The sequence below is a fragment of the Gymnoscopelus braueri genome (assembly GCF_963280865.1).
Source record: "Gymnoscopelus braueri genome assembly, chromosome: 9".
Taxonomy (NCBI): Eukaryota; Metazoa; Chordata; class Actinopteri; order Myctophiformes; family Myctophidae; genus Gymnoscopelus; species Gymnoscopelus braueri.
The window spans coordinates 39796938-39869026 of record NC_137610.1 but is presented as its reverse complement, the minus strand read 5'-3'; the positions used below and the strand labels follow the sequence as shown (position 1 = coordinate 39869026).

Below are 72089 nucleotides of genomic sequence, written 5' to 3'. Positions count from 1 at the left end.
TAGACTTGGTTTTATACTATAGTTTTTTTTCTTCACATGCTTACATTGTGGCTGTGACAACATTTCAGGCATTGAAATTCTTGTGCTTAGAGATTCAGTGAAATTATTGTGCTTACAGCTTCTAAAATATAATAATAAGATTCAAAAACAGTCAGACTCAGCATGAAGTAAAAATAGCAAAAAATTAAATGGCAATACTCTGGAGATGTGGTGATACAAGCATGCAATTGAGACTTTTTTTCCCCTCTCATGTTTCATGTCCATCTCCAGGCCGTGCTAAGCTACGACTTGGATCCAGAGACAATAATTGACATTTGGACTAAACAAAGGCCCACTTTGCCGTAAAATTGCAAGACCGCACTGAAAATCTTGCCTGGCCTATTTCAGGGTTTGCAAACTCATACAACATGGCATATCACCCAGTGAGGAGAGCAACTGAATTAACGGGTGGTCGGTTCGTTTTGGCCTTTGAACAAAAGAAAATAGCTGTTCCTCATCAGGGCTGTCCCCATTTCATCAATGGCTTCTTTGTCTGCATGTGCTGTTTTTATTCCTCCAATTTCTCACACAATGGGCTCATCTTGTGTCTCCTGCCACTGACCAGCAGGCTGGCCTAATAAGATGTCAGTATGAAACGACCAGCCTTTTTCAATCGTTACAACCATATGGGACTGTGTTGTGTCTGTCAGTCAGCTGGTCATACAGGGTGGAAGCTGGCAGCATCATGTCCTGTTCTAGAATACTGTATGCATGTCACATGCAAAAAAAAGTTTCAGCAAAATATACAAATTTGATGACCCGCAGAGCGTCCAGTAGGAGACCCTACCGGAGACTCCGCCGGTCATCAAAGTATTGGCTCAGGAATGCGCCTTGAGTGAACTACTCCTTTAATGCAATATCATGTCATGCACTACGGGAGCATTGTTAGCACATACAGTATACCCGTGACTGTTACCTTCATACCTTGTTTAAAATATATGATTGCCCATGATAATATTATGACCTCAGCCTCACATTGCAAATAACAACGTCATACATACAATACTTCCTCAATATCCAGTGGTGAGCATGCTGCATAAAAAGGTCTATGCATGTTTCTACAACGTCCTGTTGAAGTAATGAGAGCCCTGTACATTCATGTTCTCTGTAAAGAGGCTTGCATCGATTAAGTGTAAATGTTGCATTGTCACATAACATATCTCAAAGCTATTTCCTTGTACTCATTTCAAACATGACGATAAAATGTTTCGGTTTATGAATTAATATAATTCGATTAATCCGAGGATTAAATCAAATTAAAAAAGACCGCCTTGTTCTTGGATGAGTAAAATGTAATACACAAAGGGGATTATTTTGAATCATGTGACACTATGAGTTCATAATCAGAATAGGAAATGCAACCTGCTTGGTTTTTGACATTAACCTAGCTGTTCTCACATTCACTTCCTTTCTACCTGATGACATCACAGTAGAAGTTTCACATATCTCTCTATCTCTCCCCTAATCACAGGTGGTAACAGTATAGCCAAGTGGCAGAGGAACAGTTATTGGGGCAGAGGCCATATTTCCTTGTCTTGATACTAGGTCTGAGACTACCCGGCCTACAGATTCGCCTTTGGGATAACAATGCCTTTCTTCTCTCCCTCCATCACTGCCATCTTTCAATCACATTCTTCCATATTATGGCCTTTTCCATCTTTCTGTTCCATTACATTTGCTGTCACCCATATTGAAGCTCTGCCAATCAGTCAAGCCAACGGGTCGGGTTGTGGAACAATGATCTGAATTTGAACGTGTGTTACAAACATAATAGTAAAATCCAGGTTGTAACCATCAGTGTTGACCTTTGCCTATAAGTCTGGATACAACCAGAGGTCAGGAATGTGGGGTGCCTCAGCTAATTGTCAAAATATCTGGGGGTTTATGTATTGTGTACATGGCACCGCAGTCTAGAAACTCAAACCCCATTCCAAACATCCTCAGGCCTGGGAGCCTGATGGACATTCAGAGAGGGACTGTGGAGAGTGAGAGAGGCAAAGTCAATTCACAAACAACACAACTATGCATCTGTCAAACTGGCAAACAATGACAGGCAGCTGACACATTCCTTCATACAAGAGACCCATGATTGGACTTTGTAGAACAGGAAACATGGATCTCATGTAATGTTTCCCATTTACCGCCTGGACATTGTTAAAATAAAATTGTACTTTTGGAGGACCTTTGTCCATGTCTGAAAACATGGCAATGGAAAATATTGTCAATGCGACTTTTGCACACTACCACTTTCTTTCTTTAAAAACACTAGTAGCACAAGCAGCACGAAAGATCCCAAGAATCAAACATTAGGTATTTTTCAATCATATTTAATGCTTTAAAAATCGATTTGATTATCAAAACTATCAACAGAGTGTGTGGCCGACTTGACAGCTTGACAGACCCGCTTCTCCTTTGAAGATTTCCAAAGGGATTAAACAAGCAAAACAGAGGCCTTATTTGGCTGGTTGAAACGAGCGGAAATGTGCTACACATTGATTAGTTCCTAAAACTAGCTGCTCAGTATTCATCCAGTGTTCATTCCAAACCATTAGGCACTGCATTTAAGCCATTCCTGGAGTTGAAGTTTCCAAACCCCAAGGGCTATGTGGTCTCTCTCCTTTTCTCTCTCCCTCCCCCTTCATTCTCTCTCTGACAACATCAGTGTGGAGTCAGAGAAAGACATTTGATTTACTCATGTCATACAATGACCTCTTATCTAAAAAAAAAACACAATCATTCATATGCGGTGTAACTAACTTTGACTGTGACCACAATTGTGGTTACTTTCCTGTTTACACTAATCAAAGGCCATCTTCTGTTGATACAGCCCATGAGCATGGCCCCGCCCCCTTCAGACAGAAACAACACAGTTGTAGGCTGCAGTTTGTTTATGTGGATTTGACTAGTGTGTGGTCAGCCTACAGTTTATGTGTCACGGGAATTGCACTCGTGTCAGTGAAATTACACCGTATATGAATGACTATAACGGTTATCAATAAACTTAGGCAGTAAAATTCATAATAAGTGAAATAGTATTCTGGGGCACACAGGACGTCTAGAACAGTGGTTCTCAACTTTTCAGGCCGCGACCCCCCAAAATAATAATCATATTTGAACTGGGGACCCCCTCACTTGTTTGACTCGGTTCCACAGATAAATATTGTGAAAATAGCAGATCTACATAAGCTCACAACACCTCGCATTGCGAGGCGTTATGAGCTTGTAGATCGGATATTTTCAAACGTTTAGCATATTTCTTATACTATTTGACAATTTGGCCATTGTTTGACCAGTTTTTATAGCATAGTTTTTTATTACCTTTGATGCAGTAATGGTATTTTTTTCTTTTATTTCTTATGCATTAAACATGTCTTAAAAGTCCTTAAATTGTCACTTCACTGTCATCTGGGGACCCCCCAAACATCATGTGGGGACCCCCATGGGGGTCCCGACCCACAGGTTGAGAACCACTATATTGATGGACACTAACGCACTATGATTAATATATCGTCTTGTTGTCATTCATCTATCTAGAAGCAGACAAGTGAGTTGAAGAGTGAGCATAATCTCGGCCTCAATAAATCCCCGCTCTTGCGTTGGACAAACTTACCCTCGAGCGTCACCTCTTTCCCTGCCTTTTTGAGCGCCTGCACCGCCAGGTCGTGCGTCGCCTCTCGGAGGTCATTCCCGTTCACCGAGAGGATCGCGTCTCCCACCCGGAGAGCCCGACTCTGGTCGGCCGCCAGCCCGGGAAAGATCTTGGAAATGAGGATGGGCATTCTGTTCTCCCGACCGCCCTTGATGCTGATCCCTAGCCCGCCGGACTCCTGCTTGACAACTCGAACTTTACGCACTGCTTCCGACGACCCGTCCAAACTGATGGGAGTTTCGCCCTGCCTGGAGCTAAAACTTGACCCGGGACTGCCGTAACTGGACCCCGGGCTCCCAAAATCGGAGTTCGTGCCGTTATTGGGATACTTGCCGGGGCTGTTTACACCGTAGTTGCCGTCGTGCTGCTGGCCCCTGTTGATCCCCCCCCCGCGCCCCGGCGGCGGGCTGCCGCTGCGCCCCCCTCGCCCGCCGTGGTTCTGGCTGGGATGCTGGTCTTGACTCTGGGTCGGACCGCGGGTCGGATTCCCCGAAGCCGCCGCTGCCAGGCCAGGGTCGTTTCCGTTAGACACTCCGTTTCGTAGGCCCGCCGAAGAGTTGATGTAATCCATGTTATTATTGGCCCCATGTCCGGTTGCCTCGGTCGCTTCGGCTGTTAAAGTCAGTGTTTCTCGAGTTAGTTCGGCGGCCACTCGGATCCAGCGGTCCCGGAGCAGAAGGTCCAGTTGGCCGTTCTTGTCTGCTCTCGTCCAAACAGCCATCGTGGACGGGTCGGGTAGCCTGCTCCGAGGCGGGCTGGTTTCACACTAAACTCATCATGAACTTTTTCCTCTTTTTCAGAGTGCGCACAAGCACCGACTCGGCTCCACTGGCCTACATCGACACACCCACTTATACGCACTGATTGCAGGAAACAGAGGGGAGAGAAAAAAAGAGCCTTAAACTAAAGAGAGAGAAACAACTGTCTGTAGTACTGTACTTATATAGGCGGGATAGGAAGGAGGGTTTGTTGTTAAGATGATGAAGCTTTGAGCCGTCTGTCAGCCTGTGGAGTGTAAACTCGGAGCCGGATGACAGAGACAGCCAATCGACATTTAGACATGTTGATTACTTATTCATGACGATAGAGGCGGGGTTTTATGCAGTTATTATTGTAGATCCGCTATGGACAAAAATCTTGTTTGTTTTTTTTAGTTTTTTTTATGTGGCACGCATGACAGGTGTCCATCAAAGGACAGCTTGATTAAGGTTTTTTCTTCGTTTCATATTCTGGAGGCACTGTTAACGCCAGTACAGCATTCCAGTGTTTACAGTGTATGTAGGCAAGTCACACTGGGCAGAATAGGAATTCATTTACCGACTTGAGACCCCACTGCCTTTAGTCCAACTGCCTTTAGTCCAATAGCCATAATCTTGCATTTGCCCTCGTTTTATTGCAGGCCTAGTTTAAACCTATAATATGATGCAATTATCCACAACATCTGCTGTATCAGCTTTGACCTGGACCAATAGTGAGGCAGATCACATCCATTTCCGATATGGCCAGATGCATCAACCAAGGCATGAAAGTAAAAGGAAGGGTGTCATGTTGCATTCACATGTATAAAAAAATAATATGGGAAATAAACAACTCACAGGAATGGGACTGGCCGTGTTTATCGTTTATACTTTATTGCAGTAGAGGTTTACTTCGTGTTACAAAACCAGAGCAGATTGTGAATGTCCTTGGGGAGTGAGAGAGAGAGAAAGCGGGAGGGGGGGTCATCTGCTCAACTCACTTCATCACTCTGGAAACAGTAAAAAGTGCTGTCAGCAGCTACATCCATTACATTCACAGTGTCACTTCTATCCTCCCTCATCGAGGTGCACTAATGACTTATCAAGCGCTTCTAAAATGATAGATATAGTAGGTAGACCTTGATATGCAGCAGCCACTCAACATTTTTCAGAACAATTAAAGGAAAAGAAAAAACAACCCATTTAGACCTGGAACACGTATACTTTGTTATACCTTTCAAGCCGGGAACACCTCTGTGTGTAGTTGTAGTCTTTCAGAAATCCTAGGTCAGGATTTAGAAGGCATTTTTAGAATTGGCTTCAGGTCTAAATGGGTTAAAGTGGTGTTTTCAATAAGCATACAATTTGTTCTTTTGGTGTCCTTAAGATCGAATGGAATACATTCATAACAAAACAACCACAGAGAGCAAGAAGCTCAGCCATTATGGTACGGCAACTCCTCTCATACAGTTCCCTCCCCTTCCCTCAGATGTCCTCTCCTTCCATCTTCATGCCATCCCTTCGTGTCGCCTCTTTTTACAGCCGTGAGCATTGGGAGCAACATCGTGACGAAGGCCAACCGTTTCCCACCCATTAACCTTTATAATGACAGAGGGTCAGGGTCAGTAGCCTAGCAGGTGGCAGGTGGGGTGGAGAAGCTTTACGGAGAATTTCAGCTGGGGCACTTGCAGGTTGGGGAGTGAAGGTGGTGGTGGGGGAGGGCGTTTACAACTGCTTAGCCCAAGTGCAGCATGGGAGCGACACTGCTGAGCAAGTGAGGGAATATGAGCTTAGGGCTAAAACAACAGTCATCAGTCATCTAATTTGTTCAAATCGTCCTTCGTCTTCAAAATGGGTAGCCGTGGCGAAGATGAAGCCGACGAAACAAGCTGTTGTGAGTGAAGTGCATGGTACGGGGAATGAGACTGGGCCTGATGGTGTGGCTGCGGGTGAGACACAGGGGGGCACTGAGGCGGAGGTGGTAAAGGGTCAGTCTTGTGGTGTGGCTGTGGTCCTTCAATAACAGCAGCAGCTTTGCTTTCTCTCTTGGGAGTGTTGTTGAGGATGTCCAGGCTCCGGCGGCTGGAGCGAATGACATCGGCAACAAATTTGGTGCAGTCGGCGCAGACGTCCCGGAGACTACAGCCATGCGCGTACAGGTGGGGAAACTCCTCCTCCACAGAGCGCCGCGTCAGGCAGCGCAGAGACCTGCAGGTGGGAGATGGAGGTGTTGTTAGTGTTCAGGGTCAAATGTACTTTTCAATAGAGATTGTAAACAAACGGCATGACAGGTTAAGAGAAGAGCTGTGTAACACATTAAAAGGACAACTTCAGCCATTTTCAACCTTATGTTCATATAATTGGTCCTCACTAATACTCATTATAATATGGTACCATTTTTGTCTGCTCTCAGAGGAGGACTGCTGAGGAATGCTCTGATGTAATCAACCCGAGAAGGGACGTATGAATGGCGAGAACAGAGCAGACGCAGAGCAGTGCCTTTTGAGAAAAGGGGCGGAGCCCACCTGCTCATGTGGTCTGTACGACATCAGGTCGACGTCAGGTCCAGCCAATAAATTACCTGGAAGTGTATAAATGGTTCTGTGATCACACCAGGGAGCGCTCTCCCATAGCGAGACATCGAAGCCAGGTCAGGTAGGTTATTTTGGCCTCCTGGTGGCGCTATAATAGGCCAATGTGAAAAGGGTGCCATTTATTCCTAGGCCGTACACGGCAATCGGACACTGCATGCATGATTTGAGGCATTTTCTTCTAAAAATGTGTTTTGCTAAATTTGACCTGCTGGTGGAGCTATAACAGGCCAATGTTAAAAGGGTGGCATTTGTTCCTCAACGTAGTGCAAATGTCCATTCAAAGTTTTACCGCAATCGGACGCTGCGTTCAAAACGGGCCACTCCTGCAAACATTACATGTCAATGTTAGCCAATCAGGATGGAATATGAAAAATCAAACAGATCCGTCTTGATCACATGACTGATCATGTGTACCGATTTGCGTGAAATTTGGATCAAATCTGAAGGCTAATATCAAAAAATGTGTTTTACATAAGTCTGCATCCTGGTGGCGCTATAAAAGGCAAATGTGAAAAATGCAGGGCAAAGGTTTTTCCTTGGCCTCTAGAGAGTGTGCATACAAAGTTTTACACTGATCGGTGCAGTTATAGGTAAAAACACAAATCGGCCTGTTACAGCGCCACCATGAGGCTGATTTGAACATTTTCAAATGGCATTTCTTCCTCGGCCTAATGGGAATGTGTTTGCAAAATTTCACAGAAATTGCATGCTGTGTTCATGATTTGAGGCATTTTGTTCAAAACGGAGTACTCCTGCAAACTTTGAAAGTCAATGTTTGCCAATCAGGATGGAATATGAAAAATCTGAAACGAGCTGTTTCTTTTAATGACTATAGAGATACTATCTAGCGATTTGCGGGATTTTTGGCCAAAATCTGTAGGAGTACTGTCCAAAAATGTGTTTTGCACAAATCGGCCTCCTGGTGGCGCTATAAAAGGCCCATGTGAAAAATTTGGAGCAGAGGTTCTGCTCTGGCATCCAGGGAGTGTATGTGCACAGTTTCGCTGCGATCAAGCCAACGGTGCCAGAGATTAGCTGTACACAAAATGACAGAATGACACACAGACACACACACGGACGGACGGACAGACAGGGTAAAACATACTCTCTCGCCATGCCTTTCGGCCTGGCGGAGACAATAAATAACTGCAGGATTTCTATTCCTTGAACATTTGCATGTTATAACAGAGGCCATTGTTCTTGCGTTAATAAAAATCTAAATCAAAAATCGGAAATCTTGTTAAAAAAAAACCTGCCTAATGATGATGTCACTGGTAGGCAGGTTTATATATGGAGATTGGGTTGAAAATGGGTGAAGTCGTCCTTTAAGTGGACTTATTTTTCTTTCTCTGCAATCAAATGAATTCCCCTCTGAACTCTGAGGCAGGCATCAGGGCCGTTTTGCTCAAAACAACTACAGAATATTGGCCATCGTTTGGCATAATTCACATACATTTTATTTTGTTGAAGAACGTTTAAATTAAATATAAATAGCTAAATAATAAAATGAAATATAAAAGGCAAAGGCAGTAGTATAATGAGCTTAACATCACAGAGACTGGCTTCAAAGATTGGCTTCACTAATTAAAATGACATGAACATTCACTGTTATAAAGCCTGCTCCTTGTGTCATTAACAGCATGGCTGGATAGTGTTGACAAGTATCAACAAACAAGTCTGCTTTCTGTATCTTTCCCTCTCGCTTCGAACTGCTCCTTGTTCCCCCATCCCCCGCTCCCCAACTAGAGCCCGACCGATGCCAGATTCTTGGGTCTGATGCCGATCACGATTTCGGTCCTAGACCACCGATTGCTGATGTTTTGACCAATATTTTGTCAATGAGTGCAAACATTTCCATTTGAGAACATTTCACTTCAAAGCAAAAAAAAAACACAGAAATTAGGGACAAAGCGGTTAAAAGCAGGACATATCGGCTGCATTATAGCTGATACCGATGTTGTAAAGAAAAAGTCTAATAATGGCAGATATATCTGCTAAACCGATATATCGGTCTAGCCCTATCCCCAACACACTCAAACATAGCATAAGGAGAAAGGATATTAAAAATGCCTGGGGTAATGATTACATAAGGGCTGCTTAAAGGCCTTGGACAAGGCCCTGCACTCATTACAAAACAAAAGACAGATGTACAGTAGCAAAGAGGTGGCAAAGAGAGAAAAGAAGAGAATCGATGAGGGAGCCTAGTGATTGGCTTGAGTAAGAGATCTCCTATTGGTTAAAGGAAGCAAAGCACTTCCGCTTAGGTGAGCAATCAGTGGCTAGGTGGGGGGAGGGACGAGAAGACTTAAATAGATTTAACCTGCATTCTTAAACAAGAGTGGCATTTGCCCTTGGATTTAACTAGCAAAGGATTGGTCTCACAACATTGGTCTGAGGAGCTGGCATGGAGTCTGTCCTTTGCTCAATCCATCCTCTTTCCTAAAATTCCTTGTATTCTCCCTCTATTCATGGACAGAAAACACAGACTTACTTGTAGACTTCACTTTTGCGTCCATGGCTCTTTGGACTGTTGTGGAAGCCCACTGTGTAGACTGGGATATGGGCCATCCTCTTTGATGGTATCTTCAACTGGGACACAGGGGAGAGCAGAAACATCATGACAGAAATGTGACCCGGGCCCAAGGAGAAATTGCATTGAAGAGCAAAAGGTAAAGGTAGAATGGGAAACCTGACAGCAAGCACAGAGGAAAGGGCAGTGTATTTCTACATTTAAAATTATACCATTTCACAAATGATAAATTTACATCACAGAACCAATGGGTCACACAGGCAGAAACTACAAGCACCACACTAGACCACAAACAAACAAAGCCCACAGTGAGTCCATAATCACAGTGCACACAACATATACAAATTGCACAAAAGCAGCCAAGGACACAGAATGAAAAATAAAACAAATGGACATACAGTACTATTTAATACACACAAACCACAATTATGTAACACAGCACAGCAGGACACATACAGTACAGGACTCACAGCAAACATACCACCCCCCACCCCTTCACACACAACTCAGAACAAACAGAAACCCAAACATTCTAACAGGCCAGTTCCCAAACCTACACCGCACAGAACCACACATCCACATGGTCTGGGGACTGAGGCAGCAAATCAAAATCAACAAAATGATTAACTTTCACAGAAATGTCTGCCAATGGAAACAAATAATATATTGACATAACTCATTAAAGGAATACTTCACCCTCAAAATGAACTTTTTTCCCCCTCCTATCAATTACTCACCCCGTGAAGCCTTGAATGCATGGAGAATGTTTTTTTTTTTTTTCATATTCCTTTACGGTGAATGAAGAATCTAAAAACGAAGAGAATACTTAATGAATAGAGAAAAATTGAGGTCCAATATTAACAAGAGCAAAACTTTTACAAACATTTATAAGCTCCAAAATAACTCACAGTATATTCCAACTGTCTTGTATGCACAGTACTGCCAAAACACTGCTATTTTGTTGAAAGCTGTACTTTTAAAATTACTTCCAGCGTTAACTGGGTGAGCATGTGGGGTTCAACACAAGGCGAGTTCACATGCACGCACTGGCCTAGGCATATGCATTGTTCGTGCATGCGCCTGTTTAGCCCAGAAGTATTGTAAACAATATAATTTAGATTCAGGGGAAAAGCAGTGTTTTGGAAGTAATGCGGACACGACTGCATACATGACACATACATGAGCTGTGTTGGAGGATATAAAGGGATTTTTGATAAAGTTTTGCTGTTAATATTCGAACCAATGGACCCCTATTTTTTGTTTGTGGGATTTTTGATTAAGTTGCTATTAATATTGGACCCCTATTTCTTGTTTGTTTCCCAATTCATCAAGTATTATGTAAAGTATTCAAGGCTTCACCCGGTGAGTAATTGATAGAAACAAAGCAATTTGGGGGGTGAAGTATTCCATTCAGCTCTTGAACAGTAAAGTATTTTGGAAATGCTAGTTCTTGTCCAGGCTTTGTAATTCAATAATGAGCCAAATAAGCACAGAGCACCACAAGCATAATAAAAAAATAAACGTGACTATGCAACAGCATGACTACAGAGAGATAATGCAAGTTACCTTTGCACAGCAGGGCCCACAGACAGCTCTGTGGGGGGAAATAAAAGGAATGAAACCCAACATCAGTATTGGACATACATACATAAGGATGAATGGTTTATTGAAAGTGAAATATTCACCTTTTGGAAACAAAAGAACAAGGGAAAAAAATTGGGTAATTGTAAATTGGTATATATATTTGGGATGTTAGCTGTAGTCTGGACATTTGCTGATCACAGAAGGCGCATTCGAAAGCATGTCATTTTCTGTACTGTATGATGCAACATCACATGAGAGGGAGTGCTAGACAGTATATCAGCACAGCTGTGATGCGGGAGTAGGCATGAAGCCACAGGCTGAGTGCCGAAGATAATGACCGTGTGAAAGGAACATCTTTTATACCTTTTACATAGTAAGCAGGTTGATGGCCAAGAGAACAGGGGGAACTTGACTCTACAACAGCAACACACCTGTGGGCACACACACACACACACACACACACAGTAGAGCAGAGGTTCTCAAACTTTTTAAGGACCCCATAACTCCAAGTGTAAAAATGGAACCAAATGTCCATTTGCACACTCTCGAGTTACAGACCTGTAAGTGTCCATTTGGAATCCCCTCAAGGAACCCTGAGCTGAGGGACTTGATGCATTGTTGAGGGTTCAGGAGCCAACACCAGTTCCACTGTCACTGATGTAGTGACAGTGGAGATGATACACATAGTGTATCATAACACATGGCATTGGCCATGAATCGGGATGCTTACGGTCCATTACCTTGCCTCTCTTCAGGTTACTGTAGAGCTCTTTGTTCTGAAGGTACTTCTCCATCTCTGCTTTCACCAGTACTCGGCGCACATTGATGACTTCCTCCACTGTTAAGGCAAGACTTTCCACAGGATGGCTAAACTCCTCCTGAACGTAGACAGAGAATGTCTGAGAGTCAGAACTTATAATCAGACGTTTCACTTGATTAATAAGATCATAGAGACTCTGCTAATGCTATCAGTCAAATGGTTAGCATCTTTCCTGACCACTAAGGGGAAACCATCCAAATGGCAGGCCACACACACACACACACACCACCACACACACCCACACAGTGTTGACTCTGGACTTCAAAAGCAGCAGATGCCATGGCACCCCAAATCATCACTGACTGCGGAAACTTCACACTGGACTTCAAGCAACTCTGACTCAGTGCCTCTCAGTCTTCCTCCAGATACTCTGGGACCTTGATTTCTAAATGAAATGCAGAATCCAAGTTGCTTGATGGTGTCATGGGTGCCATGTCATCTGCTGGTGTTGATGAATTATGTTTATTCAAGTCCTGTGTCAACACAGCCATCTACTAGGAGATTTTCTAGAGCACGTTGTGCTTCCGTACGTTGACAAGCTTTGGAGATGCTGATTTCCTTTTCCAGCAGAATGTGGCACCTGCCCACAGTGCCAAAACTATTACACTATCACATTTGCGCCACTAAACCAGTATAAATCCCTGATTGGCCAAAAGTGAGCTGTCCTATTATATAGTATAATGAATACACACCCTTTTCCTTTCAAGGGTAATACAAGTGCATGCGTAAAGGTCGATGTGGGCTCTCTGAAAGTCTTTAACCCCCCCACTCCTGTGTCAATCTCACCCCATGGGTGAAGTTGCCTTTTAAATCTCTATAGAAGCCAGGACAGAAGTCTAGAGGCTGGTAATTAGTAAAGGTCAGAATAAAGTGGAAGTCAGCTGCAGTAGTGGCAACCAAAGGGAATATGTGGAGCAGTAAAATGTGTGGACATGCTGTGCACTAATTAGGAGTCTTTGATGTATAGAACAGATTATATGTTGTTTATAATGTAATGATCAACATTATGCCTCTCTTTCCACCTTTCAGTGAAGAACTGGAACTCGATCTATCCATCCTTTTAGATGGGCAAAAGCCAGATTTGTACAGATGTAATCTTAAGCTCTTGCATTATTTGAGTTCAGCCTCCTTAGAGTAACATTTCATCAAGGATACAGCACTCAGTCTGCCCTCTAATAGTGCAGTTTTTTGAGGAATGGAAGTAAAGTGCAGTACTGAGTTTAGAGTTGGAGAATTAGAGTGTTCTAGTGATGACGTCTTTTTGTATGCTAATCCAGAAGTTAAAGTACTTCCGCCATGGGTTACTATGGCAGAATTCCAGTGAAATTTCTGCACCGTTTTGGATGGGAAAGGAGCTTTGTAGCAAACTAAGGCTTATGATATATTTTGTTCAACAAGATAATCTCAGCAAAATGTGCAAATCACTTTATTTATTTTTTTAATCTCCGCCAGGCCGGAACGGCTGGGGGTGGACTGGAGATGATGTTTTCACCCCTGTCCGTCTGTGTGTGTGTCTATCTGAACAGCTAATCTCGGGCACCGCTGGACTGATCGGAAACTTTGCATACACACTCCCAGTGGGCCAAGAAGAACCTCCACCCCACATTTTTTTTGCTGGAGAGGCCTGTTTAGCTAAATAAATCATAAATGCAGTGTCCAATCTGACCCAAATTGTAATCACACATTGAGGGGCCTCTAAACAACGCAGATCCAAAAGCGCTTTAGCAGAATTTATGGTTGAGGGTGTATTTTGTGTTGTATAACAAGACGTGAAACTCTCAAAGGCTTTAACCAAATCCCTGAGAAAAAAAGCATTGGAAATCTGGCAAGTGAAGTGAACCCATTGGGAACGCACTTCCATCTATAATCCAAATCTCGACTGGCTCAACTGTAGTACAACTGTAGAATATGACAAAGCAACAACAATCTTCATCGCATACGTTTTTTCTTTTTAACTCACCATCCATTGGTGCTTGTTGCTAGTCGTGGAAACGGAGGTGGTTTCTGAACCCTCTGAGGTCTCATTGACTGAGCTTAGAGACAGGCGAGCTGGGGACGGGGGCACCCACCCATAAACAGGGAGGGAGGCTGGATGGGGGCAGAGAGTCAGAGAGAAAAAGTAGGGAAAGTGGAGAAATAGTAGGAAGGGAAGAGAGCATTAGACCATCAATTTACAAAAAAATAGAGCGAGGGGGAGGGGCACAGAGAAAGAGATAGCCAGCTACATAAAGAAAGTAATGGTTAAGATACAGTGGAATCAAATGAGTGGAGGCCAGAAAACAAACAGATGGAAGCTTTGAATCCAAGTGCATGCATAACATTCTTTTTATCCGGCTGCATCTCAGATCTCACCCCAGAGCCTTCAGTCATCTACACTAATGCTGCTCTCCATTATTAATCTGGTTTTAAAGGAGAGCGTCAGCCCATCTTCTGATATACGCCTGCAACTCAGATCACAGCAAGAGAGCTGCTCACTGCCTCGTTCAAAAGAAGAACTCAATCAAGACCATAAGAAATTAACCAGACGTGCACTGTAGGAGATGAGGTGGTGGTGGTGAGGGGGGCAGGCAGGGGGCCCTAAATTAGAAGACCACACACAGTTGAGATTGGGTGCCTCTTCAATCCTGCAAATGGAAGATGCCAATTCAACTCTTTTAATGGAAAGTAACCCATCTGAGAGATCGACTGCAACTAGCTGGTAAACCTCATCAGTACATATAATGTGGATCAGCTGTTGATGACAGCGTGCAGGTTTACAGGCTTACATTCTGGGATTAGATGGTGTTGGTGTGACAGTCCTCTATTAGCCTGAGGCTACGAGCTCAATCCATGGTCTTGAAGGGCGGACCCAAACACAGCCGCCCGGATTTGTGCGTGGCTTCCAATAGACCATATTCACACAGCGGCCATGTTTCTATGAAGTCAATGAAAGTAGCCACCCCGGGTGGCGGCACTTTCAATGTTAAATTCCAATATGGCCGCTGTGTGAATATGGTCTATTGCTTCACCAATCTATGTCCCCGCCTCCCCTCCCCTCCCCCCCTCGGCCTGTGCACGGAGCACGCTGACGTCACCAAATTTAGAGCGACGCCCCTCTGCACTCTGATTGGTTAGGAGATAACAAGGTCCAAGACCATCGTTCCTGCATGGCTCCCCCAGGCTTTTTTTCTTTTGTAACAAAAAAAAAAGCCTGGGTTTCCGAGGCTAGTCCTCTATTGGCAGAGTAATGAACTACAATAATAAACCACCATGTCTATCAAGCCATTGCTTGGCCCCCTCGACAGGCAACTATTACTAAATAGATTTTTGGGTCATGTTGTGTAGGCAATATTGCTTGCAATGACACAGAGATTAATTAAGCAATATTACACGAGAGGGTGTGCTTTACCGTGATTATTGGCATGACAGTGATGCGGTCAGGAATGAGGCGAAGCCAAGTTCCGCAAGCAGGAAGAGTGTGCCGAGTTCCGCACCAGGAAGAGAAGAGAAATATGGGCACCAATACAGAGTGGGCAATAGACCTCGGAAGACTGGGCACCTTTTAGTAAAATATTCCTAACCCTAACCTTAATCCCAACCTCACAGAACTATGCTCAACCTTACCCTGAAAATGTTTTGGATGGGGGGATAGAAAAGATCATCTGAATGTAGTTGCATTTCAGTAATACGCATACCAGACTTCAAAGTATTCCCGTTTTGGATTTCCCCTGGTGCCCACTCTGTTTTGGTGCCCAGATTCCCCTAATGCCCACTCTTCCAAGGTGCCCAGTTTTCCCAAGTGCCCAGAATGTTTTGGTGCCCACCCTTCCGGTCACCCTGCAAACTTCCCATGCAAACAGCTAGCCTGCCCTGCCGAGACTCGTCTGATCAATACACAGCTGATTCTTGTATTTTCTTGTATTTTCATTCTAGCTGTCATGAGCCTACATCAATCAATCAGATTGCTTGGTCGGAACTACCTATATAAATATGTATATATGTATAATCAGATTCAAATCAAGGGGAGAAGCCCAGCTTTGCATTTCCTTCCACTTAAGGCCCAATTCATACAACAGTGTCATGCGGAGAAAGTAGCCGATCTCTGAACTTGTAGATCCGCTAGATTAGCTATTTTTTTTACATGAAAAAAGCTATTTTGAAATCATGCCCAAAATGTTTCAAGTCCATGTTGAAAAAACCAAACGTGTAAATGCATGTCTCCCTTATAGCTCACATGAATGTACAGAATAGAGTTGAAACCCATTAGCTCTGGACCCCCTTTACAGAGTCATGCTTTATTAGAACATCCTTCTAAATTGATCAGAATCCATCCTACACTCACAATCCTATAACACAGCAGCAGATGTAGAGCTTCTCAACATCTGCAACCAAGTGTTGTAAGCAGTTTACAGACTGTGGATTGACACACATTATGGCTCTCTATTTTACATGGTTTCAGCTCTCATCATTCAATAATGCGCTGTGTAATCTACCAAGCACAAATGCTGTATGGCTCAGGATTAAGAGGCAGCCAGTGGTTGTCTGTCTGATACACATCTTCAATAGAATTATATCAATGAAAAATCTATGAAAAATACACATATTTTTAATGTAATTATTTTAAACATAATTTGAAGATTGAAAAGTTCAAATTATGGTCGAAGGTCTAAAAATGAAAAGTATTTAGACCTTCAAATGCAAGTTGGCAGACCTGCTGTAGTGCAATTTCTCCCTCTGCTGGACAAGAGCTAACATTACCACCAGTGCAAACAAAGGACAACGTAGAGTATGTTCTGTTCAGAACTTCTGACACATGGCAAAGTAGTTGTTGTTGATGACAGCATGCAGGTTTACAGGCTTACATTCTGGGATTCTATAAATTCAATATAGATTCATATTGAATAAAATAAACATTGTAACATTGAAACATTGTGTCAACAAGACGGAAGTCTATGTGTACACACACTGACCTCTGTGTGTAGGAGGTGGCCCTGCTCCGGTCAGTGTGCGGGACCGGAGCCTCTCTGTCCTCAGTCTCACTGCGTTGGTCTCTGTGAGCGACGAGTGCATCTCGCTGCGGAGCACAGCGACATCATGCTCAGAGAAGGAACGGTCCCTTTTCATCGGCGTGGGGGAACTCTCAGTCTGACGTAGATCTGCACCATCTGGGGAATCCTCTTCCTGTGTGTGTGTGTGTGTGTGTGTGTGTGTGTGTGTGTGTGTGTGTGTGTGGTGGGTTACACAACATTGGTGGAGAGAGGAAGCAGAGAGGAAGGGTTGAGATGAAGGAGAAGAGCACAATGTGTTTCTGTCTTTCTCCAATTCCCTCCCTCAGTCCCTCTCTCACCTCAAATATGTTCATCTCCTCCATCTCAGCAAGAGTAGGGGCCTTCAGGAGGATGCGAGGACGGGAAGGGGGGCGGGACCCAGACTCAGCAACAGAGAGGTCAATGCAGGATGTAGACTTGACATTACAAGGAGAAGTCTGAGCAAGGCAGGGCATAGAGCCAAATGCTGAGGAGAGAGAGGACAAAACACAACAGTGACTAAATGATTCATTCATGTCATTTATGTTGCCATTTTATTATCTTCTTTTTTACCTATGATGTTAAGTGGCTTAAGACAAATCAATGTAAAAACAAATAATGGTAACAGTAGTAATAGTTCTTGAGGAAGAGCAGTAAAGAGCCTCAACAGGAGTAGTAGTAATTTTATTCTTCACTAGAAGCCATTTTTCACTTTCATTCTTCCTTATTTTCTGTTTTGTTTTAAGCATCATTTCTGTTTTGTTTTTATGCATCCTTTTAGTATGCAGAGACAGTACATTGATCCTGGTCTGAAAATAGCCAGTCAATACTTATGAAATACGATACCACCTCCACATGTACTACTATGGCTCTATTGGAAAACCTCAGCAAACTATACATAATATACAGTAAGCGGTTTAGCTGTAGTATGGCCATTATAGCTATGGTATAGATTGCACAGTGCATTGTCTGAGCCATAATGACTGTGTTAATCACTTTCGGTATCCAATTTGTTTTCTAGGTAGTTGAAAGCATGTAGTGGGTCGAGCAGAAACGCATACACAGATTGACACATACTGTAGTTTTACACAGACACACGCGGTAATCTATGGTCTAGGATCGGCATCGGACCCAAAAACCTGGCATCGGTCAGACTCTCTTCTGTATTGTAAACGTAAACCATAAACGCAGCACAGGCACTCTGTAAAGTGAGTGTGGGCAGTGTCATTCACTTACTCCAAAGCACTTACGTATGCAGAAATATGTCTCCCAAACACTGGTATAGGTTGTGTGGTTATGAGGGTGAGTAAATGAGGTTCTCTCATTTTGCTCTTCATCACACACACACACACACACACACACACACACACACACACACACACACACACACACACACACACACACACACACACACACACACACACACACACACACACACACACCCCTGATGACTCTCTCTCTCTCTCTCTCTCTCGTAGATAGTACTGTATAGTAGGTGTTATTGTGGATAATGAACAAAACTTACTATTACTATAAATGATTGCCCAGACATTGTCAATTTAGCATTTTGTGCCCCACACATGGATAATTTAGTTAGGGACACGTGGGAACAATGCATTGTCACAACAATGCTGCACTTACGTCTGGAGCTAGGGAGGAGCACAGGCCTTAGCTTTCTCTCCTGCTTGATCCCAGCCAGAACTTGTTCATGGAGAGTTTGCTCCTGCTGAGGAGGAGGGGGTAGGCATCGTTCTGAAACCTAGGAGGAGAAAATAATCATACAGCTTTAGTAATCCTGAAAGGTCTGAAAGGTAAAGACGTGAGAGGGGCAAAAAAGCTGTTTTATACCGTTTTAAATTATGTTTTGGAAAATAAATATAATAATAACAATGATAATAATAAATGATACTCCAAATATTCTATATATTATGGAGCTATTTTCATTTATATTGCACAAACGGGGGTTGATATGCAATGAACAGCATTTTGGTAGGTATACTCTAAAAAGGGGCAGCAATGCTCAGTACAATTCCACTGAGTTTAACTTGAAGCAAAGACCACTCACTGGTTTGAGTGGAGGTCGAGATCGAATGAAGTCCAGGATTAATTCATGGGCACTTCTCTTCACTCTGGTAGGCATATCACCATCTACCTGAGAAGGACAGAGGGCAGATGACACTCAGAATTGCTATCTGCAACTGTCTGTCTGCAAACTATTGCTATTAGTACAGGCTGGATAGCTATAAAACCAGCACCTGCCTTCTTAGACTTATAGCTGTGTGGTAAGGCATTCAAGGTGACACTAAATCACATGTATGCTGTAGTTACTCTTGTACGGCACATTCAATTAAAATGATTGGCAGCACTTTAGTTCTTCACAATCCAAACTCGAACAGAATGCAATATTCTAGACACAATAAGCCAGTGTTTTCCAAACATAGGCATTTTGGGTCACACAGCAACCCAAAATGGGGCCATCGAAATCAATAAATTATTTTTTTTGTGTCAAAGTACTGATTTCTTTATTAAGTAGACGTGCAATAAGCGGGATAATGAACAGCGAGGTGGGCTCCGTTTTATTTCTCAGTAATGACCGCATCGCTGCTCATTAACACTTAAGTCACTTACTCGTTGGCACACCTAAAACTAACACTATAATTATTACGTTTATTAGCTGCAGCTGTGTTGCTTACTTCAGCCGAGCCCTATAGATAGTTTTTGTCTGGCCGGCAGGCCAGCCCAAGAGACACAGATGTATGTTTTTGACTGACTGAGTGATGAAACTACAGCATTGGTCTCTGCCTATCGCAGAGCAATCATCCCTCCAGGTTATGGGATGCATCTATCCTCAGTTGGCATAACGATTAACTAGCCAATCGCAGAGCAATCATCCTTCCAGTAATGTAGTGAGTGGAGTAGGGCTCTGGCTTGTGAACATGCAGGTTGGTTGTCTACCTGGAGTACAGCTTTGTTTATATTAGCTATGGTTAGCTGCTCTTGCTTAGTGCTGACTGAGCACAACAGACCTTAGAGATAAATAGTGTTGACAGGTGAATTGCTGTTAAATATGTTAGCATGCTACAGCAGGCTGTAACCACCCAAGCTAAGGTGCTGAAAGCCATTGAATTACTACACAAAGAGCAAAATACAACTAACTTTATCCAGTAGTAGTTCAAATATAAATTCTCCTCTGACATAACATGTACTGTACAATAAAGTTTTCTAATAAAATAAAATTACTCTGAGACCAAGTTATAGGACTATGGATGTATTCATTATGTTTCACTATAATTTCATTGAATCATAAAGACCTATCCAGACAAGATTATAATTCATGGGAGATGTTTGGTAATGTTATGTTCACTGGTGTAATTCTGTGATTTTGATATTGTGCAGTTTAACATCATTTGTTATTATGAATTAGAAATATTTGCCCATACATTTCCTCCCAAATTGTAAATGCCCAAAATAAATGAGGGGTAGTTCTCCTCAAATAGCTTAACCATGTCATGTGATAGACTACAGGAAAATTGCACATGAACATTTCATATCAGGAATTCACATTATAGACACTACCGCTGATTATAATGTAATAATCAGCGGTAATGATATTCGAACTGTGGTGCCACTATATATGTATATGAATTGAATACCAAGGCCCTCATTGGAAACAAGTCCGCAAGGACCTTTATGAACGGACCTGTTAGACAAAGTATTTTAAATGTAACTGTGCTGTTTTACATTTTTTGCCTAATAAAATATTCAATCAATCAATTATCCCTCCCTAACAAATTACCCACAATTTCACACATTGCAGTCCAGTCCAGCGATAATTATAAGTTTTGCATAGCGTTGTTAAACTTAAGATGTCAGCAAACAAGAGTTTAGTTCCCTTACTGTCCAATCATTCCAGAGCTTTGAATGTGGGTTTACATTCTCACCATGACTTTGCGCAGTTGGTACTTCCGTGATCGTATGTCTTCCATGAGCATCTCGAAAGGTGTGAGGCTGAATTCAGTCGGCAGTGGGTTGAAAGGCTGCTCCTGCACCTTCTTTAGCTTCACTCCCTGTCTCAGGTCCTTCATAAGCTGCACCCAAAGCCGTGCCTACACGGGCCAATGCACACACACTTTGTCATACAACTCTGCGTTTACTTATTGGCCTACTGTAGGTACAATTTCATGACGGTGTTCTGTCTCACCCAGTCTGTGTGTTTCAACGCGTCAAGCTCATCTGTGGCTCGGTCTTCCTGAGATTCTTCCTTTCTGATCTTCTTCAGCATCTGAAAATGAGACAAGTCTCTATAACATGTGACAGTGAAAACAACATCAGAAAAAGTCAAAAGGAGTCGCGCAGACACCGAATCTCATCTCTTTATTTTTTTTTGCTTTTTCAGATACAGGCTTTATGAAAAAACATTCAAAGAACCTATCACAGATCTGCAGCTACTCAATATGTAGTGTATATATATACACAATATGTAGTTGTGATATATGTATATATCGCAATGTATCGCAATATGTATCGTATCGCAATATATGGTGATATCGCAATATATCGCAATATATCGCAATAATATCGCGATATGTATCGTATCGCAATATATCGTATCGTGACCCAAGTATCGTGATGCGTATCGCAATATAATCGTATTGTGACCCAAGTATCGTGATACGTATCGTATCGTGAGATTGTTGCCAATACCCATCCCTAGTGCTTACCTGTATATACAGCCTGCAATATGCCAACAGCTGTGCCAGAGCTGGCGATTCCGTCAAGTGAGTATTAATTCATACATATGAGACAGATGTATTTCCTGGTCTAACAGTATGCATTGCAGCACAAATATTGTGATTGTGGACACACCTCTAGTACAATTGTGGAGTATTACAATTAACAGGCTGTATTTAAGCACTTGTGACTTTATGGTTGTGTGACCCATACCTTGATCTTTTGGATGTACTTTTGGGGGCTTTGGATTCCCTGCACCACAGTAAAGCAGTTTGGTGTGCGTGTTGTTCTCAACTTATCAGCGACAACAATATTGCAAAAACATTAGTGGCAATAATGGACTTTAACAGGGAAGTACGGTGAGCCAAAAATGAAAACAAAGCTTCACTGATCTAAAACAACGAAAATACAAAAGGTGTGAAATTAGGGGTGTTGAAAAAAACATTGCGGTCGTGATTTTGACAAAAAATAGCGATCATTATCAACAATTCAAAATCGATTCAAAATGTTTTACTTATTTTTTGCTTGTAAAAGTTACACTGATGTTTGTGATATGAAATAATAATCACAGTAAACATTATCATGTCTTCAGTCATATTCAAGGGCTTTGGGGGGAAATTTTAACTAACTTTCAGTCACTTTCAGTTCAGCACAGATGAGGTGTGTGTGTCACTGTCCAGCTGATGCTCGATGACACCCCTTAATGTTAACAAAGGGAGTCTACCAGTGAGCCATGACTCTGAGGAAGGTCGAAAGACCGAAACGTCAGTCACTTTTTATACTTGCACCTAAATAATAAAAGGCTTAAAACTGTCCGTGCTGCTCCAGCGTTGATCTCTTCTACCCCTTAATGTTACTTGCATCAAGGCAATTATGTTGTGTTTCTGCATCAAATAGAACTACACCTACGGTAATATAAGATTCCATGCTATCATTTTTCCATGAAGAATTTTTACTGGAAATAACTAGGCTACACTTGGTTGTTAAAGTCCAGATGAAAACAATATGACTGTTGTGAATTAAAATAATTTAGATAAAACTCATTTTTACGGGAATCATTTTTGAGAATCGATTTAAAAAAATAGTTTTGAATCAAAAAAAATTATTTCTAATCTAATTGTGACCCCAAGAATCTGAATCGGATCATGAGATAGCAGAAGATTCACAGCCCTGTGTGGAATACACCAACAAACCTCCTTGGCATCGCTGATCTTATTGAGGAAGGTCTGCAGCTCCAGAGTCTCTACAAACAGAGCCCTGCAAACCGCCTGGTAGTGCTCCGGAGCCAGGGCCGGGTTCGCCAGCCGAGATGCACACAGCACCATCACCTGCCGAAACGTGCACACTGGCCTGACAACTCCCTCCTCCTCATCATCACCTTCCTCCTCCTCCTCTTGCCCACTGTAGCCCTCATCTGTTGTTCCGTTGCCGGCTGTCGCTCCTAGGCTCTGGTCACCTCCTGACATGCGTTCGATGAGGTGCTCCAGTTGCGGGCCCAACTCTCGCTCTTCACTTTCATCCAGACCCCAGTCGAGCGCCCGGTAGATGGCCACACCCAGCGACTGCACCAGCTTGATGGATGATGAAACGCTAACCATTAATGACTTTTACATTACTTTTGTTTTTTTCATTCTGTTTTTTACCTATTTTACATTTTCTCCTAATTTAGTTATGCCAATTCTAAGTTCCCCCATATAGTCACAGTCACTGCTGGATCCCTACTTGTTGGTCTTGAGGAGGTTATAGACAACCATGTCTCTCCTCCAATACATGTGATGTCACCAGCTGCTTCTTTTCACCTGATAGTGAGGAGTTTCACCAGGAGGACATAACGCATGTGGAGAAACACGCTATTCTTCTCAGTTCCACTCACTGCTGAACAACTGACCAACCAGAAGGAATCACTTATGCAGCGACAGAGAACGTCCTCCCCACCTGGCTTCCCACCCGTGAACACCGAGACTTGTGTTCGTTGGAACGCCCGGTCAAGCCGGATGCACCGTGGGCGTAGAGGATTCGAACCCCGGTCTCCATGGTGGTGGGCAGGAACTTTACAGTACCTATGAGCCACTCCGGCAACCCACTTTTGAATCACTTTAGAAAACACAAAAGCATGGATCAAACTTTTAACTCCAAGATGCATATTACCACAACAGATGAGTTGAAAAAGAGGGCACAAAGGGTGTCTCCTTTTAGGCTAATACTCTTCCAAGAAAACTCATATGACTGGTATAAATACATATAAAATATACAAAAACTCACTTGACACTCTGCAGTGGGTGGAAGGGGAGGTCCATCGGAGTCATCTACAGAAATGAGGAAGAGGGGAAGCTTATCAGTATTTGTAGTTACTAGTACTGACTTGCAGTAGTACTTTCTTACTATAAAGACAGAAACAACATAATATATACTTCAACTGCGATTGGACATGATTCACTGCCAAATCTGCTGACAGAAACCTAACGTTTCCGCCACCATTAACCAGCCCTACTCACTTTATGACTATGAGAGGAGGGTGAGGCCCCCCACCCCCACCTCCGATTTCCATTCTGGAATCAATAAATCTCTTTTCATACCCCTATGTCTTGCAGTCACAACTCAGCCAAACAGTAATATGCCTCCTTAGCTCAGTGTGAGGGGAGCATGTTAAAAAAGAGCTGGCTCCAAGCTCAGATGTCAGTGATGACACCCAGGAGGCCTGAAACTCCATGTTCAGCAGCTCTCACTGCAGAGGAAGAGGGACCAGCAAATGGAAGGAGAAGAGAGAGAGACAGTCAGAGAGAGAGACAGAGAGGGAGAGAGAGAGAGAGATGTGGGGATGGGTGGGCCATGGGGGTCAGGGGATAAGGCTAGAACCAGTGGTCCGGGGACCACCAGTGGTCCTTGAGGGGGTTCCAGGTGGTCCCCAGCTAAATGATGGAGACCAAATGGACCCTTGTAAATCTTTAACTCTTGTGAGTGTAAAATGTAACCCGTCATTTATGCTCTCAAGGGTTAAATTATTGTTAAACATCTGCAGGACTTAATTAAAGAATTGTTATTTTGATCAACGTTTGCCTGTAATCTCTCCTATGGTACCACATCAATACAGCATGGAATTGTGAAGAAAGAAAGATTAGAGAGAGAACTAGAGGGATAGGCCTTGGTATGAGTGGGCAGAAGGTTCAATCTGTCACTGCATCTTTTCCTGTCAACAACAAAGTACTGAGACCAGGGCTCACCAGAGTCACCACAGAGCCGTGCACTGTTCCTTGGCTGAATAGAAATGCAGGTTTGATGTACAACAAAAGGCACAAAGTCACACTGAAGGAGAGGGGTAACATAACTCTCTGTCTGTGTCCTGACTCCTGAGGGAGTGAAGACGTCCTCTATTCATGCGTCCTCAGAACAGGGGCACAATGATAACATGAGCCCCCTCTGAACCTGTTGGATGGGTTGGAATAATGGGCACAGGGTCACAGAACCAACACTTTGCAGTTTCCCACGGTTACTGGCTGGTAAACACAAGGGAAAGTAATTATCTGTGTTAAGCCTAATTTATGTTTCAACATATGCCAGTGTCGCATGACAAAGTATGAATTATGCTTTACAGTTTACACTGAGAAGCAGCTTTTAGACACATGACTTGGGTAAAAGAAAATGTGTGTATTTTATTTAATTGAGCCGAGCTGCTTATTTCACCAGAAGGGTGCCTTGTTTTTTTGTGCCTTGTACGTTTTCAGTCCCCTACCAAAGAGCACCTTCGCTACACTTTTTTGAACTTCCTAGCACCCAGAACCTCTCTTTTTTTCAAGCCGAGCTGTTGCTGGTTCGTGGAGATGGGTTTCAACAACAGCACATATTCATCTGCCCTAAGGATGGATGACCTTGCAGATTATCTCTCTTAAGAAGTTTGAAGAGAATTAATTCAGTAATTCTCCACTGTCCAGTTGAATAATCCTCTATCTTGAATGTACTAGAATATAAATGTGAGTTATCTCTTAGTAATGAGTCATCTCTTCTTCGTCATAGCCTGAAAGGACAACCCATTCCAAAGCTCATTGTTGAAGAAAACAGACTTCCAGTATTTCCGCCATTGACCTTGTCCTTTCAGCCATTGTCCTTGTCCTTTATTATTGAGCAAGGGAAAGTTGTTATTTTGTTGGAAAGTGTTGTATACAATACAGTGTCTGTATTTCAATGAGACAGATTGTTTAATCATTGTCTCCGAGCAGGCTTACCCAATAACAGAAGGTAGCGCTTGGTCACCTTTTAAAGCTTGGCTTTTAAAAGGTGGCTATATGAAGGAGCACATTTAGTCAGCCACATAACTTTGACAAATAATAAGTAATCCTGTATGTTGTAGATATTCTTCTGAATGTTTTGCAGGTTTACAGACTGGTTGGCCACTTTTTCCCTGAAGTACAAATTAGGCCTCTATTAGGGGTTGGAGGTTTTGTATCATGACAACAATCCTTGTTCAGATTTAATCAATGTTTCAAATAGACATTGAAAATGTGGCAAAAGTCTAGCGCACCAGTGAGTCCCTGATTTTAAATGACATGCAATCTGAGTCATCTCAGAATCTTAATAGCCTTCCATATCTAACAGCACTTGACAGTTAGACAGTTAATGTGTTGTAAAAATGTGCTGCAGTCTTCTGAAGCTGAAAAGATTTATCAGAAGTCAACTTGAAAAAGAATCACTTGAGCACACTGGAATTATTGTTACAGTACTTGACATTTACAATCTGTTGATTCTAGTTCAGGTTGAAACGTGTGTCTTTACACTGTGAACAAATACAAATGTTTACTACTAAAGATTGTTTTGTTTCTCTGTACTGTAGCGCACACACACACACACACACACACACACACACACACACACACACACACACACACACACACACACACACACACACACACACACACACACACACACACACACACACACACACACACACACACACACACACACACACACACACACACACACACACACACACCTCTTAACCTGACTGCTAAAGCGCAATTGAAATGGAATTATTGTTGCCATCTGGCTAATTACATCTCACCATAACTTGAAATTAGTCAAATATTTTTCAGTTATTGATCACTAAAAGACAGTAAATTGTCATCTTGCTGACTATACCGACATTACTAATGCTGGAAGAATAACTATAAGTACAACATACAGTACCTATAACAAACATATTTGTTTGTACTATACAGTACAAACAAATCATGATAGTGTGTGATATGAGCCTGGTCTGCTTTTGTTATGAGTCTTCAGATAGTAACCAAAGAGAACCAATAAAACTTGATGGGTTATAAACATCATAATATAGTCCTTGTATCTTGGGGACACTATGCAATAAAACTAGCATAAATGGCTTTGAGTTATTGCTCTCATTTTAACAACTTTACCCAAACAATACACCAATGCTTCATAATTGGAATGTGTCCACTGTCCATGGAACTTGCCCTACTTCAATAACTTATGGTCATTTGACTGTTGTAGCCCATCTTCCTCCCCATATTTTTTGCTGTTATGCTGCTTCTGCACATTATTCTAATAACCAGCAGCTAAATCAAGTCTGACCATCCGTTAGGCAGCTATGTTGAAACGGGTTATTCTGGCCCTAGCCCGCATGAGTAGGCTAGGCTACAGGGGGCATATTATGCAGGTGTTTTCAGCAAGATTGCGTATAATCCGATGAGCTTCCTCTCACTGTAGGTCTAAACGCTGACCACAACCGAGAGGAAAGCCGTTTTCTATAAATAATTAATCAGTCACTGACATAGCCTAAACCAAGTCGTCCCAGGCCTAGGCCTGTACCTGTCCGGAGTGCGACAAATCATCAATCAAAACATAACTAGGGCTAATAGGCCTAACAGCCTATAATGATTTTAATTCACAACTAAAATAGCTGGCTGTATGGTTCAACTATGAATTAATTACAGGCACGTCGGTGGACAGAACAACAGTATAAAGAAGTTGGGGTGAAATAGAGCAGTGGTTCTCAACCTGTGGGTCGGGACCCCCCACATGATTTGGGGGGGGGGGTCCCCAAATGACAGTAAAGTGACAATTTAAGGACTTTTAAGACCTATTTAATACAAAAAAAATAGACCATTATTACATTAAAAGTAATGAACAAACTAAAAACTGGTCAGACATTGGCCAAAATGTCAAATATTATAAGAAAGAAGAGGCACACATTGTGAAAATAGCCGAACTACAAGCTCACAATGCAGGCGTTGTGGGCTTATAGATCTGCTATTTCCCACAATATTTATCTGTGGAACCCAAAATGTAATGCCTCAACTCCTTCATTCCAAGTGCTTATCAGGGTGGGGGGTCCCCAGTTCAAATATGATTCTTTTTGGGGGGGTCACAGCCTGAAAAGGTTGAGAACCACTGCTCTTAACAGTCTTACCGTCTTACCATTGTTGTGTAACGACACAGTACCGTCTCTGTGGAGGCGGATAGAGGACGGGTCCTTCACCCGGCAGACCCAGACCCTAGTAGTACCGGCCGGCGGGCGCCGCGGCACCCTCAGCCCGCTGCAGCACTGGTAGCACACCGCCCATGCCTGCTCCTCGTTTATAGGCTGATCGTAGGATTTCAGCACCTCTTCCAGAGACAGTTCCCGGGGGTCGGTGAGGTGGTCTCGGGCCTCCACTCGGTCCGTAGGAGCACCAGACACCCGTGAATCTCCATCCTTGACGCTTCTGTTTGTTGATCTAGCCATGGTTGTTGCGATGCCCTCCTGGAACCCATTCTTCAATCCGAAGGCACTGTGGCCATTGTCCGCTGACTATAGTCCTCCGGGCCCTGCTGTCTGTCCTTATCGCTGTTGTACGGCAGGGCGGTTTGATTCACTAGAGAACTGCAGCTGCACCGGTGCTACCATAATAATAATAGCGGCTGAACATGATCTTTGATCTGTGGGAATGAATGCCAATCAACGACCGGTGAAGGAGAGGAGGCGGGGAATGCGAAACCTCTCTGATGACTGGCGCAATCCACCTGCTTGTCAGCCAACAAGCGAAGGAATGAGCGTTAAGGACGAACTTGTTGAGAAGGTTCAACTTCTGCAGGAATCAGATGATGAATTGATGAGTTTAATCACCAATCTACTAGCTACGTCAACCTACGAAGAATGTCTAGTTTCAGAGAAAGAAAGATAAAGACATTTCCATGGGGTTTGGTTCCTGCTAGGATTTCACTCGCCCTGGTCGCCCCCTTCCGTCCACCACTGCAGCACATCTCTTCTGAGCTCCGCCCGTCTTGACTCTTGCCCATCCAGTTATAGAAAGGGTTCTCCTTAACGCTATGTTACTTTCGATCCGTTGCCCGAACACCCGCGGTAGCGCACCGGCCGCAGCCTCTCGTCTGTAGTAAAAAAAAAAAGGCTTTTGCTACTCACCAAAACAAAGACGGTTTTAAGATGTTGAAAGCGTACTTTACTTAGTGGGAACACTCGGAGCCCCCCACCTTACGTCTAAAATACACTTTTTGACCAAAATGTTAAATAATCCACCGGATGGAAAGAAAAAAAAATGTTATACACTCCACTGCGCCCTCTACAGATCTTATCAATAGAAACAAAATCAATACCCGGATCTGTAGAGCGCGCAGTGGAGTAACTAAAACATTTTTTCTATCCTTTGTATTATTTTACATTTAGGTCAAAAAGTGCATTTTTTTAAACCTAAAATCAACATACCCTGACATTAGAAATTAAGACACCGTACTGGTTATTAATTGCACTCAATCAATTTGCATTTATTGATCCATCAATGGCATTTGATAGGCTACCGTTGATGATATCATGTAAGTGATGTTACAGACAGAGACCAACAGAGGCTTGTATCAGAACAGGCAATTTCTTGAAACTAAATTCTTGGACTGCATCCAGTCTGATGCAAAGACATGGATCAATGTTTTAACTGTCCAGAAGGGGGAGCCACAGCCTCAGGTCTCAGTTATCGGCTATTTCCAATATTAATAATAGGCTATTGTCAAGATTGGCACAGACATTTACTCCTTTGCAGAAACTGTAAAAAGAAGAAGGTTTTTGAAGACCTCTAATGTGCTTTTGATATTACACAGGATGGGTTGTATCAGCTGGCAGATGCTCTTCACTATAGGCCCATTAGGTCTGGGGCTGCATGGTCTACTTCAGTTACTTACTACACAATATAAACAAATTGAAAGGGTCTAAAGTTAACTTATAAATATGGGTTTTATAATAGATGATGGTCTAACATTTAAATGTCATATCGATTCTCTTCTGAAAGGCATAGGATGAAATTGGGATTTTGGGAACCGAAATAAGGCCGGTTTATTTTTTGGGGTGTGTGACATAGCCCCTATTTGCATTCACAATTTCACATGTTACATCATTTTGTCTGCTGGGCACCATCTATCATGGAGCACTGAGATTTGTTACACATTTCAAATATTTTAACCCCCAAAATAATCATATTTAAACTGGGGACCCCGCCCACCCTGACAAGCACTTGGATAGGAGTTGAGGCATTACATTTAGTTTGACTCTAGATACATATTGTGAAAATAGTCAATGTTGAGCTTGTAGATCAGCTATTTTCACAAATGTTTTCCTCTTTCTTATATTATTTGACAATTTGACCAATGTTTGTTTTTATAGTATAGTTTGTTGATTATTTTTGATGCAGTTAAAATTGTCTTTTTTTAATCAAGTTTTTCTTTTTTTGTAGGCACTAAAAAGGTCTTAAAAGTCCTTAAATTGTCACTTTACTGTCATCTGGGGACCCCACAAAAAAAATCAAGTGTGGACCCCCCTGGGGGTCCCGACCCACAGGTTGAGAACCACTGCTTTAGAGTAGACCTTCAGATAGGCTACTGAAACATAAGCTACCATCTTCTTTATGTAGATAGCACAATTATATTGTCTGTGGCTATGCCAGGTATTTTAAAGCAAATGTTAAAGTTATGGAAGAACATGTAGGCTATATGATTTTAATGAAAGTTAAGCCCAAATCTCTGACCTTAAATTGCAGATGTTTATGCCTATATGATTTACAATACAAAGTTGATGTCTTTTTGTCTTTTTTTGCTGATTTCTTGGCCAGGTCTCTTGAAAAAAAGTTTAATCTCAGAGATACTAACCCCAGGTTAAATAAAAGTTAGCCTAAGCCAAAGTCAAGTGCAAGAGCTAAATGCAACCAATAGGAAAAAGAATTACATAACATAACCAAAGTCACTAAGAGGGCAATAATAATGCAAAAGACGAGGACACAAGCGAAAATTTATTGCAGGCATTACTCAAAAAATGTCACGTACCTGTAATCTCTCTTATTCTAAAAAAAACAGGAAGACAAATAACAGTCTGGTCTGTCAGTCAAACCTATTGTAAGGCACTAACACTGTAATCTTCCTGTGCATATAAACTAAAGCCTACTCATTTTCAAGTTTAGGTGAGAGACAAATGATGTGGTTATTCTGGTTAATAAATTGACAGTAAATTATCTCAGTACATCACTGCAAGCGAAGTGATCTCTATGCTCAAGAACAGCAAGATACATAAATACAACAGAGGATGCTTTATATATTATTCACATTATGTGGGGATGCATATATTAGCTGTTTAGGCACTTTATATACAAGTTTTCCAAAAGCATTTCATTGACAAGCAAGTGAAACAAACATTAAAGCAGCACTACGTAACTTTCCTATTCTATCCTGGATTTGAACCTGGTTTCCTGCGCAAGTGCTAAAATGTTTTACCATTGAGCTAATAGAGCCTGCCTGCTTGCTCAGGGGATAAATTGAATCTTGACCATCAGGTCAAAATTCATGTCAGATCCTGTGTCTCTAGGTGAGACATGACCTTTGACATGATCTAAATATCTCAATAGAGGAGCAGGGAGACAAAATACAACCACCCCAAGTGTATAAGTTATATATTGTATACTCTACCATACAGATTGGACAAAATTACATTTTATTTATTTAAAAAAAAGTTAAATAGTGCTGCTTTAACACAAAACTTTGTTTGGGAAACTCAACACAGACAATTGGAAAATTCATTTGAATCCAAAGTGAAATAACTTACAAAATAATTTAAACTGTAAGAAATTGCACTTTGACTATGGTCTAAGTAGCAAGATATGTACAAGTTCAACTTCATTATGGAATGTCTGATGAAAACAGCACGGCAGTGTACAAATCATCTTTCTTTACATTTAGGATCAGGGTAATGGACTTAAAACAATCGTTCTATAGGGACAAATTGAACAACACCTGTCTTTGTGGCTTAGTCCCTGTTTGTGAAATAATCTCAATTTTAAGTCTAAAGTAGGCTTCCATAAGGGTGTGGGATAACACAGCTCCATTTACTACTTGGGACAGTAGGGCCTACACACATATATATATATATATATATATGTATATATTATTTTATTATAATTTTTGTCTTCCCTAGTTTCCCTCCCTGCTATACATGCAGGCACCCTGACCAACCAGTAGACGTCACTAGTGCAGCAACAATGACACAATCCTCATTCCTCAGTCAGTTTCCCACCCATTTGTAGTACAGGATTAATCTTAAACAAAATTATGTTATGATACTTTCAGGAAAACTGGGCTATTATTTTGTGATTCATTTTATCATTCAACGGTACAGATAATAAAAGACAACATGAGTGAATGTAGATGTGAATGGTGATGATGAAAACTTGTGTCATCGCCCTTGTGTACAGTATGTCATGCATTGTGTCACACAAGGGCAATGTTTTAAGGCAGTGTGAATGAGAAATCGATATACTGATTTGGCACAAAATGCAATTTGCATAGCCTTTCAGAGTGAGAGTGGGTTATATACGTGTCACAATCACATATGATGGCCTGCATATGGGGAAAACAAGGTCCTCATAAGCCCAAATATACAGCCTATATGTTTTAACACTGCTATTAATCATCGCCCCTCCCGTTTGTATGCGAGAGCTGGCGAAAACTTCTGGGAACTCAGATTATTAATCATGTGATTCAATAATGCTGTGTCAACATGCATTTCCATTCTGTGCCTTTATCTCCTGCCTTGAACTACGATAATAATCAACATCATCATCATCATCTATGGGTATAAGCGTACCTACATGCATAGTAGCCAATATGCACCATAAAACCAAGACTCTGAAATGCAATTCCATGAACCACATTGTCATGGTCATATTAACGCACACGTGTGCACGCACACACGCAATAATATACTTGACATGCAGTGTTCCACATGCTGAATATCACAGTACCATAATATGTCAAGTAACATGCATGAAAATACACGATATAACAAGTGACTGTTGAAGAAAACAACAAGCGAGAATTGAAAACGTCATGGTATCCTATAGTGTCTCAATGAAAAACCTCTTACTTTTATCAGAACCAGTCCTGAATTGTCGGCCCAAGAGGATCTATTTCTAAAAGGCTAGACTTAGGCTAGTTCTGATAATGTGTTAAATAAAAATGTATTGTTTATGACTTGATGAATTTAATACATAGGACCACAATGGAAACAAGCCCTCAGGGTTTTTTGTGTTATCCTTTTAGAATTACTTGCGTAATTGTACCTGCTGTATTGTGCAATTTGTTAATAAAGTATTCAATCAATCAATCAAAGTCCTACAAATTATAGGTAAGCCTTGATTTTTATGTTACATTTTGAATTATCTTTATACTTGGAGGAACCAAAGTCAACGGCCATTTGCAAAATCATATTCCAGTTTAATCTGGCTCTTAAAACATCTACAGTATCTGCAGGTTGTAAATCAATGTGATTTAAGATTATACTACTGCCTAAATGTACACTTCCCATACCCTTCAAACCCTAAACACTTAATTTCGTCATGTAATACAGCTGGATATTGCATTTTTGTTGTTGCAATTATCAAACAAAATATAAAGAGAAATAAAGAGAAATAGGACTTTCCTAGAAGATTTTTAAAATAGTCATTAGCTATAGTAACTGTTACACAGCTACAGCTAATTACTGATTGAAATCCAACATAGCAAGCCATAGCCACTTCTTCCTCACATCTGTGGCTAACTGTGTAACACCGCTTCTTAACCTCCCAAGATAGATCTAGATCCATAATATTATTCATTCATTCACTCTCAGCTCCAGACAATACTGCCCTCAGACTCCCCTCTCCATGTGGGAGGCCTATTCCTTGTGAACAGTTAGGATAGGTGGTTGTGACACCAGGGGAAAAATTACATTATGTCCAAGTTTAAATGATAAATATGAACACACTGAATTCACATTACATTTGTCCATCATACATGGGATATGGGTAGCAGCTGACTATATTATCAGACAGAGACAGGTTAATGATAAATACATTTCCCAAACTGGAGCATTTCACCAAAAGTCTCTTGCACACCTGAATAAAATCTTTATGGCGGGTGTTGGTGGAGTAGTCACGTATACTTTACGTATACTTTCATGGTATTAGGGAGTCAGGGACACACGCAAGTAGTGAAGAAGTTCCTTGACTGAAACGTTGCCTATTAAATCTCTATTGAGGACGTAGTGTGCAGATTCCTTAAAACAAATTGGAACAGTTACATATGAACGGTTCTTAATATGTAGACTTCATAGTACAATGATGATGTATGACTTGGAATCCAGAACAAATTTCCCTATGGGGACATTAAATCATATCTTGTCTTATCTTACTTCTATCTTTTGTCCTGCTGACTCTGTGTATATTATCCACCACCTACAGTACTACAACAAAAAATGTGCACTGGATAATATTATGTTATGTGCTTCTATTGCTCTTTCAATCATGATGAGATTCTCAATATTTAGCAATCCATACTGTTGTTTCATAACCACCATAAAAAAGAAAAGAAGATCTAATATAGAACCAAAAGTCTACAAGCTCACAACACATCACACACCATGACACCTAGTGAGCTTGTAGATCGCCTATTTTTGCTATTTGTCATACAACGAGCGTAGGTGGTTAAACCACTGGTCAATGGTTAAACCGGTGACAACTACTTTGATGTTATGTGTCGAACTTTCCCTGGACAACATATTTTCATAGGCTATCTGTTATGTGTGTCCATCCAGGTTTGTTTTGAATTGTTTTTCAAGCAGGAGTGTCAGTTTGTTGTACAGGGCTGAGGCATTCGTCCCCATGAGATTTGTGTCAATTTTGACACACACATACACTAATTGGGATAGGCTGAAGTATTTGGAACTGACGGATACATTTCAGAGCTGTCATTATTCATTGCACCAGCAGAATCAAGAGGACTGCATTCTGAATAGGTTATGCACGGATTCCAGAACAAACCAAGGCAGACAGCAACACTCTCCTCAAATTTCTGTCCATTCTGGACGGATTAAGCAGACCAGATTACACACTAAAATTGGGGGTGTAAAAATGGACTCACAATCTCTGAGTTAAATTAACACACAGGATTTTCCGGTGTAATCTCGACATCATGACAGAAGACATTTCTATAAAAGTATTACATCAAATATATTCTAATCTAGTCAGCAAAGACTACGTAGAATATAGACTTCATTCTGTAGACAAATTATAATACTCTGCTCTTTGTGGTATAAAAAAAGTCTTACTGATCAGTTTTGTTCTAATTATTATTGGTTTGTTGTGTTTTGGAAGGGAGCCAACTGAAGTGATATTGTTCCCTGGGTTCTAGAAGTTCCAAGTCAAGTCTCTTCTGTTCTTTGTCATTGTCAACTGTCCTGTACCCTAGCAATGACATCGCGCCCTTACACACTTCCTGGATCCGTTTGACCTTGTCGTGGGCCAGTGTGAGACGCCACGCCTGGGAGACAGCGGCAGCGTTCCGCGAGGTGATTTCAAACGCCTCTTTCTTGGTGCCTTTGCCTTTCCCATGCGTCACCTTATAGATCCATTCCTGCAGCGGCCCAGTCATTTCCAGACCGACAAAATCGTACATGGTCTTGATCTCTGTCAGCGGGTCCTGCACCATGTCCTCATAGCGCACCATCTTGTAACGACCCTTCAGGAACTCTGGGGGTTTCAAGGTGGCCCTCTCATGGATGCGCACATGGCTGCGGCATATCTCCTGCATGACGCGGTACTGTGTGTCCGCCACGGCGGTGCCCCCCTGTTCCAGGACCATGGCGTTATCTTTCATGAAGGCTTTGGCCGATTGCTCTCTCGACCGGACCACGGCACGCGGGTCCCGTACCAAGTGAATGATTCGGAGGTCCAGGGTGGGGTCTTGGAGGAGCGGATAGAGTGACTCAAGCTCAAGGAAACGCACCTCTTTCAGCACCACGTGGCTGTAGGTGTGACAGGCACTGACTGCTGCCTGCAGCCCCCTGGAACTGCACTGCTTACGACACTCTGTCTCGTTGCTGAACTGGTGCTGCGGCGTGAGAGAGCAGGCCGGTGGGGAGCACAGAGCACGGCTGTGGCTCCACATGAACAAGGTGGACACATTATGCAGCTCTGGCATGTAGGCCTCCATTGTGGAGAGGTCACACTGAAACACACTCCGTATGAGGTCCCGTACTGCCATCCTGAGGGCCCGGGCACCGGGCTTCTGCAATGTGGTCCACACGTGCCAGCCAGGCTCCATTAGATAGAAGACTGATGGATGCTGGCTGAACACCTGGCCCAAGAAAGAGGAGCCTGATCGCCATGACGATAGCAGCAATACGTGAACTTTGCCCTGGGGAGGCGGGGGGCCACAGGGACTGAGCTGAACGTACCATCCGAAGAGCAGCACCACGGCCGCTCCCTGAAGGATGACCAGGACAACCACGGTGGGAGGGCCCAGTCTGCAGCGAGGCATGATGCTGGGTGTGAGCTCTCACAGCTGTTGGTGCTTGGGCTGGATTCCTCTCTGGTTCTGAGTTGGTGTCGGTCTCTCTCTCCCTCCGGAGCTATGTAGCTGCTCTGCGGCACAAAATGTATAAGGGTTTAACATTAGAAAGAAGAACTCAGAGGGAGGGTGGGAGGCAAGGGATAGAGGGAGGGGTATATGTTAAATAACTAACATGTGTGTTCCTGAAATGTTCTTGCAGTACCCCTATAGATGACGTGCAGCTCCATGAGCAGGTCAGTCTAGTCTAGACGGTTTCTCAAGACACAAGCTGCAACATATGTGAACATTCTACTGGGCTATAAAACTTTGTAATGCTTTCTTCTGTATACATAGGAATACTAGATTCTACTGTGATTTTATGTCACCTCCTAGGCTAATGGTTAATTTATACTTGCAAATAAGTTACAGTATGATTATTTGTAATACATTTTGTCACAACAACATTTCAAAGCACAGCATAACATTTTTGGGGACCACCCAAAATGCAAAGGCTCAATGAATTAAGGTTCAATTAACACTCAGGATGTTACTGTATAATACAATATTATATTATATTATATTTTAGATCCTGAGGGGGATTCAGCTATAATAGTAGCAAAACACAGGAAACACAGGATCAAGATAGAGTAAGCCAATTCAAAATAAAAGAATAAAGATAAAACAGTGTATCAACACTGTCTGATTAACAAAGGTAAAGTTTGGGTCAAAGGTAACACATGACATTGTGAGTGATCTCATCATCATATGTATGCATCACCACAAATTAGCATTCACACCACGTCTTCATTCTCAATCTGACTGAGACAATACAATAGCAAGTTGCTATTGTATTGTAGAACAATACAATCAACTGTATTTTACTGAATTGCTATGAGCAACTCAGTCAAATCTGCAGTCCTAGACATTAGAATAGTGGCTAAACAGGCAGGAAAATGAGTGAGGGAACACGCTGTACTGCATGGTAACTGACATAATGTATAGCCATATGTGGACACTTAACATCTGGAAAGACTGTAATGGCTGTATACCAGTCTGTGGAGGGGGAGTAGTCCACTGTGTATTGTGTGTGTGTGTGTGTGTGTGTGTGTGTGTGTGTGTGTGTGTGTGTGTGTGTGTGTGTGTGTGTGTGTGTGTGTGTGTGTGTGTGTGTGTGTGTGTGAGAGTGTGTGTGTGTGTGTGTGTGTGTGTGTGTGTGTGTGTGTGTGTGTGTGTGTGTGTGTGTGTGTGTGTGTGTGTGTGTGTGTGTGTGTGTGTGTGTGTGTGTGTGTGTGTGTGTGTGTGTGTGTGTCAGACCAGTATGAATGAATAATAAGGTTGACCATTATCCATTAGCCCTGTGTGTGTGTGTGTGTGTGTGTGTGTGTGTGTGTGTGTGTGTGTGTGTGTGTGTGTGTGTGTGTGTGTGTGTGTGTGTGTGTGTGTGTGTGTGTGTGTGTGTGTGTGTGTGTGTGTGTGTGTGTGTGTGTGTGTGTGTGTGTGAGAGAGAGAGAGAAAGTGTAGAGAATTTATAATAACTTCATAGGTGTGGAAAATAAAAGATCTCATATAGAGACAATAGGATGGAAAATGTATGCATGCGTATTGCTTATAGCAGAAGACTGGCCAATATGTACAAAGGTTGATAGGCACTAAGCAGATGTGAGTTAGAAATGAAACTGTATGAGTATCTATAAGATGCATGAGAGAAAGCAACACAAAGCTTACAGCCAGAGAAACATAAAGTTAAAAAGAAAAGAAAAGAAAGCTACACTGTGAAGGATTATTATATTCCTAAAGCCTTCCATTGGGAATAGATCACTGCGGAGGTGATCCATGCATGCCTTAATCTGGCTGCTTATTGAACAAGTCCTAACAGGGACGCCTCACCTCTAGCCCTCAGGACATCTACATACACAACAAACATCATGACAGATCCCTCTGTTTCTCTCTGCAGTTTCCTGTCCTTTGTCCATACCCTCTCCTCACCTCTTCACATCCTCTCTCCTTCTCATTCTCACCCACTGTCATTCTCTCTCTTCTCCCTGTCTTCTGTTACACATTCTCTGTCTCTCTTTCAGTTGCCCAGCCAAAACATTCTATTTAGTATCCATCGGTTTTGTCTCGTCCTGCGAGTTAGGAAAGACACTGTAAAACACTTTGTGGTGATGAACATGAAAAGGTAGTTCATAGCAGAGTAATATGATATCTGTAAAGCAAGACAAGACCAAAAAGGTCTGTGTTGAATCAAACATATGTTTTTTATGTTAAAAAAAATTAACATTGCAAATTACACTGTGATGACTCATCATGGTGTAATTTGCAATGTTAATTTTTTTGCAATGTTAAATTTTTTTGCAATGTTAATTTTTTTTTTAATTCTTATTTCCACACAACTCCTTTATGCTATATTAATGACATAGTTAAATATTGAAAATGGGTGGATTTCCCCTTTAAGTGAATATTTGGCCACTTCCATCATGTCCACTTAACACAAGTGAGACTCTTCTTTTGAAATGACAATATCTATGACAGAGGTATGCCTGGGGTGGGATAAAGTGAAATGCAAAACTTCAACTTGTGTTATTTTTTAAAGAATATTAACAAAGTCTCTGAGAAAGCGACAGAATACTAGACACGTCTGAACATAGCCCTGAAACATGACTGTCATACCAAGCGTCATGTGAACCATGGCTAGTCTGAACATTGTATTAAATGTTTCCTTGCAACAATATTGACTGCAAGTAAGACACTGAGTCATTAATAACAGTTATAAACGTTATAATATAATTCATGCAACACTTGGCCTAACCTGCATCTTTTATTTTGTGACCATTTTAAATGAATTAGTGGGCTGTATTAATCCGACAAAATAGTTATAGGCACTGTATCGAGTGCATTTTCACCATACATTATATATATGGAGAATCGCAGCATTTCTCGCAATCTGGCTTTCCATTGTCGTTGCCTCAGCGACCCCCTCCCCCACCTATTCAATTAATCGCTACCTTAATGTCAGTCGTTTACATTTATATACGGTTTATGTAAACGTGTGTAAAACTTTTTTTTTTTTTTAACACGTTTGAATCCAAACAGTAATTCAGTTCTCTGTAATAATAGTACAAGTGCGTTAATTCGCTTCCTCGGGTCCCTCGGAAACGTAAACCAAAAGTCCCCAATGGTGGAAAGTAACTAAGTAAATTTACTCATGTACTGTACTTAAGTACAATTTTGAGGTATTTTTAACTTTACTGGAGTATTTCCAATTTTCAATACTTTTACTTACTACTCCATTACATTTCAGAGGCAAATATAATATTTTTTACTCCACTACAAATATTTGAAAACTTAAGTTAGTTACTTTGTTGATTTTGATTATTACAAAACACACCTTACCCATAGCTGATCTATGATGCAAGGCATTGTGAGCTTGTAGATCAGCTATTTGTATTTTCAAAGGGTTTTTATACTTTTGAAAACTTGTGAAATGGGATCTTTTGCATAATGAGTACTTTTACTTTTGTACTTTAAGTATATATTTTGATACCAATACTTTTGTACTTTTACTCAAGTCCATTTTTATTACCGGACTTTTACTTGTAACAGAATGTTTCTACATTTCTGTAGGCTATTGATACTTTTAACTTCAGTAAAACATTTGAGTACTTTTTCCACCACTGAAAGTCCCCAAGAAGTAGCCTAAAGAAAGAGACTTGGCTCAGAGGATGGCTGGTCACTCGCTCTGTAAGCAGCTTTTTCTTTTTTGTTTGTTGGAAGGTCTTACCATAGAGTTAAAAATAAGGGTCTTACCTTAACGCCGGTGTTGCCTGGCGACACACCGCGATCCAATGGAGAACTCTTCCAGATCCCTTATTGATTATTGAGAGATCACTTAAGGTGACTCCTCCGAGGTGAATCCTCCGAGGGCTCCGACAGAACCGCTATCCCCAGTGTCCGTTTGTGTACAAAGAAGGCTTTTTTAAGACGTGGCCATTGGTATAGTGGCTGGCAGTGGGATGGGCGGGGAGGGGGGGGGGGACAGCAGGGGTGAAACGGAGGGGTGGCATTTTGGCAGGCGGGACCTGAGGCGTCTCTCAGCCAAGGATCCCAGCAGGAGGGAGGCATGTTACCGGAGCCTAAATGGACTGCGTAAAGGGACGCGCTGCGTTTACGCACACAAATAGATAACAGTTTGTGACGTGATCTGACATCCATCGTCTGTGGCAAGTAGGCTATTAACACCAGGCACGCCAACCTTTTAACATAGATGTAATTTCCTGTGTTCTGGTGAATTTGGGGAGTTTGTTAAGCTTGAGTTTGAGGTTTAACTTTAAGTTTGAGTTTGAAAGCGGAAGAAATCCCCCAATCAAAGAGAAATCCAGGAGAAATGACAATCCAGGAGTCCTCCAGGAGATGTGGTAGAAATCAAGGAGACTCCTGCAGGATCCAGGAGGGTTGGCAGCCCTGGCCGCTACACAGCCACACAAATAAGGAAAAAATAAATTATATGAGAATTCTATGTGTTAAACTATACTTCCTGTTTTTTTTCTGACAATAATGCAATGGTTAGTGTAGCCATTATACTACGACTCAATCACGCTTTAGGCTAATAGCTATGCGACCCATGTCGAGAATTCTTTCGTTCTTCTTTGTTTTTAAGGAAACATAAAACTTTAGTAGCCCAGAGACTGTAAACAAAAATACACCTAGAATTCATTATGTGAACAATAGGTTCACAATAGGTTAAACAACAATCTGGTACCACCCACCCATAAAACAAACATGGGCAAATTCTCCTTCTATAGCACAGCCACCAAGGAATGGAATAGTCTAACCCCATCCCTCAAAAAATGCAGTTCGCTGGGCTCATTCAAAACTGCCCTAAAAACCCATCTTTCTGGAGGCCGAAAGAGGAGCTAGTACCAGTTTCCCTGTAGACAGACGACCCCCCCCCCCTCCTCTTTTTGTATTTCCTCATGCTTTTTTTGTATATAATTTTTTATTTTTCCATGCTTCCCCCCCCCCTTTCTTTTTGTACATATATTTTTAAATGCTTTTTTTGTACATAGTGGTACTTTTTCTGTATTATCTGTATTTTCATGTTGATTTTTGGTTTGGTTGCTACTATATATGTCTATGAAATTAACTCAAGGACCCCAACGGAAACAAGTCCGCAAGGACTTTTTTGGCCGGACCTTTTTAGACAAAAGCATTATAAATGTAACTGTGTTGTTTTACATTCTTTTGCCTAATAAAAATTTCAATCAATCAAAAAAAGGTCTACTCTACATACAAATGCTAAATGCAATGGAAAACTACTTACCTCTGAAAAAAGAATGCATAGCCTATTGAATATTCCCCTTTGTTTTGGTTCCAGTATCAAATAGTTAGGTTTACTTATGCAGAGTTTTCTGGTTGGTAGGATGCACCTGGTTCCTGAATGACACAGAATCAGATCATATCCTGCGTTTACTGCCTGAGGCAGTTATAACCAAAACTTTCTCCACTGAGACTGGTGAAGGCTTGGGTGAATCAGTGGAGAGCAGACCAGTGGATGACATTGTCGTGGTGTACTGATTTGGGATCAATAACACATCAGTGCACATGGAAACAAGCCCTTGGGGCTTTTTGTGTTATCCTTTTAGCATCATTATATCATCGTACCACTGTACTATATGCAAACTGTTTTTAAAGTATTCGATCAAACAAAAATGGTGGTTACCTATTTCTCATTTTGTTGAAATTCTATTAAGAATTGTATAAAGTCCTATAGACAGTGGCTTGGCTTTCAGTGGAGACAGGGTGTGACAGTTACAAAACAGTCTGGCTGAAATGTACTGCCATGCCCAATGCATAAATGAGCTAATTTACTGGTACTGGTCCAGAACTGGAGAAAACATATTTTTGTGTGCACAAGTGAATAGTAAGTACACCCTGGGCATACGTCACACTCAATGAATATCAGTGGTGGACAGTTATGGAGTAAATGTACTTGAGTACTGTACTTAAGCACAGATTCTGAGGATCTGTGAGTATTAGATTGTTTTAATACTTATTACTCTTACTTGAGTACATTTCCAAGACAAATATTTTACTTTTACTCGAGTACATTTCTAGGAAGGCTGTAAAGTACTGAGTACTTTTAGGTTGGCTGTTTCTTTTTACCACACTTCTGCTCTCACATTAGCCGTGTTTCTGGCTTCCCCCCCCCGCTTGCCTCTTTGTTACATCTTGTATGGGTGTATAGGAGTAAAAGAATGTAGTTCTGGTTCCTCAGCAGTGGCGGAGCATCCGGGGAGGCCAGGGAGGCGGCCCGCGACCCAGGAGGGCCCGGGCCGTCAGATAATAAATCGGTAAAATCAGGCAAAAATAAGAATTAAACAACATAACCCTAACCTAACCCTACCCTAACCCTAAAACAGAAATAAAGTGACAAAAAGACCCCCAAAAAGTGACAGAATCCGCCGAAAACCCGCAAAATTTTGCGGATGGGGGCCTGATCACTGTGCTGTGCCTCCCGGCCCGGCTTTGAGTTGTTCCGCCACTGTTCCTCAGTCATTTCTATTTTCGTTTTTATAGGTGTTTCTGCAGGCTTTGTATAACGTAGTGGTTTTACAAGCAAGCACATCAGTGCATGCAGACAGTGCAGGTTGTTTCAGAGTTACTTCTCTGAAACAGAGTTACAAGGTCCTATAAATTCATTGTGAAAACATTACAGCAATTCATTGATATAAAAACGTATACAATTGGGGTGGTTTTGTGCGTGGGTGTGGGTACATAAACATCCTGAGAGCAGAGGATGTGGTCAAGAAGGCTGTAGATTGTGTCTACTGAGAAATTACAGATGTTAAACCTTCAACCTAACCACATGCCTTGCAAACAACACCTGCCTCTCTGCAACCACCATCTCTGCAGCCATGGATGCCGATTCATGTTAAGTGGGTAGGGTACTCAACAACAAGTCACACACACATCAACCAAGTTTTAACCCCTTAATCAGAAATACCTGATGAATGTCAGTTGGCAATAAAATACTTTTTTGCTGTAAGTGAAGACAGTGTGCGCGATCACCATTCTTTCCTGTCTCATGCACTGGCTGCCTCTGTTCACAATAACACACGGTATCAGAGCGGGTACATCATACATGCTGTGCACGTTACAAAGCATCACACAATAGTCATCCAACCAACACATTTCCTGTGGGTGCTCGGCTTTCTCCTTGGGTGCTCGGGCTCCCCGGCACCCACAAGATTGTCGCCAATTTCTGCAGGTCTCTGCACAAACATATACTGAACAGAGAGAATGTTCTGTTTTCTATGTCAACTGTATGCATTCAGAATGAGCATGTAAGGTATTGTGTCATATCACCAGATGTTACTTATGATCTGGTGAAAAAATATGTCTAATCACTAATCAAAACACCCTTCATGACAGTTACTCTATGCATTACATTTTTCTATTTATTTTTTAGAACAGATGGCCTCAGTTTTTTTAAGCTGAATGTTATTGTATCTTGACAAAAAGGTCACAGTTGATGGTCCTGCATCTGAGAATTTGTACCAAATAGATTTTCTTTATCACCAAAGTACATTAAGAACTGGAATATAATTAATTTGATCTGAGTGCAGCTTTGTCAGCGATGTGTCACTCATGTGTGACTCCTGTTATTTCCTCATGAGAAAATAATAATCTTTTGAGGCACTGGGGTTCACACTGGTCCCGAGAAAGACTAAGCTAGTAACTCCCATCATGATTACTGACATTGACTATGCAGATGACATTCCCAGAGTCTCGGACACAGCAGAGAATGTAAGGGAACTAACACTGCAGTAGAAATGGAGTTCAGGAATATCGGCCTCAAGCTCAATGCCAAGAAAACAAAAGTATCTGTATTTAACACAGAGGAAGGTAGTTCGAGGAGGTTAGTCGAGAAGGTTAGTCGAGGACTTCAAAGGACTTTTACTTTTAGTTGTACTTTAAGTATTTTTTAAAAGCATGTACTTTTGAATACTTAAGTATATTCAAAAGCAATTACTTTTTTACTCTTACTTGAGTAACATTTTGACTGAGCTACTTTTACTTGTAGTGGAGTAAATTTGACCAGGAGTATCTGTACTCTTACTCAAGTACTGGGGTTGAGTACTTCATCCACCTCTGATGAATATCAATGCAATATGAGCATTGAGCAACTCCATCTCAAAAATATCTATTTTGCCTATAGCTGGATGCCAAAATGTCATCAAAACCACTCTTATGTCCACAATATATAAAGTAGGTTGCTAGTGTTGACCTGCAATATTTTTCTTTTCAAATCAGAAACAAATTCCCACACCTACGCACCTGTCATGTTGTTTTTTCTTAAATACTGAACAATATCTGCCAACCATGCAGTTTCTGAATTTGAGGAGTTCTATTGTTTAACCAGAGTACACGTGGTTCTAAGTAGTTTTTGCAATCAGTCACATATTAACAAAGTAAATGAGCATGTATATTATATACGCATGGGCAGCCATAGCTGAATATGGGCATTGGTCAGGCATAGCTGAATGAGTAGAGAGGCCGCCTGGGAAACAGGCGGTTTGTCCCCCAGTTCCGGTTAATGTGTCAAAATGTCCCTGAGCAAGAAACTTAACCCCTAACTGCCGGGGCACTGTATTAATGGCACTTGCCCACTGCTCCTAATATTTACAATGGGTAATGCAGAGGACACATTTTATGTATTGTGACAGAAATACCCCAATGTATTGTGACAGAAATACCCCAAAGGAGTGGGACCATATTATTATAATTATTATGTGTAATTTACCTCAATATGTACTTTACAATCCTGCTGTCTGTAAACTGAAACCTATTAATGGAAACTGACAGAAACTAAAAGATGACATACAAAATCTACAAATGTATAAAAATTTATTCATCAAAGTTAATTAATCAATTATTCATCCTAAAGCTATGTACAGTACAAAAAAACTATTCTTCCTTAAATAATGGAGTTTCCACCACTGACTAAAAACTAAACTTTGAGCACTCTTGTTTCTTTCATGTAATCACTCTTCCACCTATGACTATGACAAAGCACCCTGTACTGAGAGCTTAAGTGATAATAAAACAGATAAAGACAACACTTGCCATATCACGATATTACTCTATTCAAAATCCCAGACGATGTCAAGTCTCATATAACAATATTGATATCATATCGATATATTGCCCAGCCTTAAAGTGTGTTATACAGTATATTGTACTGCAGTGCTTTTGTGTGTACAAGGGAGTCGAACCAACTCCGCCACATCACTGGAGATGAGGCTTCACCAGTGGGATGGATATAGTGGGCACAACCTGGTTCTGAAAGACAAAAATCTGAATGCGGTTGAAAACCCAGAGGAAGATGAGCAGGACACTGACATACTGGATCCAAGCAAACTTGATGGTCTCCCAGAACCCAGGTCTATAGGTGGAGGGTAATGGTTAAGGCCAACACTGTGGGGTTGAATCTTAACATGGTGGATCAGGAGGCACTTTGTGTGTTATAATGGTACAGGTATCACGTACAATACCACAAATCTAACGAGCATGTCATCCCGACACTTTATGAGTTACCAAAATTATTCAAACACATGTTTAAAGGGGAATTTTGGACCACGGTTTTCTTACCTTTTCTATGACGTTATGATATCCTGGGATGAATGGTACAGTAGAAACATTTCATAATCCCGGGTCCGCCACAGCTAAAAACGTGCGCCAATAGGCCTTGTGCTAGATCGCATATTTTGATAGCTTCTTGATAGCACACCGGAAGTCTTGCTAGACGAGATTTCAATCTCGTCTAGCGAGACTTAAGGTGGGGCGCATTCAAGACAATCACATTGCATAGTGTTCTGTCACTATGAACGTAAGATCTAATTAAAAAAAAGGGGAAAAAAACTATCAAATTATATATCTAGCGCAAGGCCTATTGGTGCGCGTTTTTAGCTGTGACGGACCCGGGATGGAGTTATGACATTTTTCTACAGTACCATTCATCCTAGGATATAATAAAATCATAGAAATGTGAATATTAAAAAAAGAAAATAAATTATAGACAATATTTTTCGTATATAAAGAAAAAGAAAGCAAGTGCCACGGACATAGACAATATGACAATATAATGTAAATATTATACATAGTATATATGTATAACATTGTATGACAAAATAAAATAGACAATACTTTACTACTGTAGGTCTGTTGGCTGTGTGCCTAACCTTCTCATGCTTAGTGCGTAAAGGTTACTCCTTTTGCCATCCGTCACCATGTGCTGCTGAACCCTTTTCTGTTAGTTAGCTGTGTTTACTTTACTACTGTAGGTCTGTTGGCTGTGTGCCTAACCTTCTCATGCTTAGTGCGTAAAGGTTACTTTATTTACTGAGTGTTTAAAGTAGAGACCATTGTAATCAGCAAATCTTAGACAGGAAATTATATTCCAAACCTTTCCCCCGAAGTGCTTTTGAACTGGGAAGCTGGTAGGGGTGTGCCGCCATTTATTTTGCTCCCCCTTTTGTCCCTGTTTTTCTTGGTAGGGAGTTTAGATTGTACTTTTTATTTTGGTGTAGATTAGGTTGTTTTATTTTCAGGTAGGGTGTATTTTGGCTTTGGCCACCCTGAAGCTGTGTGCTTTCCCTGTTTATTCATCCCTTGTACATTTAAGTTTAATCCTAATAATAAATTGTACCCTTTCTTGTTGACCCTGGTTTGGTTTGAAATGTGTTACTCCTTTATAACCTCTAGACCCTTATAAGGTCGTCACACACACACACACACACACACACACACACACACACACACACACACACACACACACACACACACACACACACACACACACACACACACACACACACACACACACACACACACACACACACACACACACACACACACACACACACACACCTATTAAAGGATATCTAATCACTTCCAGAGGGTAGCGGATGTCTGCGTTGAGCTGGAAGGGGGCACCAGCAGCTCTTCCCACAGTCCACACTGGACCTGGACAGGACAGCACCGTGGTCACTGTGGGAGGAAGAGGAGAAAGAGGTGAGATTGGGCTGGGCAATATGGACCAAATCAAATATACATTTTAAATATCAAATATCTTTTGGACCAAATGCCTCGATATTGGTATTGTGACAATAATATCGTATTGTGATGATAATATAAATGTATGTATTTATTTATTTTCAGCTTTCAAAACCTTTCCAAAATATTGAAAATAGCAGATCCACAAGCTCAAAAAACGCCGCATTGTTAAGTTGTAGATTGGCTATTCTATTTGAGCTGTCTTTGAAAAATCTTGAAATTATAAAATAGGCCTTATACTCGGGCAGGAAAAGACAACTTACAGTAGTATGCCATTATCACAATATAACAAATCCCAGACAATATAGTCTCATCGCAAAATATCTACTGTATATAATATCAAGGTTTCTTTATTTATCTTGTGTAAATAAGAATATCATATTGCCCAGCCTTTGGTGAGAACTGAGACAGGGTGTTTTCTTCTTCTCTTTGAATATGTTTATATCTTGTCTTGTTTGTGTCTATCTATGCTCGTTTATAAAATGTTATGACACTAATCTTTAAAAAGAGTATTGCTTACTAGTGTGAAGGCCATAACGACTCATCCTATGGTATTATGTTCACTATGTTCCTTCACTCAGTTTCACTCAAAGGTCACACTGTACACAGTAATAATGAATAAACCATAACAACTCACAGTTTCTATCCTGATATGCTCCAATTATGTTGACAAGATCATATGCACTTGCGAAGGGGCTGGAACCATCAATCACAGAAACCTTGACCACAAAGAACAGATGTTTTGCAGAGAACAATTCATAACAAACCAGAAAAGGGCACTCCTTGGAGCGCAAGTCTCCACCAGGCCGGGTTGTCTACGGTGCCGGAGATTAGCTGTTCACAGACGGGGACACACACCGACGGCCGGACAGGGGCGAAAAGATAGTACGGCTCTAAGTCTCTAAGTAAATATTCATATATAAACGAGACATCTCCACTCTATTTTATCCACATGGCAGCCTATAGTGAGATATATGTATTGTCACAAGTATGACAGCTAGTTCAGTGCGACAGTAAGTGAATAGTGAAACTGGTTTGGCTGTGCACTATTAAAAGTCACGTCAGTGGCGTTGTTTTCAAACTACTGTTTTATCTCTCATAATGATGATTTAGGCAATGGGTATGGTGTAGTGTGTGTGTGTGTGTGTGTGTGTGTGTGTGTGTGTGTGTGTGTGTGTGTGTGTGTGTGTGTGTGTGTGTGTGTGTGTGTGTGTGTGTGAGAGAGTGTGCGCACACATGCACACACGTGCATGCATGCGCGTGTGAACAAATTAGTAGATAGATAAGAGCATTCATCATGGTTTTGCCACAGTTAAAATGTGATATTGTGTATAAGTTGTGGAAAATATAAAATATGGAGGGATTCAATAAACACGTGAAAAATGAAAAACAACAATATGGTGGGATCATCTCACATTGTAAACATTGTACAGCCCTCGATGAGGCAGAGGCGTCCTCTGCTGCAGTCTCAAATCTCCACTGATGAACAGCTGAGCCCCAGGGACAGAGGAAGAGTGCTGAACATAGGCCAGAGTCTGCATCACCACCGTGGACATTCTCTATTGAAACACACATAGGATTCTTTTACTTACTGTTCTTATGTACTTATGAACTGAACATGTCAAAGAACCATCAGGATCCAAATGTTGTTCCTTTAGGTTTAGGTTAAGCACTTGAGCCATCTTTTCAAAAGAAAAAAATAGAAATACAAATGATGAAAACAAAAGCAATTGCAAGAAACCTTTGCAGGTCAAAGGTCAAAGCAAGAGAGACCACGTACAAAGAGCTGGTAGGAAAAGGTGAGTAGCAGTTGGACACTGTACACCTGCTCCTCTGGTTTCAGAGGAAGCTGCAGTCGAAAGACCAGACGGTCCAACTTTCCATCCTGGTTCTGGTCTTCCTCTCTCACCTAAATAAATGACACAATTGCGCACAAAACAAAGCACAAACATACAAGTAGGCTACATGTATTTAAACATGATATACTTTGAGAAGTCCATCAAGAAAACAAAACAAGTTGCAAGGTTGTTACAAGTTTCTCAAACAAGTCTATATGTGGATGTGCATATAGAAATATTCCTTTTTAAAAGTGTGTTTAAAAAACATTTAAACGCATATTTTGTGTGGGGGGTTCCTGGTACAAAATCTTTTTAGATGGGGGTCCGTGGCCAAATACATATTAATTCGGGGGTCCTTGACATGAAAAAGTTTGAGAGCCACTGAATTAAAGTGACTAGCTGAGGCCAAGCCATCACCACCTGTCTGTTCTGATCTGTAGCAAGCAAGTGTTGCATCCAAAGAAAGAGTGATCTATTTGCCACGAGGACCTCAACAGTTATGCAACCCTTGAAGCCATTAAGGCTCTGAAACTGCAGTGGTGTGAATTTCAGGCCTAAGTAATAGAATCCTTTCTTACGGAGATGGAAGGGATCCGGAGGTTGGCTCCTTGCATGTTGTTAAAATGCGGAAAGGTGCTCCAGGCAACATAATCTCCCTTGATGCTAGTTGCTGCGACAAGGAGACTCTGGTATTGAAACTTTACAACTGGTTGTTCCTCATAAGTACTCCTCTTGATCCAGAAACCTAAAACAAAGCAGCTTTAATTAGTTATTTGTAATTCTCTAGCTCTCTATTATCCCCAGGCCTTTTTTTGTGTTATCCTTTTAGCCTAAATGTCTTACTGTACCTCTGTGCTGTTTACATTTCTAACTAATAAAGTCTTCAATCAATCAATCAAAAGTACAGGGCTCCAAGACCTACACATTTTAAAATTCCATACTATTCCTGACTCTAATTTCCAAAATTCTCAGCATTTTTCAGACCATATTTGACATCTGAGTACAAATAGCTAGATGTTTATTATGTAAACAAATGTTTTAAAAATCCAACATTACAATCTGACTATGTTGGCTATGCCAGCCAATCTACAAGCTCACAACAGGTGGCAAAGCGAGTGTAGATCGGTTGCAAAAAAAGTAAGTTGAACAGTTTTGTATAATAATAACATGCCCAAAATAAGGATGCTATGTTGAAAGTGAAGCCCATGCAACGCTAAAATAGAGAAATGAATGCTATTGAGTTTTTGTCATGTAAATTTAAGTAAATGTATACCGTCAACCGCTACAGTAGGTTAACAGAAGTGGTGTTCATTTACAATTCACCAGTGAACTAGAAAGAGAACTCAAGTCCATTGACTGCTTCATTGGCTGTAGTGAAACAGCCAAAACATAAAACATACTTGTCAAAAATCTTTCTTTTTGAAAAATTCTGAATTTTACATTTTATAAAACGACTCTAGAAGTCTAGAAACAAATATTATTATCTCTCTTTTCTTTTTTCCCATACTTATCCAAACCTGGAAATTACTCAAATCAAACTATACTTTCCAAACTATACTTTTCCACCCTGGCTGTTGGCGTTATTTATACTTCTAACACACTACAAGGTTATTGTCAGACTATATAGTCTTAGCTTATTTATTCAACAGCAACAACACCATCAGCAGCAGCAACCAAATCATCAACAATTCAGTACATGTACCTTGGCTCCTATAAGCCACCAAGAGAGGAGGGATGTATGTGAGGCACAACACCACAGTGACAAACAGACTGGCTTTGGTGCAGACGCTGCTTTTGTACCGAATCAAAGCCGGGTGAGAGTAGACTTCATAGAAAGCCATAACAAACGAAACAGACGATGGGTAAAAAAAAAAACAATAAAATCTTTTTCCCAAACAGAATCAGCTTTAGCTGCGATCACTGCTGTTCACCAGTCAAGCTAGCATGGATGCTAACTCCTGGCGACTAGACAGTTCACTGTTCACACTAGACTACAAAGGACCGGCAAAAACAAAAACAAAGTAACTCTTGACGAACTAATGGCCATTTATCTGCTCCCGAAAGCTTTTAGTGCTCATTTTATACGGTTCACCATGGAAACGTGTCGCCGCTTTGCTAGTTTCTTCACTAAGCCGCGCCATGTTCTGGGCTTCTTCCTGTGCAGAAAATTGCCGATCTACAAGCCCGCATGGCATGGGGGACGCCGCGCCGTGCGGTCTTGTAGATCGGCTATTTTCAACGCGCGACACCGTTGTGCGCCGAAGTATGTATTTGGGGATTTAGCGTCTACGGTTACCATGGCCGCCACCGGCGTCGCTTAGCAACCGGAGCAAATCGAACGACTCTCGCTCTCTCGCTCTCCTCTCCCCCTGCATGCAGCGTTGCCAGGTCTGCTTATTATAAGCGACTTTGGGCTTGTTTTTCTATAAAGTTGCTTGTAAATATTGGTAATTATAGTTGCGGGTTGTGTTTTTTTGGGCTTAATTGTTTCTAAAGTGTATAGTTGCTCATTTTGGGTTGTTTAGACCAGCGATTCTCAAACATTTTCATGTCAAAGACCCCCAAATTAATATGTATTTGTCTGTTCACCCCATCTGAAAATATGTTATGCCAGGGAGTCAGGACCCATGGGCCCCATCCCCATACAACCACATTTGTTATTTAAAAAAAAATTACATTTTATTTTTCTTCAAGATTTCTTTGAAAGTAGCAGATCTACAAGCTCACAACGCGTCGCATCGCGTGGCCTTCTTTTGGGCTTGTTTTCATAGACCTGGTTGCTTATTTCTCTCTCAAAATATGGCAACACAGTTCATAATGGTCTGACCAGCCATGACATCACCTCCCACTGCTAGACAGACAGGACGTTGGAAGCTTCTGGTTGATGATAGGAATTGTTGACGTTTTGTTTTGATCTTCTCTTTATCTGGATCGCTGCTCAATTTCATCGAACACTGACCTGCTTTACTTTACATTCTGACAGTATAGCATCACGCCTCGAGTGTGAGGATCCAGCAAAAATGAAATGGATGTTTAAAGAGGATCATTCCCTCGGTAAAGGGATTTTATGATTGTTATGAAACGTGCTGATGATACTGTCATGCATCATTCGTTTAGTTATAGTTTCCTTTACTTCCTGTTTCGAGTTTGCAATGTCATCCTTGACTTGATGGTGCAGAATTGCATGCCAATTTGAGTCTTAGACAGCACAACCTGTTATCCATTCAGGATGGCTACAAATGCTATGATGCTCTCCCTGTAACTTACAATTTTATCTCCTCAGATAATGGGAGGTCGTTGTAGTGCAGCCCTGGCCCCTGACAGATCATCATTTAATACATTTGCTTGCTGCCTCATGTAGTGTTGTGATCATGGTTGCCTTGCAATATAAGCTAAAAGAGAAATGTCGATTCTTATTATAGGCCTGGTGTTGTTGCTATAATTTGGCATATCTTGATAGTAAACTAAGTCAACCTAAGCAACACCAAATCTATATCTATCTATATATTTCTTTTCCCAACTTGGCTGTTAATTCTGCAGAGATACTACCAAAAGTAGGCTTTGTATCTAGGGTAATGAGAGGGTATCTTGAACATTAATGGATTTACCACACCTTACGCCATGCCCCAAAGGCCTTTAGTCAGTCTGCCTACAGTGAATCTGATCCTGCTTATAAAGTTGATGTATAGGGGGAAAGAAATTAATCAATGCAACGTTTACTATTGCTGATCACCTGAAAAGAGCACTGATCCAATTCAATAGTTTTTATCCAACAATGTAGGCCTTTAGTTTAGAATCCGTAGACAAAAAGTATCTCACAAGAATGACAGATAGTCTGATTCGACTAGGCTACTGTCTAATGTATCTCACAAGAATGACAGATACCAGATAGTCTGATTCGACTAGGCTACTGTCTTTTGGTGAATTAAGTGTAAAGTTAATTTGCTTTTGTTGTTATCCTGGTATGATGCATGTGGTTCTATCCCCGATTCAGAAATATGTTGCTGTGTCTACCTTTTATGCAGTATTTGATCCTGTAAATAAATCACTACTGTGTCTTAAGCTTGGCTTATTTGCATTAACACCTCAGCTGAGACTCCCAAGAGTCCCTGCTCATCCGTTTAATCTCTGACTTCCTGTTTGTTCCCTGTCTCTCCCACAGAACACAGAAGTGTGGAGTCAGCCAAAATACGCAACAAATACCCTGACAGAGTACCAGTGAGTAAGGGGGTAGTGGGGATAGCAATGATGGAGTGAATGAGGGAGGGAGGGAAAGGAAAAGGAAAGTATCATGACCAAAAGTATTATGAAAAGACTGTTACCCATTTTACTTAAGTAGTTTAGTGGGTATTATGGCCTTGTGTGGTTTATATGTGCAGTTTGGTTTACATCTATATCACGTCAAGCAGGGTAACATATCAAAAGGTATACACTACTTGCTTAAACAGAGCATCATCTTCTCATCAAAATGCATCCACAGTCCTGGTTAAAGGATTATCTTTGGTTTATCAGTGTCGAACGCACACATTTTGTTATATGTCCCCGGTACTGATTCACTCTAAACATACTGTAGTAAAGGCCGCTCCGCGAAGACGTCAGGACACGAAGAAGCAGGGGGGAAGGGAAGGGGTGTAGCATTTATTGTTTTGCATTTGTGGTGCCCCCTACGAGTAGCTTTTGGAGGTGCGCTGTAGAGGCCCCTGAACATGTGATTCAGTCGAATACAAGAACGCTCGCCCCAAAACACGCTCGTCCCCGGATCAAATCCGGCAACCTCGGAACGGTCGCCACCAGGTACTCTTAAATGTTACCTCAGTAAAACTATGCCTATTGCCTAAACCTAACCTTATTCCTAAACTTAGCCTTATTCCTAACCTTAACCCATTTTTGGCGGGAACCCCTATTTGTAACATTTTTAAATAAATATTTTTTTAGAATCGGCCTCAGGTCTAAATAGGTCACCCTCAGTAAAACAAATACAAGAACTGCTGGGGGTGAGCGGTGCGCAAACAAAACGGGGGCGAGTGTGTTCTGGGGCGAGTGTTCCGGTTACTGTTCAGTCTACGAGCACCACCAAAACTGAATTGGTCAGCACAGAGACTAAACGTCAGTAAAACATACCACTATTGCACTGTAAAATGCTTTTTTTGGAAAAAAAATTGTTTTCACTGTTGCTACACTTAAATATAAAATAAGTGTTAACCCATAATCCTATTGCATATTGTATGGCTGTTGAGATATTTGACATAAATATTGATATATGAAATTGTGTCCATATTGTGCACCCCCCTCCAGTAGCACCTAGAAGAAGTTTGTTCCTGCAGAGAACCCTGATATATGGCGTTTTTTGTAAGAAATACTGAAATACATCCATTCCACTCATTTCGGAAGGCAGTACAGGCAAACTGTACAGAATACCGCAAACTTTGAAAAGTAACCATAGCCATCGGAATGGAATATGAAAAATCTGAATGATACATATTTTATTTATCACACAACTCCAGAGATAATTTGTAGGGAATTATGTGAGCTTTGGATGGAATCTGTAGTAGTAGCAAAATGTGTGTTTTGAAGAAAATGTTAAATGGCGGAAAATCTATATAGTCGGAAATGGGTGTGGCCTATATGGGTAGTTGTGTCATGATCCAAGGAATCCAGGTGAAACCTATCTTTCTTGGCCTACTGGAAGTGTGCATGCAAAGTTTGGTGCCGTTCGGTCCAGCGGTTTGAACATTTTGAAACAGTGCTTCATACTGAATAACAAAGGAAATTGCTCTGATCACCTTGGTAAAAAAGAAAAAGTCAGCTATGTTACAAACTTTTCACACTCAGTTGCAGGAGCTTGCGGTAGTCGAGAACTAGATTGGCACCTCTCACTTAAGAGAGAGACAGATTCAACACGTGGACAACAGTAGGTGCTAAAATGCTTGCACTTAAGAAATGCGTCTTTGTATTGTGTACCGGGCTCTTTTGTGTTGATAATAATGTCTTGTTAACTTTATCCCTGTCCTGAGGCCTTCATTCTGCACCTGTTTAATGGGAACACTACTGGAAAGAATGGGACACTGAGACCACTGACCACACCCATTGTGTAGGCTGTGTGGTGGTTAAATCGTTTGCTACAGTAGGTCACCTTGGGTGAAGAAAATAAGTATGAGCAAGGCTGTTTCTCTATTGTCATTGAGGTTTGGCTTGCCTAGTACCCATTAACAAACTAAACCCACACTGACTTGTGAACCTGTAGCCTACAAATGATGTAACTATAAAACACATCCTTGAACCAACATGACATAAAACATTATGGTTTATTGAGCAAACAGTATGTCATAGAATGCACTAATCCACTTTCCACTGTAATGAAACTGACTGAAATATTAGAAGGGAATTCGGAAGCTTGGAACTTCTACTCACTTGTTTCCTCTTCTGTAAATCTGTCCATATGTGTGTCTATCTGTGAGCAGCTAATCTCCGGCAGTGCTGGACCAATCTGTGTGAAACTTTGCACCCATACTAATAGGCCAAGGAAGAACCTCCACTCCAAATCTTTCCAATTGGCCTCTTGGTGCAGCTATAATAACAGGCCGGTTAATGTTTAAGATCTTCAAGATATTTCTTCAAAATACACTTTTTGCTACAAAACTCACACAAATCGGTACACATTATCTCTGTGGTCACATGATCAAGATGTATCCATCAGGCTACGATTGCCTTTCAAAGTTTTCACGAGGGCGGGGCTTGTTTTGCACAAAATGTCACAAAAGCCTATAACTCTTGACCAGGGGTCATCACCATGGCAGCTTGTGATGGACATTTTCATTTAGTATTTCATTTTGCCACAGACATGCAAAATAATCATCTTACCAAAAACATAGTGGCCTAGTAGGCCTGTGACAAACAGCCAAAAAGGTCTTTAGTTTTCGAGATCCCCCTACCAGAGGTAGAACCAAACACAACATAGTTTTTCTTCATCTTTAAGGCCTCCCATACATGAAATGGATTGTTGTGAAAAAAATATTTTACTGCAAAAGTGGTGAAATTGATATATAAAATTATACACCCCAAACAAAAAGTAAAGCCTGGCCGTCTGGGGGTTGAGGCATAAAAACTCATTTAGATTCACAATGGAAGCTCTGACGGGTTTAAAATTTGGCATAAATGAAGTCAGGACATTCCTCTACATTCTAAAAAAAGACTGAATGTCAATATCTGAATGTAAATAGGAGATACAGTCATTTGAACACATACCTACATAGGCAGAAATGTAAATCAATGTAAAATGTTCTCTTTACTTTGTAGTGACTCTGACATGGATTGTCATAGCAGGACCTATGGCAGGTCTGTCCAGGGCAGGTCTGTTCTGTCCAGGGCTTTGTTGGGGAGCCCGAACAAGACACCGTTAGAGTAATCCAGGCGGGAGGAGATGAAAGCGTGGATGAGGGTCTCAGCAACAGAGTTTGAGAGTGACGGCCGAAGTCTGGAAATGTTTTTTAGGTGGAAGAAGGCGGATTTGGTAACGTATTTGATGTGGGATTGATAGGAGAGGGTAGAGTCTAGGATGACACCCAGGTTGCAAACCTCAGGGGATGGAGAGATGGAGCCACCATCCACATGGAGGAGGAAATCACCAATCCTCTGAAGCTGCGCCCTGGGACCCATGACCATGAGCTCTGTTTTCTTGCTGTTGAGTTTGAGTAGGTTGGTGGTCATCCAGGTCTTTATTTCGTGAAGGCAGTTGACAATGGACTGTGGAGGTAGCAGAGTGGTTGGTGTAGTGCTGAGGTAAAGCTGGGTGTCGTCAGCGTAGCAGTGGAAACGTAGACCATGGTTAGCCGATGATCTGACCAAGCGGGAGCATGTAGATGGTGAAAAGGATGGGACCAAGTACAGAAGCCTGTGGCACACCATGGTTTACTGGGGCTGGATCCATTTATGGAGACAAACTGTTGCCTGTTAGACAGGTATGAGTGGAACCAGGAGAGAACGGATCCGGTGAGTCTGAGGTGGGTGGAAAGGCGGTCGAGGAGGATGGAATGGGAGACGGTGTCAAAGGCTGCACAGAGATACAGAAGAACCAGGATACTGATGTGGCCTAAATCAGCAGCCCTGAGGAGATCGTTAGTGATCTTAATCAGGGCGGTCTCTGTGCTGTGGTGGGCTCTGTAGCCAGACTGGAGAGGTTCAAAGAGTTCATGGTTGGACATGTGCTGATGGAGCTGTGCAGCTACTGCTCTTTCCAGGGTCTTGCTGAGGAAAGGAAGGTTGGAGATTGGCTGGTAGCAAAGTCATCAGGGTCCAAACCAGGCTTCTGGACAGGCTCTGTTACACTAAATGTAACTTTAAGTTCCATTCCAGCTAGCTGATTAGCTACTTGATTTGCCAAGGTCCTTATCTGTTCACTTGCTGAAAAATATTTGCAATGATTTACCTGTCAGTTTATGAAAAAGCCCATGTAGGCAGGCATTACGATGCAGACAGAGCAGGTGGAGCCAAATACAATAATATAACCTGTAACCAAATATGTTAAACAATATAAACTCTACAGAAGTTAATGACTTGCTGTTATGAGGATAATTTTGAGCATCAAATGGGTGGAGCTTGGTTTCCCCCAGTCAGGTTTGCTAAATAATTCTTTGTAGTTCTACTGTACGCCTGAATTTTTCTTGTTGAAGTTGCATAATATTTTCAAATGTTCTCAACTTTGGGACATTTCATACATTTTAGGGACTTCTACTCAAGTGAATTTGCTAATACGTACACTGTTAGGCTATATGTACACTAACCATATTGTTACCAGTGATACTATACAGCTCTGTTCCAATCTGGTGAAACTGTTATTGTGTGCTGCTATTGTCAATGTAAGCCTCTGGACAGGCTCTGTTACACTAAAGGAACTTTAAGCTAGGCCACTCTCCAGCTAGCTACTTGATTTGGCAAGGTCCTTCTCATCTTTTCACATTCCAAAATATTTGCAATGATTTACCTATCAGTTTATGAAGAAGTCCATATGTAGGCAATACGATGCAGATAGAGCAGGTGGAGCCATACTGGTATAACCTGTAACCAAATAATTTTAAATGATATAAGCTCTACAGAATTGAATGACTTGCTGTTATGAGGATAACTTGGATCATCAAATGGGTGGAGCTCGGTTTACCTCAGTCCGATTTGCCAAATAATTGTTAATAGTTCTACTGTAGGCCTGCATTTCAAGTTGCATATATTTTATAAATGTTTTAACCATTTCTCAACTTTGGGACATTTCATACATTTTAGGGACTTCTACTCAAGTGAATTTGCTAATATTTTTCCACCCTTGATAAGTGAATTGGAAATAAAACTAATCTGCGTGATTCTGTAGATTTCATTAGGACTGTTTCATGTTTTCCCCATTTGGGACACCATATACGTTTAGTGACATAACTCCATGAGTATTAAAGCTACTTTTACACAATGTATATTGCTGGATTCGAACCACACCTTTCAAACAAGACATCATAGGTCCTGCTATGCAATCCATGTCAGAGTCACTACAAACTAAAGAGAACATTCTACATAGATTTACATTTCCGCCTATGTAGGTATGTGTTCAAACGTATCTCCTATTTACATTCAGATATTGACATTCAGTCTTTTTTTTTTAATGTAGAGGAATGTCCTGACTTCATTTATGCCACATTTTTAATCTGTCAGAGCTTCCATTGTGAATCTACATGAGTTTTTATGCCTCAACCCCCAGACGGCCAGGCTTTATTTTTTTGTTTGGGGTGTATAACTTTATATATCAACTTCACCACTTTTGCAGTAAAATATGTTTACACAACAATCCATTTCATGTATGGGAGGCCTTTAAAGATGAAGAAAAACTATGTTGTGTTTGGTACTACCTCCGGTAGGGGTACCTTAATTTTTTGGGGCCATTGCCACTAGCCTATAGCCCTAAATGTATACTAATGGACTCCTAATGTGTCATAGGGTCTATTCCAATGTGTTGCACATTTTAAAACAATAGTATGTCTGCATTAACTACTGAGCCACTTAACGACCAAAGAAAAAAATCCTAATTATTTTGGATAATAATAATTGAGTCTCATCAGTACAACAGTGCTTCCATCGCAAAAGGGCCACTTAGCTGCAAAGGTGAGTGGGTGCATACTGCATATTATACATCATATGGCTAATATACAGATTGCTGGCTTTTCAAAAGACAGTGTTACTTAAGGACAGAAGGAGATCAAGTTCTACCAGCTAAACCATTGGTTTGGTTTGGCAAGGTACGATAGCTAGTTGTGGTTTCCATTTAAGTGATCGGGTATTCTCTGTTGATGAGAAAGTCCAAAGCATGCAAATGTAACAATGGAAAAAAGACACACACTACAAGCTACACTACACTTGATTTGATTTGATTTATTAGACGTAATAAGTACATGTTAAATGCTTTTCACGGAAATGTCAAGGATAAAATGCCAATGGAACACTGGAACAAGGAAACTTGAGAGACATGATGAGTGATGAGCCAAATATGCCTTAATACATTATAATTGTCCTCTATAACTAAAATTAAAAACACCTTAAATATTTTAGTATTTTAGAAATAGTTAATCTTTTACTCAAGCGGGACAATGCCCGTCGCAAGTTGTCAGTTGTGTCATTTGTCCATGTGTGGTCTAGCCCTATGGAATTTATGGAATGCATATGAAAAAAAAAGAAAAAAAAACGTAATACTTTCTAAGGTTAGTATGAGCATCAAATCAATATTTGAAATATGTTTTTTTTGCACATGAACTGTTTCTAAAATAAATAAAATATTTAAGGTGTTCTAGAGGGCAATTATAATGTATTAAGGCATATTTGGCTTATTAGCCAGGGATCCTTCTAATAAAGGGCATTCCAGGATTTTAATTGAATGCAGTGTCACAATAGTTTAATGCGAAGGCACCTAACTTTGATCAGAGGTGAGCTAACTTTTAGGTTGGAGGAGGTCCCTAGGCTGTGGATGGAGGGTTACCATGGATTATGATTGTGGAGTGTTATTAGTGTGGTTGCCCGAATGGGCAACCAGACTATTGTTATAGATAAACTTTATTCTGGATAAACTTTTTTTTCAACCGCATCTCCTCCCACAGTTTATTTTTCCCAATTTAGTGGCATATGTCAAAATGATCGTCTTGACCGGGAATCGTGCGCTTGTATTTTGCTAAGAGATTGGTTAAATAGTTTAATTGATATTGCTTTATTAGTGCATTAAATTTCCCCATCCGCTTTAATGAAAAAGTGAAAAAACTCAAATTCAAGTATTTCTTTCTCTGAAATAATAATTACACCAGTCGGCCTCATGGTGGCGCTATAACAGCCCCCTTTACGTTTTGGCCTATAACTCTTGAACCGTATGTCGTAAAATCAAAATGTATTTTTCCCTAGATTCTTTGGGTCATGACGCATCTCTCCATATAGGCCACGCCCATGTGCGTCAGGATAGATTTTTATTATTAATGGAGATAAACTTTAGTTTAGACCGTATCTCCTCCCACAGTCTTTATCCCCCAATGTCGTGCCATATGTCAAAATGACCGTCTTGACCGGGAATCATGCGCTTGTATTTTGCTAAGAGATTGGTTAAATAGTTTAATTGATATTGATTTATTAGTGCATTAAATTTCCCCATCCGCTTTAATGGAAAAGTGAAAAAACTCAAATTCAAGTATTTTTTTCTCAGAAACCGTAAAAGCTAGAGTTACCAGATTTGGAGAGGAGGTTTATAATTTAGTCCGAAATTATTGAAAAAATAATTACACTAATCGGCCACATGGTGGCGCTATAACAGCCCCCTTTACGTTTTGGCCTATAACTCTTGAACCGTAGGTCGTAAAATCAAAATTTCGTTTTCCCTAGATTCCTTGGGTCATGACGCATCTCCCCATACACGCCCATTTGCGTCAGGATAGATTTTCCGCCATTTTGAATTTTCTTCAAAACACACTTTTAGCTCCTCCTCCCACATATTTTGGTCAAATTTCACAAAAATCGGTACACATGATCTCTGGACCCATGCAATAATCTGGACCGAAACAGAATTTTGATAGTCCATACCGTTCGTCCGTAAATGGCTTCCAAAGTTAGCGGGAGGGGCCCGTTTTACAAAAAAGCCCACAAATCACGAACAAAACGTCCAGTCAATCCCAAATTTGAATCACATGTCAAGTGTGGTTTACTCAACAAATCCCCAAAATGTAACCGTTTGTTGCAAAAACCTTATTTTGGGGGGATCAATACTCTCAAAATGAAACGCAAGTGATCTCAGGAGTTACGTGACAATGTAATTGGCACAGCCTCCGACGGTATTCCTCCCAGCGTATTCCTCGAGTCCCGGCGGCAGCGACCCGCGACTAGCGTCAGTGCAACCACACTCTGCAATTGCCCTGAATTGCGACGCGTCTAGTTAAAGTTGTTATTGTCATTATTGGACACTTTGAAACACTGTCGCTCAACTAACGACAACCAGCTTTACTTGTCCAGTTCTGCCCTCCTTTGCCTTTGTAGCAAATAGCTCCTTCTGAACCAGGGGTCATCAACATGTCCGTACATGGTCATGGACAAACATGTCCGTGGCAAGACTTGTCTATGTCCGTGGCACTCTTTTTTTCCCCTTCTTTTTTTAAGAAAAATATCGCCTATACTTTTGCATTATAATGTAAAAACATATTCTTAAATACACAATTGAATCTTAAAAAATGGGTTTGAATGATTTTGGTGACTCAAAGTGTCAGGATGACATGCTCATTATTATGTTGCAGGAGATTTGTGGTATATGTTGTGATGCAATCATGTACAGGACATGATTGCATCATGTGAGGACAACAAGATTCTCTGAAAATGTCAAAACATCCGTTCAATCCTTTGTGGGATACTAGTATTTTTATTTTTTAAAGTATGTCAATGGTATGTGACCACAGTGAAAAATGGTGCAGGAAAAGAGCAAAAACAGAAGGCATGTCATCTGTTGAGAAAGAGTACAGAGGCAAAGGAGGGCAGAACTGGACAAGTAAGTTGATTTATGTCAGTTGAGAGAAAGCTTTTCAAAGTGTCCAATAATACCAATAATAACCATAATAACACTCCACAATCATAATTCATGGAAACCCTTGATCCACAGCCTCACCATCAGACCACCTCCTCACCTCTGATCAAAGTTAGGCACTTTTGCATCAAACTATTGTGACACTGCATTCCTTTCTATTCTGTCATGTCCTTCATTAATCACTCATCGTGTACTGTACATATTATGTTTTGACTCAAGTCATTTTCCATTGTTCCATTCGGCATACCTTAGACTTTCTCATCAACATAGACTACAGTACCTGTTCACCTTAATGGAAACCACAACTATTAAAGTTGACAAACAAAAAATGGAAGCACTGTCTGTACTGATAACTAAGACCCAATTATTGAAATCCCAAACATGGAATATACTTGGACCATGCCTGTCTCAGGACTGCCAGCTGCCAATATACAGTGGATAATTTCCCAGTCTCCAGGTTTTCGAAAGTATAGCTAACCACTTTAAACCTGACATCCCAATATTGGGCATGCAAGAAAAGTGTTGATCTACAAGCTCACAACATGCTGTGATGTAAGTAAATGTATTTACTTGATAAGTGGCTCGTTTAAAAATGTGTAGTGCAGTGGAATAGAGTGTAGTCATATGGCACTATGACTATATATTTAGGTCTAGGCCTATGTGATTCTGGTAATATTACTGATTACTCGTTTTGCATGTCTGTGGCAAAAATACAATATTTATGGAAATGTCCATCACAAGCTTGCATGGTGATGACCCCTAATCTGAACAGATGACATGCCTTCTGTTTTTGCTCTTTTCCAGCACCATTTTTTCACTGTGGTCCCTCGCATGCCGTTGACTTTTATTATTTCATTGTCTGACCACACCACATACACTCCACGAATCTGTTGTCTTAAAAAAAGAAAGAAAAACTAAAACATTTTACTATATTCACAGTTGAGGCAGCTATTAGCAATAATTTATTTTAGCTGTCTTGTTGTCTTCACCTGATACAGTTGTGTGTACAGGTACCATGTGCAATAGCACCGGCTTCGGATGCTGTCAATGCACTGAATGGGGCTCGAGGCTCAGTAGGTGTTTTGTCGTTATTCTGTGGGTTGATGAAAGTTGGGGCAAACGCTCACCCAAAACATGATTTACGATTCTGTGCCTATCGGTACATAACTCGGACGGCGCTGAGTCGGCTCAAGCGAACTTCACAACGTTCGGCACGGCAACTCGCTCGCTTTAGCAATAGTCTGATTAAACGTGATAATGTCCCATTCAGTGCATTGACAGCATCCAAAATGGGTGGCAATGGGCCTACAAAAAATCTCCTGCAACACATGTAATGAGCATGTTACTTTACGAGTCACCAAAGTTATTCAAACAATTTTTTTATGTTTCTACATTATAATGAAGAAAATATATACAGTAGGCTTTATTTTGATTTTTTAAAAATGTGCCACGGACATAGACATGTCTTGCCACAGACATGTTTGTCCGTGTATGTACATGTTGATGACCCATAGGTCGTACAATTAAATGAAAATTTCCTGTGGATTCCTTTCCGACATTTTGTGTTTTCTTCAAAACACACTTTTTGCGGTACTACTACACACTTTGTTTTTTCTCAAACACTTTTTGCTATACTACAAAAAATGTTGTCCAAAACTCACACAAATCGGCACACGTTATCTTTGGAGTCATGTGAAAGATGATCAGATTTTCCATATTCCGTTCTGATTGCCTATGACTGACTTCCAAAGTTTGCGGGCTCTGGGTAATCCCCCCGGCCGGGCTCCATGAGTGCACTTTTCTAGTTGTGTTTGTTTTGGTTGCCTCTGTGATTTTGTGTGTGCGCTTGCATGTACTGCATGTTCACATTTGTATTCCTGTGCCAGGTGATAGTGGAGAAGGTATCTGGCTCACAGATAGTGGACATTGACAAGAGGAAGTACTTGGTGCCCTCTGATATCACAGTGGCCCAGTTCATGTGGATCATCAGGAAACGCATTCAGCTGCCATCGGAGAAAGCCATCTTCCTCTTTGTGGACAAAACTGTCCCCCAGTCCAGGTGAGATGGGAAGGAACACAATTTATTTTAAATGGGTTCCAAGGGAGTTCAATCACCTGTTCCCTGTAACCACCATTCACAAAATGCCCTCCATGACTGTCCTATTAGAAGTGATATCAAAGTCTTTATCTCCACAGAAAACATTCCCATGCCATATTTTGTATTTTGTCAAGTGGCATAGTAATTGTAATGTGGACTTTAAGGAACAAACTCTTTATGAAAAGACATTGTTACTCAAAACTGCCTCAAAATGTTGGACAGGAATTGTGGCCCTGACTGCTTTATAATGTGTAGTTGTGGTTGTTTATCTTTTTTTTTACATCAATATCACTTGAACCAGGTAGCATATCTAAGACGAAAAGTTTATGCTACATAAACAAGGCACCATCGTAATACTCTAAACAAAAAGTTTGTGCAGCACTGGTAAAGGATCTTTTCAAGCCTGTGAATTCATTTTCAGTACTGTCAATTCCCCAACAGGAAAACCGACTACATAAAACTCTTGTTTTTTATTGTGGTATCCTATACTTATACAGTAAAAGCTAAGATAAACCCCCTTTCCATTTACACGTGTAAGGGCGTACCTCTTTGTCTCTTCATTTCCGTAAATAAAGAACAGGACATACGAATTGTTTAACTGTGAAATCAATCTCCCTGTGAAACGGGATGAAGCCACTCCTATCTCCCACATTGACACTGATTCAAAAATGACCACGTGCTTCACAACTGTTGACAACTATGCACCGTATACAAATGCATAGAAAACTGTACTCTATATGTTGACATTGTTTTGATATTGCTTTGATTTACTTAATCTTTTTACTACTAACGATAGACTATAAAAATATAATTCACTCATATTATACCACTCATGCTCACAGAGGTATAGCCTCATACTTGTCTCATAACCATCTGATCAAGTGTCAATAGCTATGGACAGTCATTGTCTTGGTGGAGGATACTATAGACAGGAGATACACCCTACAACCAACCAAGTCACTGGAGTAGTGTGAATAGGAGTGGAAAGGCAATATAGTACAGCCACCGCTTCCCTTTTACTATTCAGTTCAAGGAATGTCTTATCTTATCACGACTCATGTATCTGCCTACTCTGGTATCTTTGTGTGTGTGTGTGTGTGTGTGTGTGTGTGTGTGTGTGTGTGTGTGTGTGTGTGTGTGTGTGTGTGTGTGTGTGTGTGTGTGTGTGTGTGTGTGTGTGTGTGTGTGTGTGTGTGTGTGTGTGTGTGTGTGTGTGTGTGTGTGTGTGTGTGTGTGTGTGTCCACACAGCTATAGTTATGAATATCTTGGGAACGCAGTTATGTAGAATTCCAAAGACATTTGGCCCCAGGGGCCACATCAGCACCAAACTTGGCACAAACACTGTTCAGGGGTCTGACATGACAATAGTCTCCCCAGGGGCCACCTGTGAACCCCAGGGGCCATGTTAGGGGCCCTCAGGGGCCACAGGCACACCGTTGCTCCAATCCTCACCAAACATGCCACAAACACTGTTTAGGGGTCGGCCATGTAAATAGTCACACCACAGGCCACACCAGGGGCCCCCGCGGCCAAACATGGCACTGAGGAAGAAGTTATATGGCTGCTTGTATCTAACCTTTATATTATACCATCACTTATAATACTTCTACAATACATTATGATATTTGACAGCTTGCAAGAGCCTAAATGTCTCCACTAGGCCTAATAGCTATTGTTTTGGTACAGCCTATCTTGTTATGGTTCAGTTTGTCCTTCAGGCAGCTACAGTATAATTATGATCTCTACCCTGTGCTCGAGGCAGAACTACCGTACCACTGACATAAGTGTTAATGTACTTCTGACCATGATATCATGTACATAAAGCATAACCACCACCACCACCTAGAATATTGTCTCGACGATTGCTGATTGATCCAGAATTCCACGACACCAAACATGGCACAAATGCTGTTCAGGGGTCTGCCATGACAATAGTCACACCAAAAAAGACTAAATTGTACACATGGGTACTACAGCATTGTTACAGCATTGTTACAGCGTAGCGGTCTGAAAATCTAATGCTATTTCATTCCACTGTTGCACTCACTCACACTTTGGATAGGAACATCAGCTAAAAGCTTTACATAATTGCCAAAGTGACAGTTTCATTATGAATGTGTATGTTACATATCAGTCCAATTCTAAAGGTGGGGTCACCTAACAAGAACCTTTGAACACAGACACATGATCTCTGACCATCTGCTTTCTAATCTGTTGCAGTCTCACAATGGGCCAGCTGTATGACAAGGAGAAGGATGAGGATGGTTTTCTCTACGTGGCCTACAGTGGAGAGAACACCTTTGGTCTCCACGCCTTTGACACAATTCTGGGTTAATGCCATACTGTATGCCTCTCTATCTGTCTCTCTCTCTCTCTCTCTGTGTCTTTCTCACACACACATTCACACACACACACACACACACACACACACTATAGGGCCCAACATACAGTATATTGGTGGACCAATATCAGGTAATATTGGCCTTTCAAAGGTATGTTCATATTAGCATGAATTACACCAATAATTCACCAACATGAGATAAATGTGAGCACAATCACTCATAGATAATATTTTGATAACCACATTTTAACTAGACAACTGGGGGAGGGGGAAATTCTAAGGAAACATGTTATACAATTCTATTTGGGTCTACAGAGGGCTGTTATTGTTCTTTATGGTTTTAAGTTTATCTTCAAACCATAAATAATGGTCAAAGGCCTCCGGCCTTTGTCACAGGTCTTTGAAAGATCGAAAGGCAGGTTAGAAGAACAACTCAGCCTACATTATACTTCATCGCACGACCGTGTTGCTACATGTTACATGTACAAATTACTTTAGGAAGATCAAGCTCTCATGCTGCAATCATCACAGAAATTTGACAGATCAGGTGTCAATAATTCTCCTTTCCAACTATCAAGAGCAGTGTTGGACCAAAAAAGCAAAACAACCAAAAAGAAAGAAAAAAAGTTAAAAAGAAAGAAAAAAAGTTTTGTTGGGCTCAAATTCACAGAGACGCATAAATACACAACATGCGCCAATAGTTACACATTTCTCCATCCAATCATACTAGATTTCTGTCAGCCAAGCTTGATTTTTATCATAGCAAATCTGTTTCAGTAAATGTGTGCAAGAAACCTTATAAAACGGTTGCTCATGTTATGGATGCATTTCTATCTTGTCATGTTATGTATTTACATTTTAGTAGGTATATTTGATTCCTTAGGCACAGTTAACAAAGAAAAAGCATGTGAAGCAAGACAGCTCGCACCTGCCCTCAAGGCAGTGAATAACAAGATTCAGCCAATGAACAGGTGGTATTAACTAGGGGTGCAACAGTTAATCGAACTAATTGATTTAATCGATTATAAAACATTATCGATTTGAATCAAATCGATTTTAAAAAATTTCGAAAACAGCTAATTTTCAAGCTCACAATGCATTGCGACTCGTGAGCTTGGAGATCTATTTTCACTATTTTTGCATGACTGTTGTACGACAAAGTATAAAATAATAGGGCTTAAGTGGTTAATCAAAGTAATTGATTTAGTGTATAATAAAAAATCTCTTCGAATTTCTTCGCGTTGATATATATATATATATAAAGAAATGCGCTTCTCGATTATTCTATGAATGAAAAAGGTAAGATAGAGTAATCGCTAAGAAGATAATTGATAGTTGCAGCCCTAGTATTAACCAGCTACTGCAGCGTTGAGCAGTTATATAGCTTGTCCGTGTATGGGAGCACATCCAACATCACCCCAATTCCATTACCATTTCATTCACATGGAACTGAAACGTCAGCAGAACACTTAGTACAATATTTGGCAATGTTTTATTTTATGGCATTGTACTATTATGGTATACTATACCTGATTATAAGGATTGCAGCCACAATGTACTGATAAGGTGCTTATGCCTGTGCTAATAGTTTCATTAATATTTTAATGACAATAAAGGCGAGCCATAGATGGAAACAAAGCGGGTCTAAATGTATAAACAATACACTGTCCCTTGAGGCCACCACCTTACCTACTGTCTGTACCTGCTCATTTCTTATGAGCAACACTTCAGGTTTAGTATTACCCAGGAATTTTACAAGGCTTTGACCACACAAATGCAGAATGAAGAATGAACATTCACACACCATGTCCTTCTCCGTTTACAGAGATTGACGAGTTGGCTAGAACGGCCTCATTTGATTTTTGCGCCATAAAACTGTTACAACATGGGAATGACAACTGATAGTATTATGATTTGTGTAATATATTGATTGAATGCCATAATATACTGTAAAGGATTATGTGTTTTATTTCATCAGTGTTTAATTGTTTACTATGTCTTAAAAGAAAATGAATGAAACCATTTTAGATATTTCCAAAGGAAAGGTAGCTGGATGACCTGACCAATAAAAACAAATGTGAAAGGATTCAAAGTTGTTGCTTTTTATAATGTAAACATGAGCAAGGATATGTCACATGACAAATGTCAAATATTCTACATTCACAAGTGGAAGAGGATATCAATATCCATAACAAAACATCACATAAATAACACAGTACCATATAATGACCATGACTATTTTCCAGTCCCTTCCGCAATCAGAAATGTATTCCCAAACAACCAGAACACAGTTAGAACACATAGCACTGGATAATCTACTACTGAGCACAAAATGTTTTATTCAATTTATGTCAGTGACGCACATTTTGATTAAGAAAGCAAAAAGAGAAAGGCCTCTGGCACGTCAATAGTTTGACCCATTGAAAGGAGAAAGAGCAGCATCACATACCAGGCAGCCTTATCAACAGAGAGGCCATTGTTCAGAAGGTTATCACTTTCTCCGTTAGGCATTCTTCTTATCGATGGCACTCCCTTCCTCATCTGACTCTAGCTTCTACTATCATCCTTTACCTGCTTTCAAGGCAAGAAACTGAAACTCATTGTTCACTGTTACGTGCCAACGTCCTTTCAGGTGTCAGATGAACATACATTGTAAAATAATAAAAGACTAATCTTAAAAAGGAAAGCTTATAGATTTGTAAATAGAAACTGAAAAAACAACCAAACCCATAAAGAAGCTTTTATATTGTTCCTATTTCCTAAGAAATAAGTAGGAGGGGAAGCCATTACAATGGGATTGAATTGACAATGTAGGGCACCAAGGTCTTAATTACTAAGGCCATGCTGCTCAGCATTGATATAAGGTAAAGATAAAATAAATCTTTATTTATTAGCATGGCATAGACGGGCCATTGTTTTAAGGAGAATCTGCTGGTCCTACAAAATTGCATAATGCCGTTTCCTGTCTATTTGTAATACTAGATGTTCAGCCTGCCTTCACATTTCGATTTTCAGGCCGCAAAGCAGCCTGAAAATCCAGACACACAAACAGTTTGGATTTGGACAGAAATGTCATTTTTGCACCCGTTAAGAAGTAAAAGAAGAAGTAACCCATAAGCCAAATTTAATAGAATATAAATACCCCGCTTTCTATCTTTCCATTTGGAACACTCAACCACTTAAACCCTATATACTTAGATGATCGGAGTCCCGCAGGGATCTATAATAGGCCCCCTCCTCTTTCTTTTTTTTAACCTCTACACCAAATCTCTTAGCCGAAAATAGCCAATCTAAGCTCACAAGGCGTCGTAGATCTGCTATTTATGCCGGATGTTCGCCCCCAGAATAGGGGCACTGGGGTTTGTGTGGCTAAAACCCCTTCCGCTGTTGATTCACTCTATTCATCTACAAATATGATCATCATACAACTATATAGTTGCTGTCGGGCAGAAACCTTGTATCTCCATATTCCGACTTTTTATGTTTTTTCGTAATTGAATGCCCTACTTCGTCATACCACAGTGAACCAAAGAAAAGTATTAACAAGAGCTTGTGAATAAATAATAACTACATTGGTCCATAGGAAAAATAGTTTATGAACAGGTTGAAAAGTATCTCGCTGAAAAAAACTAATGTACGAATTCCAATCTGGCTTCAGAACATCCCATTCCACTGACACATGCCTTCTCTATTTGAACGACCACATCAAACATGAGGTGGACACGGGTAAATACTGTGGCATGGTCATGCTGGACCTCCAAAAGGCATTTGACACCGTAAATCACTATATTGATTGATAAGCTAAAAGCAATCGGTTTTGATAGCACATCAGTGAACTGGATGAAATCCTATCTGGAGGGGAGAGAACAGGTGGAGGTGAACGAACCGCCGCCCCCCCCCCCCCCCCTCCCTCCCAGTGAGCTGTGGCGTTCCGCAAGGAAGCATACTAGGACCTTTACTGTTCCTAACATATGTAAACGACATGACATCAGCTTGTGACTGCAATTTGTTCTTGTTCGCGGATGACTCTGCTCTGGTCTCGGACAAGGACAAATTGCAGGTTGAAAAAGCCCTTAGCTCTGAACTCAGTAGAATCTGCATCTGGCTCGCTGATGCAAACTATCAATACACTATCAGTAAAACTGAATCCATTCTCTTTGGGTCCAAAATAAACCTCTGCAAGGCCGACGGCTTCACAGTAAAAGTGAGTGACAATGTGATCACAAGAAAAGAGGAAATTACCTACCTGGGTTGCATTTTAGAGGCAAATCTTAATAAAAAAAAGTCAACAAAAGAACAGGATCTCCTCTCTGGTCAGTAAGAGTACATTTTGGACTCTAGCAGGAGCACTCATCCAATGTCACTTCGACTATGGATGTACCTCATGGTACCACAAAAGGCCTTAAAAACAAGGCTCCAGTCCAGACATCCCAAAACAAACTGGTCAGGCTACTGCTTGGCCTTACATCTACAACTCATTTAACCCCTTGCTAGGGTGGGATGGCTCAGGGTAGAGGACAGAGTACAGGAACTTGCAATGGGCCTGGTCTACAAGATACACTACACCACAAAGTCACCCATGTACCCGTCAAACTGCTTTAAAAATGTCAATGACGTCCACAATCACAACACCAGTGGGAGCTCCACAAATCACATTCAACCCAGATTTGGCTCTAACAAGGGATTAAATTCGTTCTACTGCTATGCCACAAAAATGTGGAATGCCCTACCAACAGTCATAAAAACATGTGAATCCTTTTACTCTCCTTCAAAACCGCTCTAAAAGAGCCAGGTGGCTGCAATTCGGAACTGGCCCCTGTAAAAAGTCTGGCCAACAGGCCCCCCCCCCCCCAAACTGTTTATTGTACATATTTAGATTTTTTATTTCTACTTTTTGCATAGTAGTGTGTATTTGTCTGTCGTTGAGTGCAAAGGACCCCAATGGAAACAAGCCATAGTGCTTTCTTGGGTTTAAAATCCTCTTAACAGACCTTGTATTGAACTGTACTTCCCTGTGCTTGTCTTTGCAAACTGTCGATAAAGTATTCAATCAATCAATCAATCAATAGGAACACAGATTCTTTTTT

The 72089-nt window shown here is 41.1% G+C and overlaps 5 protein-coding genes across 7 annotated transcripts in view; 1 reads left to right on the top strand and 4 right to left on the bottom strand.

The window, feature by feature from the left end:
• Positions 1-4658, bottom strand: part of sntb2 (syntrophin, beta 2) — a 25594-nt gene extending 20936 nt beyond the window's left edge. The window contains exon 1 of the mRNA XM_080437718.1: positions 3650-4658. Coding sequence (XP_080293844.1) covers positions 3650-4409 — 760 coding nt within the window. The 5' untranslated portion in view covers positions 4410-4658. The remainder of the gene's footprint in view (positions 1-3649) is intronic.
• A 721-nt stretch (positions 4659-5379) lies between these two features.
• On the bottom strand, positions 5380-28788 carry spire2 (spire-type actin nucleation factor 2). The gene is made up of 15 exons (XM_080437336.1): positions 28117-28788; positions 23953-23996; positions 22884-23261; positions 21161-21241; positions 20901-21065; positions 19025-19111; positions 18601-18718; positions 17280-17446; positions 16903-17113; positions 13914-14041; positions 11874-12011; positions 11497-11564; positions 11116-11143; positions 9511-9608; positions 5380-6633 (listed from the first exon to the last, which is right to left on the bottom strand). Exons 1-15 carry the CDS (start codon positions 28421-28423, stop codon positions 6237-6239), a joined length of 2415 nt encoding a protein of 804 aa, XP_080293462.1. The 5' UTR covers positions 28424-28788; the 3' UTR covers positions 5380-6236.
• Positions 28789-31018: 2230 nt separating this feature from the next.
• chst6 (carbohydrate sulfotransferase 6) lies at positions 31019-40482 on the bottom strand. 2 transcript variants are annotated; one of them, XM_080437735.1, is made up of 2 exons: positions 40342-40482; positions 31019-36626 (listed from the first exon to the last, which is right to left on the bottom strand). In XM_080437735.1, the coding sequence occupies exon 2, from the start codon at positions 36520-36522 to the stop codon at positions 35326-35328; it is 1197 nt and encodes a 398-aa protein (XP_080293861.1). In that variant the 5' UTR covers positions 36523-36626; positions 40342-40482; the 3' UTR covers positions 31019-35325. The 2 variants fall into 2 exon arrangements, with proteins under 2 accessions (XP_080293861.1, XP_080293862.1); XM_080437736.1 differs by having other exon boundaries at positions 31019-36621.
• Positions 40483-45491: 5009 nt separating this feature from the next.
• Positions 45492-51628, bottom strand: tmem231 (transmembrane protein 231). 2 transcript variants are annotated; one of them, XM_080437360.1, is made up of 7 exons: positions 51190-51628; positions 50066-50232; positions 49430-49558; positions 49065-49208; positions 48287-48368; positions 47478-47583; positions 45492-45985 (listed from the first exon to the last, which is right to left on the bottom strand). In XM_080437360.1, the coding sequence occupies exons 1-7, from the start codon at positions 51326-51328 to the stop codon at positions 45823-45825; spliced, it is 930 nt and encodes a 309-aa protein (XP_080293486.1). In that variant the 5' UTR covers positions 51329-51628; the 3' UTR covers positions 45492-45822. The 2 variants fall into 2 exon arrangements, with proteins under 2 accessions (XP_080293486.1, XP_080293487.1); XM_080437361.1 differs by lacking the exon at positions 49430-49558.
• A 757-nt stretch (positions 51629-52385) lies between these two features.
• gabarapl2 (GABA(A) receptor-associated protein like 2) lies at positions 52386-68347 on the top strand. The gene is made up of 4 exons (XM_080437532.1): positions 52386-52541; positions 53650-53705; positions 64449-64621; positions 66882-68347. Exons 1-4 carry the CDS (start codon positions 52508-52510, stop codon positions 66994-66996), a joined length of 378 nt encoding a protein of 125 aa, XP_080293658.1. The 5' UTR covers positions 52386-52507; the 3' UTR covers positions 66997-68347.
• The last annotated feature ends 3742 nt before the right edge of the window (positions 68348-72089 follow it).

Excerpts from the sequence above, each read along its gene's own strand:
- tmem231 (XM_080437360.1), bottom strand. The coding sequence starts at position 51,328 with ATGGCTTTCTATGAAGTCTACTCTCACCCGGCTTTGATTCGGTACAAA. Across the intron at positions 49,209-49,429 it reads CCTTTTCCTACCAGCTCTTT|AGAATGTCCACGGTGGTGAT; the intron begins GTACGTGGTCTC and ends GTGTTTCAATAG. Across the intron at positions 45,986-47,477 it reads TACCCTCTGGAAGTGATTAG|CTATAGACCTGGGTTCTGGG; the intron begins ATATCCTTTAAT and ends ATTACCCTCCAC.
- spire2 (XM_080437336.1), bottom strand. The coding sequence starts at position 28,423 with ATGGCTAGATCAACAAACAGAAGCGTCAAGGATGGAGATTCACGGGTG. Across the intron at positions 21,242-22,883 it reads AGATCAGCGATGCCAAGGAG|ATGCTGAAGAAGATCAGAAA; the intron begins GTTTGTTGGTGT and ends TCTCATTTTCAG. Across the intron at positions 17,447-18,600 it reads GCTCCTCCCTAGCTCCAGAC|CATTTGGCTCTATGCCCTGC; the intron begins GTAAGTGCAGCA and ends CTCTCTCCTCAG.
- chst6 (XM_080437735.1), bottom strand. The coding sequence starts at position 36,522 with ATGCCTCGCTGCAGACTGGGCCCTCCCACCGTGGTTGTCCTGGTCATC.
- gabarapl2 (XM_080437532.1), top strand. The coding sequence starts at position 52,508 with ATGAAATGGATGTTTAAAGAGGATCATTCCCTCG. Across the intron at positions 52,542-53,649 it reads TAAAGAGGATCATTCCCTCG|AACACAGAAGTGTGGAGTCA; the intron begins GTAAAGGGATTT and ends TCTCTCCCACAG. Across the intron at positions 53,706-64,448 it reads AATACCCTGACAGAGTACCA|GTGATAGTGGAGAAGGTATC; the intron begins GTGAGTAAGGGG and ends TTCCTGTGCCAG.